The sequence below is a fragment of the Rhinoderma darwinii genome, chromosome 3 (assembly GCF_050947455.1).
Source record: "Rhinoderma darwinii isolate aRhiDar2 chromosome 3, aRhiDar2.hap1, whole genome shotgun sequence".
Taxonomy (NCBI): Eukaryota; Metazoa; Chordata; class Amphibia; order Anura; family Rhinodermatidae; genus Rhinoderma; species Rhinoderma darwinii.
Window position 1 is genome coordinate 301,743,481 of NC_134689.1, and position 72,089 is coordinate 301,815,569.

The window sequence follows — 72,089 nt, forward strand, 5'->3', positions numbered from 1 at the left end:
CAGGGCAACCTAGCAATGGCTTCCTGGTTTCCATAGGAACCATCGCCACCCGCGATCCAATAGGCTTCCGTACCAGGGCAGCCTAGCAACGGCTTCCTGGTTGCCATAGGAACCATCGCCACCCACGATCCATCGCAGGGGCGGGCCCAGGGGGGTACAGAGGGAGCTCCCTCCCTCTGTCAACCACTTCAATGCGGCGGATGCCATTGACAGCCGCATTGAAGGGGTTAAATGGCTGTGATCGGCGGTAACTGCCATCGCCACCTTTACAGCGGGATGTCAGCTGTGTATTACAGCTGACAGCCGCTGAAGATGAAGCGCGCACAGCTCCTGTGCCGGCTTCATCCATAGGGTGTGACTGTACGCCCGTGTGCGGGAACGCACTTTGAATTTGGACGTACAATCACGCCCAAAAGCGGGAAGGGGTTAATGGAATTTGTTTTAAAACATCATTTCTTTCTGTTCAAAGACAGGTAATATTTACAACAAAGAGGTGTGGCTATGGGGGCAGCATGTGCCCCCTCAAATGCAAATGTATTTATCGAATTATGGGAACGGGAGTTCATTCAACATCATGAGTCAACAACCTCTAGATTGGTAATTTCATGGATGCGATTTATTGATGATGTATTATTCATCTGGCAAGGCACAAAAATGGCCTTAGAATCATTCATCAGACAACTGAATGAAAAAAATTTGAACATCCATTTAACCTATGTCATTAGTCAGAAAACTTTGGACTTCTTGGATATAAAACTACTGGTTGTTAGTGATGGCGTAATCCATATGACTGTGCATCGGAAAAAGACAAGTGTCAATGTGGTTCTCCATGCAACGTCTTCTCACCTCCAGCATATTATAAGGGCTATTCCAACAGGACAATTCATTTGAGTAAGAAGGATCTGTGATGATTCTGAGGAATTTGAAAGACAGGAAAATGACCAACAACAGAGATTCTTGAAGCATGGATATAAACCGCATGTCATGAACTGTGCTATTCAGCACACTCCACTGACGTGGTTTGTGTGCTCCGGTAGTTGTCGCATGCGGATGTGGAGGAATCCGTGGCCATAAGTATGCGACCCAATGTGGTGAGCATGTGGCAAATCAATGTTGATTTAATAAAAGCAGTGAATTTAAAAAGTGCCAAAAATCAGGAGAATCAGTTGCTAGAATCGAGGCACAATTAAATTAATAAATCTTCACCAATATCTGTATCCTAAAACTTTTCCCACACAGTCTCCTACCAACACAGGACTATAATTACAGTCTCTGGCCATGAACTTTTTACAACTCTCTCAGCTAAAATCTTACTTGTCTGCAATGTCAAAAGAGGGCAATCCTTTCAGAGATCTCACATGGTTTGAAGAAATCCAGCAAACTAGCCACCATAGCCCTAAATCGCCTGGAAAATTATATAGGAAACTCACAATGCCATCCACCGACGGTGTTCCCACCTTTCTGCAAGCTTCCTAAACCTCCCAACTCAGAACCTAAGATTACCATTGCTTCACCTCTTTCTTCATAGGATACAAGCGGCGAAAGCCTTGATACCACTTTAGTGGGCAAGTGAATCCCCTCCTTCCATCCCACATCGGCTATATAATCTCGCTGACATTGGCAGGTGAAGTTCCACCTAATACGGCAACCATGGCTAGACTTCTCCCTCAAACAGCAAACTTGTGGTTACCGTACGATAATGTGACACCCACTTAACTCTTCACCCTGTTATTTGCTTTCTGCACTTTTTCTTTGTATTTTATACATGTATGGAGTCCCGTCACAATCTCTCCATAAGGTTTTAGTAACCTTCTGGTAAGGTTTTAGAAACCTTTGTTCACACATAGAGTAGTGATTTGTTGAAGATTTTGGTGCAGATTTTTGAGTTAAAGCCAGAAGTGGATCTAGGGGGATGGAGAAGTATAAGTTCTTCCTTAAAGAGGCTCTGTCACCACATTATAAGTGCCATATCTCCTACATAAGGAGATCGGCGCTATAATGTAGATGACAGCAGTGCTTTTTATTTAATAAAACGATCTGTTTTCACCACTTTATTAGTGATTTTAGATTTCTGCTAATGAGTTGCTTAATGCCCAAGTGGGCGTATTTTTACTTTAGACCAAGTGGGCGTTGTACAGAGGAGTGTATGACGCTGACCAATCAGCGTCATGCACTCCTCTCCATTCATTTAGGCAGCGCATAGGGATCCTTTTAGATCGCTATGCGCTGTCTTATACTAACACATTAACAATACTGAAGTGTTTAGACAGTGAATAGACATTCCACGGGATGTCTATTCACAATCTCTGCACTTCGTTACTCTGTCTGTGGTAGTTACAGCAGAGGAAGCGTAATCTCGCGAGATTATGCAGTAAATGACAGGTTACAGCGAGATTACGCTTTGCTCTGCTGTAACTACCACAAAAAAAGTAACGAAGTGCACAGATTGTGAATAGACATCCCGTGGAATGTCTATTCACTGTCTAAACACTTGTGTCGTTAATGTGTTAGTATAAGACAGCACATAGCGATCTAAAAGGATCCCTATGCGCTGCCTAAATGAATGGAGAGGAGTGCATGATGCTGATTGGTCAGCGTCATACACTCCTCTGTACAACGCCCACTTGGTCTAAAGTAAAAATACGCCCACTTGGGCATTAAGCAACTCATTAGCATAAATCTAAAATCGCTAATAAAGTTGTGAAAACAGATCGTTTTATTAAATAAAAAACACTGCTGTCATCTACATTATAGCGCCGATCTCCTTATGTAGGAGATACGGCACTTATAATGTGTTGACAGAGCCTCTTTAATATTTCCCATTCCTTTTTAAACCACTTTGGCTCAAAAATCTGCATCAAAATCTGAAACAGATCGCGATGTGTGAACATAGCCTAATGGCAAAACTGAACCCTCTCCTTGAGGGTGGCTTCACATCAATAAACAGATTTGACAGAAACGAAGGTTGGAATGGGCATTTTTTTTATTCAGTAGCTTAAATCAATCAAAATTTATATTCAGACAAGTAACATTTGCATATTAATAATTAATACTATTAACACAGGAAACAGAAGTAGTATTAGAAGAGTTTTGAGTTGCTCTCTATGTGACATTGTGTTACGTCTATGGCCGCGGCCCGTCGTTCTGACTTATCCTCCGACGGCCGCGGCCATGGACATGCGAGTTCTCTGCGGCGTCTCCCTCCTGTGAGACGCCAGCACTCATTTCCTGGATCGGAGACTGTCTCAGGCAGGGCGCGCGCCTTAAAGGGCCAGTGCGCGCACAATTGCAGGAAGTCTGCAATCAGTCCAGAATGCTGCTGGACTATAAAAGGGCTCTCCCCTCTTGATCATTGCCTGAGCTTTGTTGTGTACCTAAAGTTTGTCTTGCAAATGCTCTCCTAGTATTTTCCAGTTCCCAGTGTTACCCGTTCCTGCTGCCTGTACCCTGTATCCCGTGCCTCTGTGCCGTCTAGAGTTGAAGTCGAGTTGTGTCTTCCGCTGCATCTACTGTGTCACACCCCGCCGGGTGTCCGTCTACTGCTGGAGCCTTATCTTCAGCCTGAATCACAGCTACAGTCTACATTGCCTCAGGTACCCTTTCTGGACTATAGACTTTGTACTGTACCTGTTTGGCCAGCTGCTATCCCGCCACGCGGTACGGCCCAGTGGGTCCACACCCCGCACCGTGACAGTAAGCTCAGGCCATGGACCCCGCTGGTCAATTCAAGGGCCTGTCACTCTCCCAAGCCATGCAGGCGGACCTGCAGAATCTGCGAGCACGACAGGATCAACTTCTTGTGGCAGTAGACTCCATGGCGCAGCAGCTTCTCTGCTCCTACTCAAGCTCCTCCGATAGATCCTCCTGCTACACCTCCTGGCAGCTCCAGTTCGGATCCTCGGTTCTCGCTGCCATTGCCACCTCGTTTCCATGGAGACACAAGTACGTGCAGGGGATTTCTGAACCAATGCCATATACACTTCACCCTGCACGGCCGAGCATTTCTTTCGGACGGAGCCAGGATCGCCTTCATTATGTCTTTACTTTGCCGGCAAGGCCCTGGCGTGGGCGAACACAATCTAGGAACGACAGGGACCCGAGACTTCCAGGGGTTCGTGCTGTTATTCTGTACTGTATTCGAGGAGCCTGGACGAGTCTCTTCGGCAGCCACTTCTATCTTTAACCTTCGCCAGCAAAATGCCTCCGTGGGCGAATACACCATCCAATTCCGGACCTTGGCAGGAGAACTGTCCTGGAACAATGAGGCGTTGGTAGCGTCCTCCTGGCATGACCTCTCGCCCGAGATAAAAGGACGAACTTGCTGCTCGAGATCTTCCATCTGCCTTGGACGACCTGATTCTACTTGATACTCGAGTGGACATAAGGCTCAGAGAGAGATCTCAAGAGGTTCGACAGGAGAAACAGCTTCCTAGACTGGCGCCCAACTTCCAGCAACCCCTCTTGCCTTCTTCTACTGCTCCACCCGAGGTTCCGATGCAGGTGGATCGGCTTAAACTGTCCGTTCAGGAGAAACGGCGCAGGCGCACCTCTGGACTCTGTCTTTATTGTGGACTCGCTGGCCATGTCGTGCGTCTGTGTCCCCAGAAGCCCAAAAAAAACCAACGCCTAGGATTGGTTGGAGAGACAACCCTGGGCGACACAGCATTTAAAAGAGAACTCTCCTCCAAACTGTTCATTCCTGTGACCATCATCGCTGGCGAGAGGCCCCATCCAGTCCCTGCCTACCTGGACTCTGGCTCTGAGGCCAATTTCATCAGCCAAGACCTTATGGATCTACTTCAGTTGCCCACTGTTCTGCTGGAAAGGCCGTTGATCGTTGCTTCGGTAGATAGACTGCCATTGCCTGACCCAGTTTTGTCTGTGACCAAGCCGTTGAGACTACTAGTGGGAGTTCTTCACTCTGAGCTCATCTCCCTGTTTGTCCCGCCCAAGGCCGTCAACCCCGTGCTGCTGGGTTTGCCTTGGCTCCGTCTACACACCCCAGTCCTGGATTGGAACTCCGGAGAAGTTCTTCAGTGGGGTCCCAAGTGTCTCGACCGCTGTTTGGGGCATATCCATCCGCCTCAGTCTCCTCCGCATCAGTCATTGGCAGGGTTGCCTCCTTGTTACTCTTTCTTCACAGATGTCTTCAACAAGAAGGAAGCAAAGACGTTGCAACCACATAGAGCATATGATTGTCCTATCGACTTGGTTCCTGATTCGTCCCCTCCTCGCGGTAGAGTATACCCTCTCTCCTTGCCTGAAACCCAGTCTATGTTGGCCTACATTAAGGAGAATCTGAAGAGGGGCCTCATAGGTATATCCTCATTCCCGGCCGGAGCCGGGTTTTTCCTTTGATATCGGAACAATTTGGTCGCATACGGAGGGCAATTTTTTTTTCTAATCTAGACCTGCGGGGGGCCTAAAATCGAATCCGGATTCGTCAGGGAGATGAGTGGAAGACTGCATTTAATACTTGTGATGGGCACTATGAATACCTGGTCATGCCCTTCGGCCTGTGTAACGCCCCAGCAGTATTTCAAGAATTTGTCAATTACATTTTTCGTGATCTCCTATATGTCTGTGTTGTGGTGTATCTCGATGACATTTTGATTTCTTCGCCAGATCTTGTAACTCATCAGAGTCATGTCCGCCAGGTGTTGCTTAGATTAAGGGAGAAACAACTTTATGCCAAGCTGGAGTCTCTACCCTTCCTGGGCTATATCATCTCCGATCAGGGTCTCAAAATGGACCCTGAGAAGGTAAAGGCAGTCCTGGAATGGCCACGCCCCCAAGGCTTAAAGGACCATACAACGCTTCCTGGGATTCGCCAACTTCTACCAGCTGCTCATCCCCAACTTCTCTTCATTGACAGCTCCCATCTCTACCCTCACTAAAAAGGGCATGAATGCCAAGGGGTGGACTCCGGAAGCAGAAGCCGCATTTAAAACCTTAAAAAAGGCATTCACGTCAGCCTCTATTCTTCATCACCCTGATGTATCCCTACAGTTTTCATTAGAGGTGGACGCTTCCTCTGTCGGTGCTGGTGCACTTTTGTTTCAGAGAGATTCGAAAGGCAAGACTGTGGTATGTGGCTACTATTCTAAGCGGTTTTTTTCCACAGTGCGCAAATACTCGATTGGGGATCGGGAGTTACTGGCCATCAAGCTGGCCCTGCAGGAGTGGAGACACCTACTAGAAGGCGCAGCTCATCCTATCCTGGTCTTTATGGACCACAAGCACCTGACCTATCTTCAGATGGCTCAACAGATGAATCCTTGTCTAGCCAGGTGGTTGCTGTTCTTTGCCCGGGTCCGGTTCGAACTCCACTACCGACAAGAATGTGAGGGCCGATGCCTTGTCAGGTTGTTTGAGAGAGAGGACACTGTGGAGTCCCCACAGAATATTATTGATCCTTCCTGCATCTTCTCTGTTAACCTTATGCAAGTTAGAGACATTCCTCCGGGAAAAACTTTGGTATGTCTGGCAGACAGAGGAAGAATTCTTCGCTGGGGTCACAGTTCCAAGCTGGCAGGTCACACGGGTGCCCGTAAGACCTGAGACCTAATTGCCCATCAGTTCTGGTGGCCCACATTGCCCAAAGACGTCATGGACTTTGTCTCCTCCTGTACGGTATGCGCAGCAAATACAGTTGCCCAATCCAGACCAGCTGGTCTGCTTTATCCGCTGCCTGTGCCCGATGCCCCCTGGCGGCATGTTGCGATGGACTTTGTCACGGATCTGCCTCCCTCTGCTGGATGGAGTGTAATTTGGGTGGTGGTGGATCGATTTTCCAAAATGGCTCATTTTGTTCTCCTGACTGGCCTGCTTTCTGCTGCACGACTGGCCGACCTCTTCGTTCAACACATCTTTCGTCTGCACGGCTTGCCCCTGCATATTGTCTCGGATCAAGAGGTCCGGTTCACTTCGAAGTTCTGGAGAGCACTCTGCGGTCTCCTCTGTGTAAAGTTGGACTTCTCCTCGGCCAAGTCGAGAGGGTTAACCAGATTATGGAGAACTATCTGCGGCACTTTGTCTCCAGGCGGCATGATGACTGGGTGAAGCTGCTCCCATGGGCTGAGTTCTCCTATAATAACCATACTAGTGAGTCCACCACCTCCAGTCCATTCTTCATCGTCTATGGCCAATATCCTCGAATACCTCTTCCTGTCTCTACTTTGTCCCACGTGCCTGCAGCTGACTCTACCTTCAGGAACTTTCTGCAGATATGGCAACAGACCCGATCTTCTATTCTGCTGGCGGTGGACCGCATGAAGAGAAAGGCAGACACTAGAAGACGAGAGCCTCCTCAGTTTCTTCCAGGCACGAATGTCTGGCTGTCTTCCAGAAATTTGCTCCCAGGTTCCTCGGACCCTTCGAGATTCTGCTACAAATTAACCCTGTGTCTTACAAGCTTCGGCTGCCTCTTACCCTCAAGATCCCCAACTCCTTCCATGTCTCCCGTGGTCCTGAACTGCTACTCCAGGACTCCTAGTTCCGCAGTGGCTCCTGCTGGCTCGTCAGGGACTTTCGAAGTAAGGGAGATCCTGGCCACCAAGAAAGTGGGAGGAAGGTTATTTTATTTGGTGGGTTGGAGGGGATTCGGTCCAGAAGAGGTCTTGGGAGCCAGAGGAGAACATCGATGCTCCTGTCCTCGTGAAGACGTTTCTCTCCCACTCTGGCCCCAAAAGGAGGGGGCGTAAGTGGGGGGATACGGTTACATCTATGGCCGCGGCCCATGGTTCTGACTTCCCCTCCGACGGCCGCGGCCATGGACACGTGAGTTCTCTGCGGCGTCTCCCTCCTGTGAGACGCCGGCACTCACTTCCTGGATCTGAGACTGTCTCCCGCAGGGCGTGCACGCACGCACGGCCGTAAAGTCTACTGTGTCACACCCCGCCGGGTGTCTGTCTACTGCCGGAGCCTTATCTTCAGCCTGAAGGACCGCTACTGTCTACATTGCCTCAGGTACCCTTTCTGGACTATAGACTTTGTACTGTAGCTGTTTGGCCAGCTGCTGTCCCGCTATGCGGTACGGCCCAGTGGATCCACACCCTGCGCCGTGACACATTGGCTGGTACTTTCATGCTCCGTGCATTGTCATGGTCAAAGTACTGGAGTTTGCACTCATAATCTGACAAATTTTGTGTGAATCTGGACTAATTCCCAAATGCATTCCATAATGATAAAGTGTCCATGATGGGCCCAAAGATCAGAATCAATCCGATTGATATACACAAGTCTATAAGTATCTGAATATGAAAAGTCTGTAGCACCATCTTCTGGCCAAATATGTTAGTTTGTGATTTATTATTTTTGTCAATACAGCATGGTGTGGTCTGTGACCTAAATGTCAGGAGGACCAAATTAAAATTGATGCAATCGAACCCTAGCTTTGGCCCTTGATGTTCCAGGAAGACAAGTGATGCTAATAAACCCTTGCTAGTGATGTGGGCGCCAAGGCCCTCTTATCAAATTAATAGAAGTTGATCTGCCAAGTGAGTAAATGAGGTGGGGGGGGGAGGTATCTCAACAGGTTCACAACAGCTTTCTGGTGTAAAAAGTCTCAAAGTTTGGCATACACCATAGTTGCACTAAAATGTGCGCTTTTTTAATTCCGTAAAGTGGCGAGAAAACAGGTGTGGTTTAGCTGGAGGGGCGGGGCCTCTGTGAAAATGACAAATTTATCATAATTTACTTAATAACGTAAGGCTGCAAATCTAAACCTGCTCATAGGAGGTACAGAATTGCATTTCTGTCGCACAGGCAGCCAAAGATGTGTGCACCTCTTAATATATCTGGCACATTTTTTCGTCAACCTCAGTTACTTTAAGACTGCCGTTTGACACACCATTCTTAATATTTTTTGCCCCCGATGAGTGTGGCAGGTACTACACTTCTCACATACTTCCCTACATCACGGCCACCTGAAGGGTGTAAATATGTGGCTCTGGTGGTGGGTTTACTAGTAAGGCTTCAGAGTTTGCAAGGAGTGTGCTCCATACTAAGAGTATCCATTAACATCTGTTAGTTGACAACTCCCAACTTCCAAAAAAGGACAGCATTAAGACGCAGCAATTCATCAGTACGTTAATAAGATGTCATATCTGGGGAAACGCTATTCCAGATAATGCAACTCAACAGCATCACAATCTCCCTACATCACTGTGACTCTGCCCAATCAGAGCGGGTCTTATGCATCATTGTGAGGCTGTCCACTCTGATTGTACAGCGTCACAGTGATGCAGGAGGCAACGCCTACTGAGGAGAGATGAGGTCTCCTCCTCTCTGTACCTTTACTCAATTACTGTATAAGGCGCCAAGTGGAGCAGGGGTTGTAGTGGGAAAACGGGAGGGCCAAAAAAAACCTAGAAAGTTACACAGGAATTGAGAAGACGGCAGGAATAAGGGGAGATATGAGGTTCTAACCCCCCCCCCCCCCAAAAAAAAAAACAAAAAAAAAAAAAACATGACAGACCAACTTTAAACAGCCTAATATTAGACATGGCAGTGAAAAAAATTGCCTTTTTTATTACAGTGGCGCAAGCGGTTTGATAAATTTGGCACATGTAGCTAAACATCTTAGACTTTTTTATTTTCCTTATACCACCTCTTGGTTGGCTTAGTTTATGTTTGGCACATTTTAAGCCATGCCCCCTTGTCTAAACTATAGAAAAGTGAGGCGCAAACATCTGTCTTTCCTGGCGCATTTGCTTAGTAAATGGGTCTAAAACTTGGTGCGACATTGTGCGCCATGAATGCGGCAAATTTGGGTGTATTTTATAACAAAGTCTAGACGCAATTATTTTAGTAATTCTGACTTATTTTCTCACAATATTTGCATATAATGTTTTTTCTACAAACCATTTTTGACCACTATAGAAAAATAAATACATTTGATACAATTAAATAGAAGTTCAGGCAGATGCACAATAGAAGATGAAGTGATCTGACCGAGCAAGCCGCTGGGTGAATTTGTGGAGCAAAACATAAAACATTTCATTCACATGAACCTCGGAATAATTCATTAGCATTGCTGAAAACGTACAATTAAGGAGGACACAAACGTGATCACTTAAAAGGTTGTCATGGCAATGCTATTCATCAAATCTGACCTGTTGCTTCGAAAACAGGTCCCCAAGGAGTGCAGATATTCAGGATCACAAAACCAAAACACAGGTAGACTTGTTTAAATGTGTTAATGCAGCCCATGCTAAAAAATGGAACGGCATTGAAAAATATGTCAAGTCGTGGTAAAATTGAATGCGGTTTTTGGATGCATTTTTTTCTATGCGGTTCTGTTCTGCTACTGTTTTTAGTCCATGAAAGTCAATGGGTTAATTATAAAAATGCATTTTCCATTTTTGTATCGTTCACGTGTGTATTTGTTCAGATTTTTGACATCCACATTTCAGCAACATTACAAAAACTGAAGAAAAAAAATGTTACCGTATTTTTCAGGCTATAAGACGCAGTTTTTAGAAAGAATAAATCTTGCTAAAAAGTCCCTGCATCTTATAGTCGACAGTAAAGGGACCCGGCAGCTCCGGGCCCCCTGACTGCTCTTTACTTAACCACTTCCCGACCCGTGATGTGTCGGCACGTCATGGAGCGGGAAGGGGATGATGTATGGAGCGGGCTCACACGCTGAGCCCGCTCCATACAGTGCAGGTGTCAGCTTCTGACACGCTGCTCTAATGGCCAGGAACAGCGATGGCGCTGTTCCTGGCTGTTTAACTAGTTAAATGCCGCGGTCAAATAACAACTGCAGCATTTATAGTGGTTTTCCCATGAAGGACATCCTGTGGATCTATCTCTAGAACTAGGCCCCCTAAACCCCGTTCTATCTTACCTGGCTCCGCTGTCTTCCGGCCACTTCCTGGTTACATGGTCGAGTTACGGAAACAGCGTAACTCGCTGAGCTAAGTAGTTTCCGTAACTCCCATAGAACTGAATAGTAGTTACAGAAACAGCCTAGCATGCTACGCTGCTTCTGTAACTGCCATTCACTACTATGAGAGTTACGGAAATAGCGTAGCTCAGCGAGTTATGCTGTAACTCATCCATATATTGCAGTGTATTGTACCATCGATCTAATGATCGCTGGTTCAAGTCCCCTAGGGGAACTGACAAAATGTGTAAAAAAATTTTTTTTTTAAAAAAGTTACAAAAAAACACCCTTTTTCCATTTTTCCAAGCACAATGTAAAAATAAAAAAAATAATAAAAAAATTGGTATCACTGTGTCCGTAAAAGTCTGAAACTATTACCATATAGCATGATTTGACTCCCACAGTGAACGGTGTACAAAATATAAAATTTAAAACCCCAGAATAGTTATCTTTTGGTCACCATAGCGCTAAAAAGAATTAAATAAAAAAATGATTAAAAAAAAATCGTATGTACCAAAAAAATGATGCTAATAAAAACTTCAGCTCGTCCCGAAAAAACTAAGCCCTCACACCGCTCAAACGATGGAAAAATATAAAAAAGTTATGGCTCTCAGAATGTGGTGAAACTGAACAGATTATTTTTTTTAACCAATAGTTTTTTCTTTGTAAAAGAAGTAAAATATGATTTTTTCCCCTATTTTCTGTTGTCTAAAACCTGGGTGCGTCTTATAGTCAGGTGCGTCTTATAGTCCGAAAAACACGGTTATACTTTAGAGAAAAATGGAACAAATACGGATGAAAAACAGGCAACTTAGAGAACAAAAATGGAACAAATTGCAAGATAAAATGTTCATTATTGCGCATTTGTATTTGATCTGCACCCTAAGGCCTTATTCATACAACCGTGTTCGGTCTCTGAGATACGGACTGTATGTCAGCCGCATTTCCCAGACTGAACACAGTTCAGGGGCTGTACTCCTAGAATCATAATCATCCATGACACTGTGAGTCTCTGCATCCCCGCGTGACTATCATTCTGTATTGAAAACATGATTACAGTATGGGACAGTATTCCCACGGGGAGGCAGGGACACCTAAACATCAGACATAAATATGATGCTAGGAACTCTGGCTCCCTAAACCGTGCTCACTCCGGGTCAATGCGACCGACAAGGTTATCCCACACACAGGACAAGCTTCAGAAATTCTGCAACTGAAAATCTGCAGCAGAATCTTAAAAAAATGCAGTTAATTCAGACAAAAGAAATCTTACGCAAATGGTGCGTTTTTATTGTTTTTACCGGTGTATTTAGTGTCAATCATTGATTATAGCAAACTTTATGTGCACCTGCGGATTTCCAAACGATGTGCAATCTGCAACAAAACACATCTATTGCGGGAATTTGTGCTCACCATTGAAGTCTATGGGCCTAACACGCAGCATTTCCAAACAGAACTTGCTGCATAAATTGACATGCTGCAAAATTTAAAGTTGCGTCGCTACTTTCCGCACTACTTTTCTGCCTTTTTTTTCCTCAGCGTGTGGCTTAGATTTGATAAATTTCACTTTGCTGCTACTGTAAATGCTGTGGAATTTCCACCCAGAATTCCATTGCGGAAATTCCACAGCAATTACACCGTGTGGGAACTCAGCCTAAAGGCTTATTCACACGAACGTGGGGAAACTCAAACGTGGAAAACTGCAGTTTCACCTGTGTGGGACCCGTTTTCACGACATGTTCTATTTTTCAACAGACCCTTCACACGGTCCGTTGAAATAACGGCTGTGTGAATGGCCCTATTGAAATACAGTGAAGGAAATAAGTATTTGATCCCTTGCTGATTTTGTAAGTTTGCCCACTGTCAAAGACATGAACAGTCTAGAATTTTTAGGCTAGGTTAGTTTTACCAGTGAGAGATAGATTATATTAAAAAAAAACAGAAAATCACATTATATATATTTATTTGCATTGTGCACAGAGAAATAAGTATTTGACCCCGTTGGCAAACAAGACTTAATACTTGGTGGCAAAACCCTTGTTGGCAAGCACAGCAGTCAGATGTTTTTTGTAGTTGATGATGAGGTTTGCACACGTTAGATGGAATTTTGGCCCACTCCTCTTTGCAGATCATCTGTAAATCATTAAGATTTCGAGGCTGTCGCTTGGCAACTCGGATCTTCAGCTCCCTCCATAAGTTTTCGATGGGATTAAGGTCTGGAGACTGGCTAGGCCACTCCATGACCTTAATGTGCTTCTTTTTGAGCCACTCCTTTGTTGCCTTGGCTGTATGTTTCGGGTAATTGTCGTGCTGGAAGAGCCAGCCACGAGCCATTTTTAATGTCCTGGTGGAGGGAAGGAGGTTGTCACTCAGGATTTGACGGTACATGGCTCCATCCATTCTCCCATTGATGCGGTGAAGTAGTCCTGTGCCCTTAGCAGATAAACACCCCCAAAACATAATGTTTCCACCTCCATGCTTGACAGTGGGGACGGTGTTCTTTGGGTCATAGGCAGCATTTCTCTTCCTCCAAACACGGCGAGTTGAGTTAATGCCAAAGAGCTCAATTTTAGTCTCATCTGACCACAGCACCTTCTCCCAATCACTCTCAGAATCATCCAGATGTTCATTTGCAAACTTCAGACGGGCCTGTACATGTGCCTTCTTGAGCAGGGGGACCTTGCGGGCACTGCAGGATTTTAATCCATTACGGCGTAATGTGTTACCAATGGTTTTCTTGGTGACTGTGGTCCCAGCTGCCTTGAGATCATTAACAACTTCCCCCCGTGTAGTTTTCGGCTGAGCTCTCACCTTCCTCAGGATCAAGGATACCCCACGAGGTGAGATTTTGCATGGAGCCCCAGATCGATGTCGATTGACAGTCATTTTGTATGTCTTCCATTTTCTTACTATTGCGCCAACAGTTGTCTCCTTCTCACCCAGCGTCTTACTTATGGTTTTGTAGCCCATTCCAGCCTTGTGCAGGTCTATGATCTTGTCCCTGACATCCTTAGAAAGCTCTTTGGTCTTGCCCATGTTGTAGAGGTTAGAGTCAGACTGATTAATTGAGTCTGTGGACAGGAGTCTTTTATACAGGTGACCATGTAAGACAGCTGTCTTTAATGCAGGCACCAAGTTGATTTGGAGCGTGTAACTGGTCTGGAGGAGGCTGAACTCTTAATGGTTGGTAGGGGATCAAATACTTATTTCTCTGTGCACAATGCAAATAAATATATATCATTTTGACCATGTGATTTTCTGTTTTTTTTAAATATAATCTATCTCTCACTGGTAAAATTAACCTAGCCTAAAAATTCTAGACTGTTCATGTCTTTGACAGTGGCAAACTTACAAAATCAGCAAGGGATCAAATACTTATTTCCTTCACTGTACATGCGCCCGTGTGACGGCCGTTGATCAACGAGAATGTATTCAACATTCGTGTGAATAAGCCCTTAGGGTCAATCATACTTTTTTTTGGCACTAATTTTGATGCAGAAACGGCATCGGAATCCTCACCTTTGCATGGCCCAAATCATTTGTGGAGTTTTTTTTTGGCCTGCGGTCCTTGCATTAGAATCAGCAGCAGCGAGCAGAAAATGTGGTGAAAAGAAAGCGTTAAGGGCTTATTCAGACGAACGTATAGTACGTCCGTGCAACGCGCGTTATTTTCACTTGCGTCGCACGGACCTATGTTAATGAATGGGGCCGTTCAGACTGTCCTTGATTTTCACGCAGCGTATGTCCGCTGCGTAAAACTCACGACGTCCTATATTTGCCAGTTTTTCGAGCATCACGCACCCATTGAAGTCAATGGGTGCGTGAAAACCTCCGTGTGCCGAGCGTGATGAGCGCTACGGTAGTCAAAACTATGAATGAAAACAGAAAAGCACCACATGCTTTTCTGTTTACAAACATAAAGTGTCATAATGATGGCGGCTGCGCGAAAATAACGCAGCCACACATCATATGCTGCTGACACACAACGCTTTTATAGATCTTTTGCGCACGCAGAACGCTGTGCTTTTTGTGCGCCCAAAACGCACACGCTCGTGTGAATCCGACCTTAAAAGAAGGCTGGCAGTTCCAGATCTGCTTCAAAATTCCTTTTGATTTCTGCAGCATGTGCATGGATTTTCAAAACTAACTTCAGATGTATGGAATATTTGCAGCAATTTTTTGCAAGAAACGTGTATTCTTAATCAAAATGTTAGGGCTAGTTCACACGGCGACTTTTTGCGCGGTTTCTGAGGATAGTCCATAGATTTTTAGGGACTGGACAACCCCCTTTAAACCAGTTTTCTGGGATTGAAAATTGTACGAATTTATCCATCTATTGTGAAAAAGTGTCAGGTGAAGGAAGCGGACAATTGTTATAGCATTCATATCACTACGGACCGATTGTTACCATGAATGGAGGCACAACAAGAGCAATGGCGGTAGCACAAGACTGGTGAAGGGTACTAGAGCAGAATCAGTAAGTATATTGCACAGTGCTATGTTTAATTAGGAGTACAGAATGATACCTTATTAAAGGAATGTGAATGAAGTGTTTCATTTATGTAATGGTCATTGTTCAATAAGTATATACATGTAACTTGTCTGCAGCCACATGTATAGCTGTATACACTGTATAGTCTCCCCCTCCTCACCTGCTGAAATGAGCACTGCGCACACAAGTGATACATATGTTGTGTCCGGAAGGAGGGAAAAAAATAATTCAGACCGTACCATGTGCACTCAGTAGTAGGGGGGTTGTGTATTTAATATATGTAATAGTTTACTACATATATTCAATTACAGCACTAGAACAGGCTGACACAGAGAAGCGCGGGGTGTACGTTAGCTGTAATGTTATGTACGTAAGTAATAGCAGCCGTCACCTCCACACCTCTGGATCACTGCCCCGGCCCCGCCATCGACTGCCCGCTGTCCCTTTCCGGTCTGAACTGAGTGAGCTGCTGTCAAGATGAGCCGGATCTATCACGATAGTGCCTTGAAGAATAAGCCCGTGCACGACGAACGGGTGTCTGGGGATTGGCAGCCGGCGGTCTACCACAGGTATGACTGGGCACAGGGGTGTGTGTCTGCAGTACAGGCTTATATACGGGAAGTGCTGCCAGGGCAAAGGGACCATAGCAGCACAGTACAAGAAGGGAGAATGGGGACTGACTCCGGTGGTAATTTGGGGTCTGATAGTATTACACATATCTCTTATCAGCTGTGCGACAAATGGATAAAAAGTCCACCGTGTATCAGGAAGATGTTGCACATTAGAAGTTTTAGGCCGAGTTCACATTTAGCGCAAATACTGCAGATTTTCCACAATGGATGGCATTGCGAAAAATCTGCAGGGTATTACGTTAGCAGCAAAGTGGATGAGATTTGAACAAATCTCATCCACATGCTGTGAAAAAAAACCCTCTGAAAAACCGCTCAAAGGGTATGTTCACACGAGGGCGTCCGTTACGGCTGAAATTACGGGGATGTTTCAGCCTGAAAACATCCCCGTAATTTCAGCCGTACCGGCATGTGCAGGCGCTTGAACGCCGCGTCAATTACGGGCGTAATTAGCGCTGCTATTCATTGGAGTCAATGAATAACGGCTCTAATTACGGCCAAAGAAGTGACAGGTCACTTCTTTGACGCGGGCGTCTATTTACGCGCCGTCTTTTGACAGCGGCGCGTAAATATACGCCTCGTGTGAACAGACAAACGTCTGCCCATTGCTTTCAATGGGCAGATGTTTGTCAGCGCTATTGAGGCGCTATTTTCGGGCGTAATTCGGGGCAAAAACGCCCGATTTACGTCCGTAAATAGGCCGTGTGAACATACCCAAAGATTGACCTGCGGTGCAGTTTTTTTTAATCCGCAGCATGTCAATTTATGTTGTGGAATCGCCGCTTTTCTGTGGTGTTTTCCGCCTTGAATTCAATGGGGAGGTAAAACCCGCAACAAATAGCAGATGTTGCGATTTTTGAGGTGGAAAAGCTGCGATTCTGCAGCAGAGATCGCAACTCAAAAAAAAATCTCATGCAGGACATCAGAACGACGCATTGCCACGGTTATGGCCGGGGTAAATATGAACTTTCTTCTTTTTCTAGCGCTGTTTTCCGCAGCAGAAATTCCACCTGAAAAACTTGTGAGGTTTTTCGGACTAAATCTGCTGTGAGTTGTAGGTAGGTTACGCTGTGTAGATTAATGCATCGTATCCGACCCACGGGAACCTTCTAGTTGCTGCTGCACATTTAAAGAGGCTCTTTCACCACATTAGAAGTGCCCGATCTCCTACATAAGGGTAGTTACAGCAGAGGAAGCATAGTAGATGACAGGTTACATTCAGATCACGCTTCCTCTGCTGTAACTACCACAGACAGAGTAACAAAGTGCAGAGATTGTGAATAGACATCCCGTGGAATGTCTATTCACTGAGTATCGTTAATGTGTTAGTATAAGGCGGGATTCACACGACCGGGTCCCGCCCGAGTGCCGGCCGGTAAAATCTGCAATTTTGCCCAGCCGGTTTGCATAAAGTTTTGAATCCGTGCCGGGCCGGGCAGATCTGGACAGTGACATCAGCGGCAACTCCTGAAGGGGAATCCCCATGTGTTCGGGGATTCCGCTTCAGGAGTTTCCCCTGATGTCACTGCCCAGATATGGACAGAGACATCAAGCGCTCTGTCCAGGAGCGGAAACCCCGAAAACACGGGGATTCCGCTCCTTCAAGGAGCTAAAGTGCGGCTAGCACATAGCAGAGCGGGGAGATACCTCCCTGCTCTGCTATAGTGGCGTCGCTACAGTAGTAGCAGCAGCAGCTGCTAGCGGCGCCATCGAAGGTGTCGCCGGGCCAGGGCGCTTTTAAAACAAGCAGGGGAAGGGAGCCAGCGCAGCGCTCCCTTCCACCTGCTGTACACCCCGGCCCTGCCACACAGTGTACAGCGCACAGCCATTCGTCAGAACGGCATCAACTCCTCCTCACATGCACTCTGCTCTGTGAGGAGGAGGAGATAGAGCGCAAGCGCCGGAAAACCCGGCCATCACTCGGGACACATCCCGGTGATGGCCGTGTATTACCCGGCCCCATAGACTTCTATGGGGGCCGGGCACCCGGCCGAAGATAGAGCATGTCCTATTTTTCGACGCCCGCTTTTCCAGGCCGTCAAAAAATCGGTCGTGTGAATAGCCCCATTAGGGGTCTATTATTCCTAATGCAGCCGGGTGCCGGCCGATTTATGAATGGCCGGCACCCGGCCGGGAAACCCTGTAGTGGGAATGAGGCCTAAGACAGCACATACTGATCTAGCAGGATCCTTATTCGCTGCCAAAATGAATGGAGAGGAGTGCATGATGCTGATTGGTCAGTGTCATACACTCCCCTGTACGACGCCCACTTGGTCTAAAGTAAAAATACGCCCACTTAGGCATTAAGCAACTCATTAGCATAAATCTAAAATCGCTAATAAAGTGGTGAAAACAGATCGTTTTGTTTAAATAAAAAGCACTGCTGTCATCTACATTATAGCACTGATCTCCTTATGTAGGAGATAGGGCACTTATAATGTGGTGACAGAGCCTCTTTAAGACCGTGTTTGATCAGTGTGGGACTGGCCTGCCAGAATACCAGGCCCGGATCAGACCTCTATATGTATTTCCCTTGTCCGCAGGGAGCCAGCTCTGGATACCCTCAAGCTGCCACAACAAGCCGGTCTATGCCGCGGCGCATACAAAGTACGGACGACGCACACTCTCAGGACATTCTATGCAGCACCGCATACAAACTCTAGCGTCAGCCAAATCGGTTGGTGAGCTGAACTGACTGCTCAGCTGACAGCGGCTCCTGTGTTCCTCTGACACCTCATCTTACCTTAAGGCCGGGTTCCCACGTAGCGTAAACGCTGCAGAATTTCCACAACGGAATTCCGTGCGGAAATTCTGCAGCATTTACAGTAGCAGCAAAGTGGATGACATTTTGAAAATGTCCTGCCCACATTGTGAAAAAGTTAATAAATTGACCTGCGGTGTGGAATTTAATCCCGCAGCATGTCAATTTATGCTTTGTTTGTTGATTTTCTGTTGCAGGTTTTCTACATTGAATTCAATGGGGATGCAAAACCCGCAACAGAAAGCCAAGTGTTGCGACCTTTGGGGCATAATCGCAGCAAAAATCGTAACCTCGGAAAAAAAAAATAAATAAATATATATATATATATATATATACATACCCAGAACGCTCTCCTCCTTCCTGCAGTCCGGCCTCCTGGGATGACATTTCATCCCATGTGACCGCGGCAGCCCATCACAGGCTGCAGCGTCACATGGCCTGCCACGTCCGCGTAGAGAGGGGGTAGGTATGAGCTCTTTTTTTTTTTCCCGCAGCGGAAATTCTGTCCGAAAAACCACACCACAACGTAGTGCGATTTTTCGGATTGAAGGTGCTGCGGGTTCCAGGTTGGATACGCTGTGTGACTTTTAGGCAGCGAATGCGACCCGTGAGAAACAGGCCTTAGGAATTTCCGCGCAGAATTCTGTTGCGGAAATTCCGCAGCGTTTACGCTATGTGGGAACCCGGCCTTAGGGTAAGTTCACATGGCGCAGATTAAAGAAACTTCTGCAACGGAAAATTTGTTTAATTTATCTAAATGAGGTGGTTTCTGCAGCAGATGCATGGATTTTTGCAAGTTCTTTTCAGATGAATGGAACAAATTTTCAGTCGCAGAATATTTCTTCAACAAATCTGCCGCATATGATCTTTCCCTTTGGGCTTGTTCACATGAGAGGGTGTCGAATCGGCTGTAAAAAAACAAAACTGTTTTTCATGGCCAATTTGCCCCAGTGCGGGGCCCGTTTTCACAGATCCCTCAGACTTGCGTTTATTGAGGGATCTATGAAAACAGGCAAGAAAAGGACATGTCCTTTTTTTTTTTTTTCACGTGCTGTTCACAAGGTCTGTTAAAAAGAAAACCGGCCGTGTAAATAGCCTCATAGAAGTACATTGATTTTAATGCAGCCATGCGACGGCCATTAAAAAAAAGTATGAATAACCACTCAGGTTATGTTCACACATCACATTTTGTTGCAGATCTTTGTGTAGATTTTGATGCAGATTTGAACTAAAGCCAGAAGTGGATCCAGGAGGAAGAAGTAGAAGTGCTTCCTTTATATTTTCTGTTCCTTTTAAACCACTTCTGACTTTGGCTCAAAAATCTGTATAAAAAAATCTGCAACAAATCGATATGTGTGAACATAGCCTTAGGATGCACTGGCGTGGCGTATTTGCCATGTTTTTTTCAATTCAATGGGAGGCATTTTCGGCCGTTTTTTGGCGCGTTTTCCGACACTGTTTCCGCGTCAAAAACCTCAGTGTGAACTGGCCCTAAGGGTATGTTCACACGCTTAACATTTTTGGAGCTGTTTTTCTATTGAGTCAATGAAAAACTGCTCCAAAAACGGCTGTGCGGTTTTTCGGACTAAATCTGCTGTGGGTTGTAGGCAGGTTACGCTGTGTAGATTAACGCATCGTATCATTCTGCTTCCGATTTTCAGCCGTTTTTCGGGATGTTTACGGGCCAAAAAAACGGCTGAAAATAGCACGTGTGAATATAATCTTATATTGATAAAAACGTCGCTATTATTAGTACTAGATGAGATGTCCTAGACACACAGGAGCCACTCCCAACTGAGCCGTCAGTCCAGCTCGCTGACTGATTCCTACAGTGGTGTTCTGCAGTTTCTATGTACAGTGGATACATAGAAGGTGCAGAACAGAAACAAAGGACATTTTTAATAAAAGTATATTAGAAAAGTGCTTATTTTCACCAAATGCATACATGCATTTGGAAAGTCTTCAGGCCCTTTGCATTTTTTCACATTTTCTTATGTTGAGGCCTTGTGCTAAAATGAAAAAAAAATAATCATTTTTTTCCCCTTCAATCTGCACTCCATACCCCATAATGACAAAGTGAAAACAGAATCTTAGTAATCTTTACTAATTTATTAAAAAGAAAAACTAAAACATTGCATTAACAAAAGTATTCAGACCCCTTAGGCCTCATGCACACGACCGTAAAAAAACCTCCGGACCCGCCCGGTTCTATTGGCAGCGGACACCTTTCCGTAGCGCTACGGAAAGTTGTCCGTGTCAGTGAACCGCGTCGGGAAATATGGAGCATGTCCTACTTCTCGGATTTTACGGGCCGTGCTCCCATATGGGAGCACAGCATGAAAATGCGGGCATCGGCAGCCGGCCGTGCACTCAATCGCGGGCTGTGATTACAGACACGGCCATGTACATGAGACCTTACTCAGTACTTAGGTGAAGCACCTTTGGCAGTGATAACAGCCTCCAGTCTTCTTGGGTATGACGCCACAAGGTTTGCACACCTGGATTTGGGGGTCTTCTGCCATTCTTCTCTGCAGATCCTCTCAAGCACTGTCCGGTTGGATGGGGACCTTCGGTGGATGGCCATTTTCAGGTCTCTCCAGAGATGTTCGTCAGGGCTCTGGCTGGGCAACTTAAGGACATTCACAGAGTTGTCTCTGAGCCACTCCTGTGTTGTCTTGGCTGTGTTTAGGGTCATTGTCTTGTTGAACCTTCGGCCCAGTCTGCGGTCCAGAGCACTCTGGATCAGGCTTTCATTAAGAAAATCTATATACTTTGCTCCATTCGTCTTTCCCTCAAGCCTGACCAGTCTCCCTGTCCTAGCTGCTGAAAAACAGCACAGTCTCCCCCACAGCATGAAGCTGCCACCACCATGTTTCACTGTAGGCATAGTGTTGGGCAGGTGATGAGCAGTGCTTGGTCTCCTCCAGACATGACGCTTACGATTGAGGACACAATTCAATCTTAGTTCCGTCCTTTAGGTGCTTTTTTGCAAACTCCAGGTGGACTTTCATGTGACTTCTACTGAGAGGCTTTTTTTCTGGCCTCTTTGCCATAAAGGCCAGATTGGTGGAGTGCTGCAGTGATGGTTGACCTTCTGGAAGTTTCTACAATCTGCACACAGGATCTTTGGAACTCAGCCAGAGTGACCATTGGATTCTTGGTCACCTCTCTTACCAAGGCCCTTCTCCCAGGATTACTTTGTTTGGTAGGGCGGCTAGCTTTAGGAAGAGTCCTGGTTGTTCCAAACTTCTTCCATTTAAGAATTATGGAGGCCACTGTGCTCTTGGGAACTTTCAGTGCAGCAGATTTTTTATTGCTACAGGATCTGTGCCTCCACACAATCCTGTCTGAGCTCTACAGGCAGTTGTTTCCACCTTATGGCTTGGTTTTTGCTCTGATATGCATTGTCAGCTGTGAGACCTTATATAGACGGGGGGGGGGTGTCTTTCCAAATCATGTCCAATCAAATGAATTTACCACAGGTGGACTCCAATCAAGGTGTAGAAGCATTTCACAGATGATATAGAGATCTCAATTTGAAGTGTCATAGAAAAAGTTCTGAATACTTATGTCCATGCGAAATTTAGTTTTTCATTTTTACCGGGGTTAACTGATTAAAAATATATATATATATATTGGCAAAAGAAGGGATGCAATAAAAAAAAAAAGCATTACCTCTGAGAGCCTCCTGGGAATTCTAGCGTGACTACTCCGGAGCTCCCCGCCGCTGTTTTTTTTTTTTACATGGCTGCCTGTATACCCATGTGATCGCTTCAGCCAATCACTGGCCTCAGAGGTCCTGTGCCATATACCCACTGAGACGAGTGATTGGCTACAGCGATCACATGGATATACAAGCACACTATCGCTGCAGCCAAGTGAATAAACAGCAGTGGGGAGGATCGGAAAGGCGGTGCTGGAATACCGGGGTATCTGTCGGCGAGTAATGCTTTTTTTTTTATAACAGGTCTGAAAACCCCGTTTAATCCTGGATTTCATTTTTCCAACAGTAAAGAAGATCATAGTACCCTCAGAGTCCACTATTGGCACTAGTATCTAAAGGGTGAGGGTATGTTCTAGGGATGCACGGTGCATCGAAACTTCGATACTGTTTCGATACTGTGCATCCCTAAACGGTTCGATACCGCTATTTCCTGTATTTCGATACTGAGCTGCGCAGCCGCACAGCTCAGTATAGTAACACATGAATGTATGGGAGCACGGCTGCGGCTGTGTAATTCAGCCACAGCCCCGCTCCTGAGTCATGACATGTGCGCACGGTCAGGATGATGCGATGCGGCCGGCGCTGCACTAATGAGCGGCGGCACTGAAGACAGAACATGGCGGGCGCACTGCAAAACACCCCCATGTTCTGTCCCCAGTGCCTGAATCGCCGCTCATTAGTGCAGCGCTGGCCGCATTACCTCATGCTGACCGCGCGCGCACTTAATGTCAGGAGCGGGGCAATGGCTGTATTACACAGCCGCAGCCCCGCTCTATAACGGCGGAGATCAGAAAAACATCTCATCTCAGCCGCTATTCTCCTGAATGCTGCGATCACAGCTGACTGCAGCATTCAGGAGAAAATGAGAAGGGGGGGGGGGGAAGCCCCTGGATCGCGTCACAGGTAATTCCTGTGACGCGATCGAGGGCCATACCATATATGGGCAAACAGCCCAGGGTCTATTGATGGACCCCAGGGCTGCCTTACCATATTTCCTGTTGTTAGGGCATACTGAGGTATGTTCTAACAACTGCCTGTGTGCCATCTGTCCACAGGCTAATGTACTGGCATATATCTGATATATGTCAGTACATTAAAGTTTAAAAATAAAGTAAAAACAAAGTAATATTAAATAAAAATACACATCCACCTTTTTTACAATAAACATTAAAAGAAGTCTCAATACATAAAATATACACATTCAGTAATGGCGCGCACAACAATTTTTTTGCATAATTTATGATGTGTACGCTGTAAAAAAATGAAATAAACACTGCTTTCTTTCATTTATTAATGTGAGGTGTGATGAATTTAACCTCCATGTTCCTCACATTAATAGTAATTAACCCCATCATGTACCTCACACATTAACCCATTATGACTGAGAAGCATGATGGGATTAATTACTATTAATGTGAGGCACATTCAAAATTCATCACACGTCGCGCCTCACATCAGAAAACGGAAGAATTTTTTTTTTATTACTGTTGGCAAAAGTATCGAAATTGGTATCGAAATCGCAATACTAAACGAAGTATCGGTATCGAAGTCCAAATTCTGGTATCGTGACATCCCTAGTATGTTCACACGGCAGCGTCCGTTACAGCTGAAATTACGGTGCTGTTTTCAGGAGAAAACAGGACTGTAATTTCAGCCGTAATGGCATGTGCAGGCTTCTTTCGCTGCGTCCATTACGGACGTTAAATGGAGCTGGTTTTCCATGGAGTCCATGGAAAACGGCTCTATTTACGTCTGAAGAAGTGAAAGGCACTTCTTTGACGCGGGCGTCTTTTTTTTACGCGCCGCCTTTTGACAGCGGCGCGTAAATAAAAGGACTGTCGGCACAGTACATCGTAAGACCCATTCAAATGAATGGGCAGATGTTTGCCGACGCTTTTGAGACGCGTTTTCGGACGTAATTTGGGGCTAATTACGTCCGTAGTGTGTGTGTGAACACAGCCATATTTTTCATCTGAGATCTGAATCCTCTTCTGGCTTTGAATCAAGAAACTGCATTAAAACTATGGCGGGTGTTTATTAACCTTTCTACGCCAGCTTTCTACACTCTAAGGCCCCATGCACACGACCGTAAAAACGCTGCGTAATTGCGGACCACGATTATGGACCCATTCAGTTATATTGGCCGCGGACACCTTTCCATATTGCTATGGATGGGTGTCCCGTAAAAATGTCCTGAAAACTCTGTAACATGTCCGTTCTTTGTATGGGAGCACGGCCCGAAAATGCGGGCGGCTGTTGGCGGTCGGCCGTGCTCGCAACCGGATGTGAAAATAGTTTGTCTGAATGAGCCGTCAAGGAGAATGCTACAATAACTGATAATGTTGACATACCTGTACAAATGATTTATAATGCAATACATGGATTTTATTACAACACAATTTTCTTGAGGTGATACAGTTTTATAATTCATCACTATAGGATGGCTGTCATCCAAATACTACTTCCCCCATAAACACGGATGCTCGGATCAGCCAAGCGTGCATGTTTACTACCATAGAGGGAGACAGATAAACCATTGTCAGACACATCTAGCGGCAAATTATCAGACATATTGGAACGGAGCTTGATCCTGGTTTTTATAGTTGTTTCTATCATGTACATTATATTGTTTGCGTGATTTGTCTAATGTTTATGGACGGCTTATGCCTAGATCTACTGGCTGCCAACCTAAATAATATTTAATGCCAGAAAGATGCATACCAATGCTGTGTATTATTGTCTCATTGTATATTTTGTATCTATAGTGGACCGGGCATTCTTCTGGAAGGGGTTCTAGTGGATTACTCTCGCCATACTATCACAGACACCAAAGGGAAGAAGGTGAGTAAACTTTGGATTTTATCAGTTTATTAAACATATAATAATAAAAGACATCATATTAATCGAGCATTACTGAGCAGAACTAAAAAGCCATGTAGATACGTGTTTATAGTATTTATTAGGCAACTGCTTGATGGTGCTTGTCAGGAAACTATTAGAGTCCGGCCACACGGCATACACTCATTGTATGGTGACATTCGGAGTTACTACGGATCCATATTTTTGGTGCTATTTAGGCATATGAATGTCATAACGGGGGGGGGGGTGTGTGCTCTAGACCCCCCCCCCCCCTCTATATGTCAGAGTGGAGCATTACGAACACGGAATATGCATTTAAAGAGGCTCTGCCACCACATTATAAGTGCCCTGTCTCCTATATAAGGAGATCGGCGCTATAATGTAGGTGACCGCAATGCATTTTATTTAGAAAAACTATCTATTTTAAACCACTTTATGAGCGATTTTTAGCTTTATGCTAATGAGTTTCTTATTGCCCAAGTGGGCGTCTTTTTACTTTAGACCAAGTGGGCATTGTACAGAGGAGTGTACGACGCTGACCAATCTGCGTCATACACTTCTCTCCATTCATTTACACTGCACTAGCGATATAGTTATATCGTTATGTGCAGCTACATACACAAACACTAACATTACTGTAGTGTCCTGATAATGAATATACATCACTACCAGCCTGGACGTGATGTTTATTCAGAATCCTGACATGTCTGTAGCGTCTCTGTGAGATTCCAGCAAGGCAAGCGTAATCTCGTTTGAAATGACAGGTTACATCGTAATCTCGCGAGATTACGCTTGCCTTGCTGGAGTCTCACAGAAAAGGTTCAGAAGTGGTCAGGATTCTGAATACACCACGTCCTGGCTGGAGGTAATGTATATTCATAGTCAGGACACTGCAGTAATGTTATAGTGTGTGTATGTGGCTGCACATAGCGATATATCTATATCGCTAGTGCAGTGTAAATGAATGGAGAGAAGTGTATGACGCTGATTGGTCACTGATTGGTCAGCGTCATACACTCCTGTACAACGCCCACTTGGTCTAAAGTAAAACACGCCCACTTGGGCATTAAGAAACTCATTAGTATAAAGCTAAAAATCGCTCATAAAGTGGTTTAAAATAGATCGTTTTTCGAAATAAAAAGCATTACTGTCACCTACATTATAGCGCCGATCTAATTATATAGGAGATAGGGCACTTATAATGTGGTGACAGAGCCTCTTTAAGCCATGCCGTTTTGAAGTGTCTAGGGAGTCGCAAATATGTTCGTTTTGGCTTCATAAATAGGTCTAAAACTTGATGTGACATTATGCACCAGAAATGCGCCACATTTTGTTGCATTTTACGACAAGGTCTAGATGAAATTACATTAGTAAATCTGCCCTTTTGTGTGTATAAACTAGATTTCAGGCACTCATTTAGCATAGTTATACCCAGTATGTCCTTTTTAATGTTTGATTTAGAAGATCCTCAATGGGAAACACAAGGGGTGAAACTCAGTTCCTATCTTAATTATCCATTAGGGAGTCCTTCAGAATCTGTATAGATATTTTTGTATGGAGCTGCTAGTGCATGGGATGTCTACTGTCTCAGATTTCATATGGAGGCACACACATTTTTTTTCTGTCAGATTTGTGGCATGCTGCATTGAATTCTGTATGTACCGAGCTTTTCTCTTATAGTCGCATTGCATTTAGAGAAGGACAGCTCCGTGAATACAGCTTCCAATGAAACCTGTATGGCAGCATACAGACGCTATATGGCAATGTACTGTGTGAATGGGGCTTTAGAAAAGAACATCAGTCTGCAGTACTGGAGCATATCTTCTTTTTTTTTTTTTAAGGCTCAAAAGTTTTCTGCAAACTAATGCAAAATCCGAAGAATGATGCCTCGTTCTGCTCCCCATCTGCAGCTGGAATATTGACTAATAAGAATAGGAGTGGGGTTTATAGATTGTGCTAAGGAGGCTAGATTTACCCAAATAGTTCTCTTTTATGTTGCAGATGTCTAGCAGTCAGGCAGCAGCGTGTCTTATAGATTTTTAGCTGTACAATTACATCTATGAGTTTGTCGGCATGGTGAATACCGTGCTGCTGAGCTAGGAAGATCAATTCTTCTGCTTACAAGCACTTGCCTGTTTCTTGGTGTTTACTTGTCTGACGTGTTCCTTTTATTGTAGCCCTTTATTTTTATGTTTTTTTTCCTATATGTATTAAGCCCGTGCCTTCTGAAACTTTTGATAACCAGCAGGATGTGAGTGAGACAGAGATCAAACTAAAGAGGTTTTAAATGGAGCGTGAAAATACAGTCTGTGTTCAGAGATAATACATGCCCAGAGCTAGGGAAAAAGAAGTTGTCGAAATTATCTTTTCTGACAAAGTGAGATCACGTTTCCCGCTGCGGTTTTCGGACTGTTCAAGCTGACTGCAACTTCACTTAGCGCCATTATCGCTCTAGTAAGACGGTGGCTTCCGGTGTGTTTACAATCGGCAGTGCCAATATTTCTCACTTCTAACAAATGCTATATTCCGTTTACTGACGATAAAATTCCTCTTTTAATCTGCTTAGATTCAGGCCAATTTCCTTTGGTGCTGGTTTAGAGAAGTACCCTTATTTAAATGCAGTCTAAATTACTATTGAACTAGTATAATATCTATTTAGGGAGCTACTGTAGGTTCTACAATGACCTGTCCGAAACTCCTGTTTTATTACTTAGAACGCCTTATAATTTTATGATCTAAAAGAGTACTTCCATATTGTGCTTACAATGAAACAAATACGTCCCATGTGATATGGCTTTTATGCGTCTTTTACTTTTTTTGTCTTGTGGTATTCCAGGAACGATGGTACATTCTCTACATGAGACCGAACAAGACACATCGGAGGAAGTTTGACAGTAAAGGCAATGAAATTGAGCCCAACTTCAGTGACACTAAGAAGGTGAACACTGGCTTTCTCATGTCTTCTTACAGTAGGTATTACATATGACATTTTTATTCAGTTATTATAATAGTATAAACCTAACTTATTAACACAGATGAAGATATAGAAGTAAAGAAGAAGAGGTGGGTGGCCCTAAATGTAAAACATAATGAACATGATCTAATGGGACTCAAGGGACATATAATATGAAGTCATCAAATTCCCTAGGGATTTCCTAGGGAGAAGGGAATTGGAAAGAGCAGGTTATACCTAGACTAGATATTAGGGAGAACACCCTGAAAGGACGCCTCATAGTATTTTTAATATCTGTTGTCTTCTAGGACTTTCTCCAGTGTCAAATTAGATAATCAGGGAGATTTAGTACGTAGGTGCGTAAGTTAAACTGATCGCATGATGTATCTCCAACTTCCTCCAGTCATTGAGGTGCCTTTATGAAAGCTGCAACACATCCCCCAACACTTGAATCCCAAATAATAGGACATTTTAAGCCCCCCCTTGCGCTGCCCAGGATTGCCCCAGAAAAGTCGTGTTCCCTTTGATTTCCAGTTCGTAGTTTAGTACCGTGACTGCTAACAGACACTGTACAAACTTTTAAAAAAAAGAAAATTTCAATTGCATTGTTTCAAACTGTCGTATTGATTTTCACAATACATTAAAGTGTAGCTAAACGTTTGACCACCTTCTGACATGTCATAGTGACGTGTCAGAAGTTTGAATTGGTGGGGGTCCGAGCACGGAGATCCCCACCAATCTCTAGAACGAAGCAGCTGAAGTGCTCGTGTGAGCGCTCAGCTGCTTCGTGTCTGTTCGGCTATTTCCGGAAATAAATGTATCGGTGTACGGACTCAATACAAAGTCTATGAGCCCATACTCCGATACATCGGCTTTCCGGAAAAAGCCGAACCGAAACGAAGCAGCTGAGCGCTCATACGAGCACTTCAGCTGCTTCGTTCTAGAGATTGGTGGGGGTCTCCGTACTCGGACCCCCACCAATCCAAACTTCTGACATGTCTCTATGACATGTCAGAAGGTGGTCAAACGTTTAGCTACACTTTAAGCAATTTTAGATCGTTGCTTACTTGTTTTTTTCACTTGATGAGATTTTATTAAGTTTCAAATACCATGTCAGAAGATTACATTGGTGGGGTTTGTAAATTTATCCTACTGATAAATTCAAGACCCGTTCTGGCATCCCTGTGATCCAATGTAAACCTCTGACATCAGAAACGTTGAAAAATGGAAAAACCCTATAAATGGATCCTCTGCTACATTGCAGGTTTGTATGTATTCTGAAATATGATGTCACAATAGTTTACATAGCTAACTATATTCCCTTTACTAGAGGTTGAAGCAAAAGGTGAAACAGACATTCTGCAGACGGAGGAGCTGAATCGTCTTATTAACAAGGAGGACTTGATGAAAATCAGCCAGAAATTTACCCCCAATGATAGTATTGCATTATGGCTGCCGGAAGCGGACGTAGAGAAGAATGAAATTGAGTTGGGTGAACAGTTACGAGTGAAAACATTGGGAGATGGACCATTTATATGTAAGATTGATCCTCTCATACCGAATATGCACAAGCTCTTCCCTAACTTCTCCAACAGCACCTTAGCTTCTCTTTGTCATTGTTGACTACATACAGTGGTTCCCTTTAACCCCTAGCTGCACCACTCAGTAACTATACGTCGTCACCGAAGGTTACTTCCCGCACGAGGGCGTATAGTTACTGAGTTGTTTCCGGTGCACACTGTCGGCGACAGCTGACACTCCACTCTTGCCGGCCAGCTGTCCTTTGCTGCTGATTTAGACAATTAACCCCTTTAATGCGGCGAACGGTTGCGATTGTCGCATTTTAGGAGTTTCTAACACATCGGCAGACCCCGCTGTGAAATCGTGGGGTTTGCCGATGGTTGGCATGGCAATCGGAGGCCAAACAATGGCCTCCGCATCTGCCATGGACGGAAGCCGGAGGCTGGTCCTGATGGGCTTCCTGTCAGAGTGAAAGGAAGTCACTGTCGTTCCCAATGCACACTGTCGGTGACAGTGTGCATTGGGAACTGGGAGGTCAGCTGCCCCCTGACAGCTGACACTCCACTGTTGCCGATCAGCTGCTCATCGCCACTGATTTTGGCAATTAACCACTTTAATGCGGAGATAGATTGCGGTCGCCGCATTTAGGGGGTTTGTAGCACATCAGCAGCCCCCATGCAATCGTGGGGGTTACCGATGGTTGTCATGGGCAACCAGAGGCCAGACAACGGGCCTCCGGGTCTGCAAGCCTATAGGGACCAGCCTCTGGCTGGTCCTCATAAGCTTACTGTCAGAGTGACTGACATCACACTGACAGTTGAAATACATTACACTACTAGGTAGTATAATGTATTAGCAGCGATCAGTACTGCAGGTATAAAAAAAAAAAGTCCAAAATAGTTAATAAAAATGATTTATAAAAGTTATACGTTAAAATTATTTTTTTTTCCCTATCATAAGTGTTTTATTATAGGAAAAAAATTCAAATGTTTAAAAAAAGTACACATATTAGGTATCACTGCGTTCGTAACGACCCAAACGATGTTATTTTTCCCGCACGGTGAACACTGCATAAAAAGTAAACTAAAAACTATGCCAGCATCGCTATTTTTTGGCCACCCCCCTTCCAAGATATAGAATAAAAAGTGATCAAAAAGTCGCATTTACCCTAAAAGAGTACCAATATAAACCAACACCCGTCCTGAAAAAAACAAGCCCTTACACAACTTTTTTGACTGAGAAATAAAAAAGTTATGGCTCTCAGAATATGGTGACACAGAAAATAAACTTCATAAAAATGTGATTTTATTGTGCAAACGCTGCAAAAAAACCGATATACATATGGTACCGCCGTAATCGTACCGGCTTGCAGAAGTAAAACGTAATTTATTCTGCACGTTGAACGCCGTAAGAAATAAATAATTTAGAACTCCAAAATCACTGTTCTGTGGACACTTTAGCTCTAAAATAGTATTTTTTTTAAAATAAAAAGTGATCAAAAAGTTGTAGGTACCATAAAATGGTACCAATAAAAGCTACAGCTCTTCCCGCCAAAAATAGGCCCTCGCACTGCTCAAATCGACAAAAAAATAAAGTTCTGCCTCTCAGAATGTGGTGATACAAAACTATTTTTTTTTTAAACAGTATTTTCTTTGTAAAAGTAGTAAAATATAAAAAAACCTTTATAAAATGATCACCGTAATTGTATGAAAAACGGAAAAACAAAACCAGAAAAACAATGGATCGATCTTTTTTTTTTTTTTCCTATTTCAGCCCGCAAATAATTTTTTTCAGTACATTATATGGTGACAATAGAAACTACAACTCCGCCCGCAAAAAATAAGCCCTCACACAACTCTATTGACGAAAAATAAAGAGTTACGGCTCTTGGAAGGTGGGGAGTGAAAAACGAAAATGCAAAATAAGCATCTGTCCTGAAAGGGTTAATTGTTTTCTAATTTAAAAAAAAACATTTATGGCCACATGTAGGGTATAGCCGTACTCGGGAGAAATTGCTTTACAACTGTTGGGCAGCTTTTTCTCTCATCCCTTGTGAAAATTAAAAAAAAATGCAACATTTTAGTGGACAAAAATGTTATTAATTTTTCACTGCCTAATTCCACTAAATTCTACCAAAAAAAATGGGTTCAAAATGCTAACTATACCCCTAGAAAAATTTCTTGGGGTGTAGTTTCCAAAATGGGGTCACTTTTAGGGGGTTTTCCACTGTTTTGGTCCCTCCAGGGCGTTGCAAATGCGACATGGCACCGAAAACCATTCCAGCAAAATCTTCGCTTCAAAATCCAAAAGGCGCTCTTTCCCTTCAGAGCACTGCTGTGGGTCCAAACATCAGTTTATGACCATATACGAGGTATTTCCGTAATCTGCAGAATTTTTTTTACAAATATTGGGGTGCTTTTTCTCCTTTATTTAAGTCAATTTTCATCTTCACAGACTAATTCCACTAAATTCTGCAAAAAAAAAAACCTGTGGGGTCAAAATGCTAAGTATACCTCTAGAAAAACTCCTTGAAGGGTGTAGTTTACAAAATGGGGTAACTTTTTGGGGTTTTGACTGTTTAGGCACCACAAGACCACTTCAAACCTGTGATGGTGCCTAAAATATATTCCTAAAAAAAGGAGGCTCCAAAATCCCCTATGTGCTCCTTTGCTTCTGAGTCCGTCCATTACCACACTAGGGCCACATGTGGGTTATTTCTAAAAACTGCAGAATCTGGGAAATAAATATTGAGTTGTGTTTCTCTGGTCAAACCTTATGTGGTACAGAAGAAAATGTATTACAAATGAATTTTGGCCCAAAAAATTTAATTTGTGAATTTCACCTCTACTTTGCTTTAAATTCCTGTCAAACGCCTAAAGGGCAAAAATACTTGCTGAATTCTGTTTTGAATACTTTGAGGGGTGCCATTTTTCAAAATGGGGGGGATTTATGGGGACTTTCTAATATATAAGGCCCTCAAAGCCACTTCCGAACTGAACCGGTCCCTGAAAGGCCTTTTGAAATTTTCCTGAAAGTGTGAGAAACTGCTGCTAAAGTTCTAAGCCTTGTAACATCCTGGAAAAATAGAGACGTGAAAAAAACGATGCAGATATAAAGTAGACATATGGGGGATGTTAACTAGTAACTATTTTGTGTGGTATAACTGCCTGTTTTACAAGTAGATACATTTAAATTTAGAAAAATGCTCATTTTTGCTAGTTTTCTCTAAAGTTTGGAGTTTTTCCACAAATAAATATTGAATTTATCGACAATTTTTTTCACTAACATTAAAGTACAATATGTCACGAGAAAACAATCTCAGAATCACTTGGATAGGTAAAAGCGTTCCGGAGTTATTACCACATAAAGCGACACATGTCAGATTTGAAAAAAGGGGTTAAGTAATATATTTTCTCTTCTTTAGTTTCCTTGGCAAAAATTGACACTGGAACAGTGACCAAATGTAATTTTGCTGGAGATGCTCAGACTGGAGCTTCCTGGACAGACAACATAATGGCCAATAAATCCCGCAGTTCTGAGCCCATACCTGAAGCCCGTGGTCAAGGTGATGGAGCTGAAGATGGTGAATGGGTATGAATATAATCCGTGATTCTTTTCCAATACTCAATATACTTGTTTAGGTGGTCTGATGAAATGTTACTAAGAGCAGCAGATAACACTTGTTTTAAAATGTGTTTTTAATGTGAATTGTATCTGTTTTCTTCTAGTCCCATGAAGAGAGTGAAAAAATGTTTTAGTAGCCAGAACTGCAGTATATTTGGAACTCCTTGGTTTCTAGTGAAGTGCTGGACAGCCTGTGTCCTGCCATACAGGCTCAGTCGGGTGCCTTATGTACAGATCAATGTTTCTAGGGGAGAATAGTTCAAAGTTAGGGTATGTTCACACGTCTTAACAAATTATGTCTGAAATTACAGAGCTGTTTTCAGGCGAAAACAGCTCCTGAATTTCAGACGTTTTCACTCGTTTTTCGCGGTGTCCATTACGGACGTAATTGGAGCTGTTTTTCAATGGAGTCAATGAAAAACTTCTCCAAAAACGTCCAAAGAAGTGACATGCACTTCTTTGCTGCGGGCGTCTTTTGACAGCGGCGCGTAAAATGACACCTCGTCTGAACAGAACATCGTAAAACCCATTGAGAGCAATGGGCAGATGTTTGCAGGCGTAATTCGAGGCGTAAAACACTCGAATTACGTCTGAAAATAGGCCGTGTGAACATACCCTCAGAAAGAAACTTTCAGCTCATCCAACTCCGTTGCATAGTTTATTAGTACTTCCACAATATCTTATATAGTTAAAATCCATAGACTTATTTCAAGCGCTCTTGGTCATAGCATACCAAATGAATACGCCTGAACCCATTTAAAGTGTCCCATTGTGATCTCCTACCTATTCCGACACTTGCCATGGAAAAATGCTATTGCATGCTGGGCAGTACGGATGCTGTGACCGCAGTATAATGCCTCGGAAGTATCGCACACCGGTCCTGTACTTTTTTTTTTTTTTTTAATCAACATAGGGCTGGGCAATTAATCTAAATTCAGCGCAATTAATCGACGTCATCTTGAGAATTTCGCTTTTATCAATCTTTTTTTTCCAGTTTAAACTATCTGCATCTTCAGATACAGTTGAAAACAATGGTAGAGCAGGGTCCCTGCTCTACCATTCACTATGTATTGTTGGGCGCGAGGCAGTGACGCCATCACACCTCTCTGCGCCGAGCTGCACAGACCGGAGGGATCTCCTCCACTTGTCATTGGAACAGGGTGTGGGGAGTGTTAATTTTTTTTATCAGGCAATATTGGGGGCAGCTGTGGGGGCATTATACAGCGTGGGGGCAGCTATGGGAGACTTTATACTATGTGGGATGCAGCTATGGGGCATTATACAATGCGGAGGGCAGTTATGGGGGCATTATACTGTGTGGAGGCAGTTATAGGGGCAATATACTGTGTGGGGGCGGTGTCGGGGTATATTATATACAGGTATATGGCAGGCTTAGGGTATAAATATTAATTCAATGGTGCAGCATGCACATAGGGGGGGGTCGCATGCAAAAGGAGTGGGGCCTAAACAATCGTTCAGTAATCGTAATTGAGGTTACATGTTCAATTAATTTTTATTTTGATTTATGTCATAATTTCCCAGCCCTACTCTCAATGTACCGAATTTCAGACTACTGGGCTGCAGATGCTGTTGTGTATTAAAGGCTGGCATTTAGCGGTAGAGAGGAGAAAAATAAATAAGTGGGGGGGGGAAATAGGGATATGAGGACGCGCAGACCATAAACACCCCGATGGTTCAAAGGGACAGACCGATGAGAAAAAAGGAAAACGCATCACTCAGTGTGTATGATTATACCGGGACGCTATGGAAGATCACCACCAACTAACGTCTGTTCCAGGAACCAGACGGTGGGACAAAAGCAATCTCATATTCTGGTCTTAGGCCACATGCACACGACCGTAAAAAATCTCCGTTATTCCGGTCCGCAATAACTGACCCATTCACATCCATTGAACGCGGACACCTTTCCGTATCGCTACGGATGGTTGTCCGTGCCGTAGAAGTGTTCCGAAAATTATGGAACATGTCCGTTCTTTTGCATTTTGCGGGCCGTGCTCCCATACTTTGTATGGGAGCATGGCCTGAAAATGCGGGTGCCGGCCGGCCGTGCCGCAATCGCGGGCCATGATTACGGGCACGGCCGTGTGCATGGGGCCCTAGTGTGTGTGGAGAGGATGTGGATTATGGTTGCCAGGTCTAAAGAAACCACGTACCCTCTATTCTTTTTGGAGGGAGGCGTTCACCAAATCCATGCGTAATAGAAAGACAAACTTTTCTTAAAATAAACGGAGGGTCGGGACGTCTGGGCCCAGCCAGGTCTGCAGGATAGTTTTTCAGGCAGAAGCGGAAATGCAGAAATTTAGCCTCTTGTAGAGCCGGGGGGCGGGAGGAGTGATGTTAGGCAGATGACCAAAAAGAGCCCAACTGGGGGGTTAGGGGAAGGTGTATGTGTGTGAACATCTAGAAAGAAAGTACTATGCACACCAGATGGGAAATTGTTCCAAGCGGTCAGCCGCCATACAAGCACGCCATCACGCAGGATCCAGTACAACACAGTGCCTGAAGAAGGTCGTGGTATTGACCGAAACATTGCACCCACTGTTACTGGCTACAAATAAATTATCTACTTGGAAAAATTTCCCATCTGGTGTGCATAGTACTTTCTTTCTATTCAATCGGGTTGGGCCCCTACGTATGCACCCACGTTTGAACCTTGCTACATGTGTGTGAACATCTGTGACACTGGACAGGTCCATAAGCAGGTCCTAGTCTAATTAATAGGAGCAGTGCACTATATACTCAGGGTGTCGTATGGTTGCCACGGCAACTGTACTGCCCAGCGTGTAGTAGCATCTCCCCACGCCCCATATTGGATCAGGCGGGTGATCACAATATAAAGGAGACTTTATACCAGAACCCACCAATCACACAGTACCATAATGTTTAGCATGTCATTTCTTCGCCATGGTGCAGCTCAACGTTAAACGTTGAATGTTTTTCGTGTTTAGTGTATTGATAAAGATCCAAGTTAAAATAATAACTGGGCAATATTATCCGTACTGTATTATAAAGTGAATATTAATAAACCTACACGTATACTAAATCATTACTCGAAACAAATTGAGCAACTTAATAAAGAAATATCAGCTCCCTGAAACATACGGCATCTGATGGAACATGCCATGATTTTTCATGTGAGGTATATACCGAGGTAGGGTAAAGGCCCTTTGCACTACAATGGGTGCCAGTTTATTGCTTCTTATAAAATAGAGCCATAATTCATTATTTACTTCTATTCTTACTTATTTCTATAAAGAGAGGCTGAATACACAAGTCAAAGAATAAAACTACAACTCTGTTGAAACTGGTGTTTAGGTTCTGTTCGGTTTCTATTGCCCCTAAGGAGCAAAATATTGTAATGGTGGATTCTACTATATATCAATAAGATCAGTTATCTGTTACAAAATGGATCTTTTAAAGCCATCCTAGATCCTCAAAAAGGAACTTTGAACTGTGTGAACTTACGTGATTATAGCCCATCGCAAACAACGTTCAGATTATATAAACTGCACTAGAAAAATTACAAGTGGCTTTTCATAGATTCTTCAGACTTTTTTCTGTACAAAAGTTATTACTTAATTTTGTTACTATTTTCTACAGGGATATCCACAGGATAAGCCATAAATGTCCGATAGGTGCGGGTCCTAGAGGTGGGACCAGCATCTAACTCTAGATCGGGCAATATGACCCAGGTGCTAGAGATGTAGCCAAGTTTATCTTGAATCTGATAACTTTGTGCAGCGTGATATCACACAAAAGTCATTGAAAAAGTCAAGTTGAAGTTTTGTTGCTAGTGTGTATTTAATGCGTTAAGAGTCAAGATAAAGGTATTTTTATTTTTTTCTCTCCCATCCCCGCACAATATTTTCCAGGGTTTTAGGGGGTGATTGTTGATTTTCCAGCATTGGCTTTTGGGATAGTGTCTGTACTACATAATGTTTTGTGTAATATAATGTTAACGCATAACATTTTCTTAGTTTTATTATGTAATATGGAATATTTTATTATATAAAACAAAAAAATGTATTATAAAAAAAAAAAGTCCAGATAAAGATGGCAACATCTGTACCTTCTGCAGCTGGGCTCAGTCTTCTAAACGACGAGGCATTTTGCTGCGCTGTTTCGGGAACTCTCATAGCAAGCTTGACGTTTTCCTGGCCTCCTCGTAACTCAGTGGCTGGAGCCCAGTGGTAGAACAGGGGTCAGGGGCCCCGTTCTAGAGATAGGTGCAAGTCCGAGAGATGGGACCCACATCTATCTGACATTTCCTGTGGATATGCCCTAGATGTCCGGGATGGGAATACCCCTCTAAGGAAAGTAGAAAATACTAACCAGGTTTACGAACAATGTGACAAAGACACAAGGGAAATAGATTATTTTTAGAAAAACCGCTTTTGCTTGCATTTATTATTGCTATAGTGATCAAAGGTGGGGTGCACTTTATGGCCAGTCTCTCCATGTCAAAATGGTCGTGCCAAAAGTGGTATAAAGACTAGTACTTTATAGAATCTCCAGAATTTTTCTACAAAAGTCTTTTTTTTTTTCTAGTGCATGTGTAACTGGTTTTTGTGGGCAGCAACTCCTCTTTGCATGACACCCTTTATATTTTGATGCCAATTGACTAACATTTATTCCTTCCTGTGTTTGTGTAATGTTTGTATTTATATTTTACAGGATGATTAAAGTACCCGCTGGTGGTTCAGTACAGCACCAAAATACGAACCAACTCTCCCAGGCAGGACATGGATATTGGCTTGCAATGTTCTCACACAACCAATTGCAACACTTCCAAAATATGACAACTAGTTTTGTTTGCAGTTTTCTCTGGCACTACAAATGTGGCTATGTCCTGGACTTATTCCTCATACCCGCTATGAGTGTTCATTGCTTGTAGGTCAGAGCAGCAATCTACCGTTTATGCTGTTTGTAATGTAAAGATGGACTATTTCGATTTATGTGACAATTACATTGGTATGGTATCTTGTTGGTTTTGACAAAATTATAGTTGTGTTCATACGTCGCAAAAAAAAAGTTCTCTAGAATCCACATTGAAATACATGCTGATTCAGTGCTGGTTTTGTCTGGATTTTTTGTGTTATAAATTTCCACAAAATACAGTATAAATGTATTGCTTTCTGGATTTATTGCTTTTTTACTTTCAAGTCAATAGGTTAAAAATGGCACCAATAAGCATATGGTGGATTTAAATTTATTTTATTTCTGTGACGTGTCTTTTAATCTATGCACTTTTTTTCTTCAGCATTTAAATGGGATTTAAAAAAAACAAAAAACCTGTTCTCTTAATTAAAGCATAATTCTGGGTGCAGATTGCGTTTAAAAATTTGACAACAGATGAACATAGCTTATTTCTATTCTATATGTTTTTGTACATTATCACTAATGATGGTCGAAAACAAACAACTACTCCTAAAACCTCTACGTATCTGAAATAAGCTGCATGATAGGGCATTTATGATGTACGCTTCTACAGAACCACAAGCTGCCATTACTATTCCACTTATTGGTAACTTGAACTGGTTAGATGGTCTATGATCCCATCATCCAGGCCAGGTCTTCTGCTTGTCATAATAGTGTAAAAAGTGAATTGTTGTGTCTTTGGTCCAGTACAAGTCTATTTAAAAAAAAAAAAAAATATTATTTTATTGTCTGGGAAGCCTCTTATTAGTTACCTATTATTTTGTCTGTTTTCTTTGTTTTTTACATAATTGATCAGTAAATTGTCTAAAATGTATTTCAGGATTTATTGACATTGAGTTGGGAGCTTGAATGCCCTGCTACATATATAAGAATTATTGAGACCCGTGGCTGCTGCTCGAAGGAGCTTACTGAATATGGATTCAAAGGATACCATGGTGTCCTCCACAATTGCTGCTTCCAGCCTCACAGCCATAGTGTTCTCCACTATATGCGACCTAGACAATTCCATTTGCACCTGCATATAGGGTAGAGCTGCACTTTGGCATTGATGCTTTCTATCCCTGCTCTTGCCAGAAATGTCAAAAGGAGAGAACCGTATTAATCTTTTACGAGATCAATCTTTCCTTTTACTGGGAAGCATTTTTGGTAGCAGACTAGTACTGCCATGCTTAGTTTATACAGGTCCTGTAGAATTTCTTATATACAATGCAGTTTACTTTGTCGACGACTCTGCCTTTTAATGAGGAATTGTTCTGCTTTGTAAAATATATACTTTGCATTTTAGGTTTAATTGGTGATTATAATCTTATTTTTCTATAAATCTATAGAAAATAAATATATCCATTGTGCACTACGTCTTCTCCTTATTCAGATATGCAATGACTTCTAGAGTCTGCCGCTTACATCTATCCTGAGATATCGGTGCTTGAAGTTGACAGGGTTCCTTTCCCTGTTATCTCACACTGAATAACCACCTCTGTAAATTGGAAACTGAGGGCATGCATGGAAGAAATGCACCAGACAAAGAGTTGTTGGTAAAGATCCTCCCTCAGTGAAGTAGGAAGTACAACTGAATTTTATTAAACAAAGAATTACAAGTTTCCTCCCTAGAGATGTGGGACATGCTTAAGCCCTATTGGCTCTATTCAGTTGTGAGTTCATCTGCACACTCCTCTTGCATTCCAGGGGCGGTGTTTTCCATAGGCGTGTTCCTTATGTAGGCTCCATCTTGTTGCATACATTCAAATTCTTTGTGAAATATACTGATATTTAGTTTATGTAAAGTAATAAATGTTTTTGCAAGCAATATACAGGCTAATGATCCCTGGCAGTCCCCCCTAAAAATATTATTACTCTATCCCTGAGTCTTGCCTAGCAACCTACTACTGACTACTCGAACCAGGCGGGTAGGGGTTTTGGATTTCTTCACCAGCTTGAGACGAGCTACTCCTTATGAGTAACCCCCCTTTGTACCTGGACTTCCTAGGTTTCTGAATGGTCCTAACTCTCCCTATTCTCCTCAGGATACAGGATGGTTGTCTTTAAAGGGACTGTCGGTGTCACCTCGTCTATTTGTGTAAACATAGTGGGCACAGTCTGTTCTACAGCTTTCGTCATCATTTTCCTGATACAAGGGAGAACACAACACACAAGGACAGAAAATAGTATTAAAAAGACCACTATCACTACTCCTATTTGTGCTAATATTTTCTGCCCTCCAGTCATCCATGAAAAATACTGGTCCCATGAGTCCGTAATACCGGAGTTCCTTTTCAACTCTTGAGATAAGCTCTCCAACTTATGTATGGCCATTGTGACTTTCCCTTTGGGGCCGGTGTTGTCGGGGATATACGTACAGCAGGTTGTCCCTATCATTCGGCATACCCCACCTTTTTCAGCCAATATATCAAGAGCCATTCTATTCTGAAATGTCATAGTTGAGGTGGGCCCTAGTTGGTCGGCTAACCCTTGTAAAACATCTCGGGTATCATTTACAAACCGCTGCTGGTTGTAATATATATAATTAATCCAGTCTACATTTTTATTAACGGTAATAATTGGGATAAGAGACTCAAATTCAAACTGGTATGTAACTACATGTGTATTAGAAGAATTATACCAAAAGGTGGTCACCCCATCAGCCTGGGTGATTGCTACATGTCCCCCCTCAGCACTGTGCAATAAAACGAAAAAGGATAAGGACGTATATGGTGATAGTCATTCTTTGGAAGAGACCCTCTTGCAGTGCCAGGAGTGGATCCATGTTGGCCTTCCTTCCAGCTTAACTGCAGTGGGCGAGATCAGGAGGACCTGGTATGGACCCTCAAATCTGGCTTGCATTCTTTACTGGTAAATCTACCAATATTGCCAATAGTCCAAACTTCTAAACAGCACTTGTATTGGTCATAATTGTCGCACTGTCCCTTACTGTCCTAATGGGACTTTTACCCCTGCGGATATAACAGGTTATGGGCAGCATCTTCCCCAAACCTAAAGACACCCAGGTAACATAACCAACGGGCTCTCATTGCTGCCATATACTTCTTACATATGAGTGACAACAACCAGTGATCTTCACCTCACACCTCCACATAAAACTCCTCAGATTGTAATTTGCAGGACCGTGGCATATTTATACACATTATAATTATAAACCTCAGACAATATAAACAATAGGGCCTCAATTAATAATATAATGCTATCAGCAATCTCAAGCTATCACCCGCAGGTTTTGGGTCCCATCAGTTCATTGCAAGTCCTGTACATCATCGACCTCTTCTTCTGCTGTTCACTGACTGTCACACTCGGGGTAACCCACACAATTGTGGAGTCAGACTGTACAGTGGTGTTCAGTGGGGGATTTATTATTACCCCCTCCTGGTCACTTCTGTATTAAAACACTTGATACTGCTGATGGCTTCACTCAGGTCTTTACTTTGCTGATGTCATCAGGACCTGGTTTGGTCCTTCTCATCTTTCAGACACCGTCTCTTTTAGTATACGTCACCGGGCTGTACATAGCACCTCATGCTGTGAGCCTGGGGTGAGGTCCCATATAAACTGAGTAGTGGAGTTTTATTGTGACTACCACAATCCCTCCGTATCTGTCCTCTTCCTCCGGTAAGTTACTTGTCTGCACGGCTGCTTAGAATTGTGACACTGCCGTCCGTTCATGACAAACGCGTTGTATTGGCTCCGGCTGCCGCATCTCAGTGATGAAGTTCATCATATTAGAAGACTTCTAGTTCATGTTTACTGGCACTTGCTGGGGACCCAACCCTTGTCAATTGTTAAAATAAATTCTAATCTGGTGATATCATCCGCATACACTATAAACGTTGTTCTAAGTACATACAATAATAATGACAGGCCCTTAACTCCTTAATGACCGGGCATGTTTGTACCTTAATGACCAAGCCAGATTTGTCAAATCTGGTATGTCTGACTTTATCAGAGAATAACTCTGTGAAAGTTTTGAATATCCAAGTAATTCTGACATTGTTTTTTCGTCACATGTTGTACTTTATTTTAGTGGTAAAAGTAGACTGATACGATTTGCTGAAATTAATTAAAAAATAGAGAAATTGAAGAAATTTTGTAAAAATTATAATTTTTCCCTATTTTTAACTGCAATATGTCACATATATACATACATACAGTACAATTTTTTTAATTAAATATATATTTCCATCTCTTTACTCTATTTTGGCAGCACTTTTGAAAAAAATTTTTTTTTTTCCAGCAATTTGGAAGACTTACAAGTTTAGTAATCATTTTATACATTTTGAAGTACATTTTGTTTTCCTGCACCAAGCCAGGTTTTCAGAGGCTCATAGGTGTCAGAATGGTGGAAACCCCCACAAGTGACCCCATTTTGAAAACTACACCCCTTAAGGTATTTATTAAGGGGTGTTGTAAGTATTTTGACCCCACAGTTTTTTTGTAAGAATTCATGCAAAGCAGGCATAAAAAAATATAATTTCACTTTTTTCATAAAAGTATCACTTTGAAGACCGATTTCTGTGTAAAGTGACCATGAGAATTAAGAAACACACCCCAAAATATATCACCCTGTTTCTCCTGTTTTCAAAAATGCCCCCATTGTGACTCTAATGCATTGCTTGGACACACGACAGGGCCCGAAAGGGAGGGAGCACCCGGAGGCTTTCAGGACTCATATTTTGCTTGAAAATGTTTTAGGCCCCACTGTACATTTGGAGAGGTTTTGAATTACCAGAACGATAGAAACTCCCCATAAACGACCCCATTTCGAAAACTAGACCCCATAACGTAATTATTTAGGTATATAGTAATTATTTTGACCCCCCAGTTCTTTGCTAAATTTAATGCATATCAGGTGAAAAAAAAAAGAATTTCACTTTTTTCATAAAAGTATCACTTTGAAGACCGATTTCTTTGTAAAGCGAACATGAAAATGAAGAAACACACCCCAAAATCTATCACCCTCTTTCTCCTGTTTTCAAAAATACCCACATTGTGGCCCTAATGCGTTGTTTGGACACACGGCAGGGCCCCAAAGGAAGGGAGCACCCGGAGGCTTTCAGGACTCATATTTTGCTTGAAAATGTTTTAGGCCCCACTGTACATTTGGAGAAGCTTTGAGCTGCCAGAACGATAGAAACTGCCCATAAACGACCCCATTTCGAAAACTAGACCCCTTAAGGTATTTATCTAGGGGTATAGTTAGCATTTTGACCACACAGGTTTTTCGCTAAATATATTGGAATTAGTCTGTAAAAATTAAAATGTACTTTTTTTCTGAAACAACATAGAAATTTTTATTATTTACAAGGAATAACGAAGAAAATGCACCCCAACATTTGTAAAGCAATGTCTCCCGATTACGACAATACCCCATATGTGGTAATAAACTGCTGTTTGGACCCACAGCAGGGCTCAGAAGGGAAGGAGCGCCATTTGGATTTATGATTTTGCTGGAATGGTTTTTGGTGCCATGTCGCATTTGCAATGCACTGGAGGGACCAAAACAGTGGAAACTCCCCCAAAAGTGACCCCCATTTTGGAAAAACCTTCAAGGAATTTTTCTAGGGGTATAGTGAGCATTTACACCCCACGGGTCTTTTGCAGAGTTTATTAGAATTAGGGCGCGAAAATTAATATCAAAATTTTTTCCACTAAAATGTTGCATTTTCTCATTTTCACAAGGGATAAAGGAGGAAAAAAACAACCATTTTTTATAAAGCAATTTCTCCCGAGTACGGAAATACCGCACATGTGGTCATACGTTTTTTCATTAGAAATGAATTAACCCTTTCAGGACTGATCCATTTTTTGCTTTCATATTTTAGATTTTCACTCCCCGTTTTCCAAGAGCCATAACTTTTTTATTTTTCCATCAATAGAGTGGTGTGGGGCTTATTTCTTGCGGGAGGAGCTGCAGTTTTTATTGGTACCATTTTGGGGTACATGCGATTTATTTTTTTTTATCACTTTTTGTTCCATTTTTTTGCAATCCTGAGCAAAAAACAGGAATTCTGACACTGTTTTTTAGGTTTTCTTTTTGCGGCGCTCACTGTACGCTATAAATGACATTTTTACTTTATTCTGCGGGTCGGTACGGTTACGGCGATACCATATGTATATAGGTTTGGTCCTTTTTTTTAGCGTTTGCACAATAAAATGACTTATTTATAAACAAAAAAAATTCTGTGTCACCATATTCTGAGAGCCATAATTTTTTTATTTTTTTGTCAAAAAAGCTGTGTAAGGTCTTGTTTTTTGCGGGACAGATAGAAGTTTTTATTGGTACTATTTTTGGGAACATGCGACTTTTTGATCACTTTTTATTCTTTATTTTGGGAGGGGTGGTGACCAAAAAAATTGTGATACTGTCGTCGTTTTTTATTGATTTTTTTGGGGGTGTTCATCGTGCGGGGAAAATAACATTACAGTTTTATAGTTGGGGTCGTTACGAACGCGGTGATACCAGATATGTGTACTTTTTTAACGTGTTCATTTTTTTTCTATAATAAAAGTTTTATTATAGGAAAAAAAGCATTTTGTGTTTATATAACTTATAACTTTTATTTTTACACTTTTTTTAAAACATTTTTATTACTTTTTTTTACTTTTTTAACTTGTCCCACTAGGGGACACTTAGTCTTGCAGCTTTGATCGCTGCTAGAGTACATTACACTACACACGTAGTGTGATGTACTCTAACTGTCATAGTGACGTGACTGTCACACTGACAGGAAGCAGAGGAGGAACGGCCGGAGGCTGTTCCTCCGAGGCTTCCGTACATGGCAACCCGGAGGTCATTATCTGACCTCCGATTGCCGTGCCAAGCATCGGTAGCCCCCACGATCACTTCTTGGGGGCTGCCGATGTGCTTCAAACCACTTAAATGCGGCGACGGCAATCCGTCGCCGCACTTAAGGGGTTAACTGCCGAAAGCAGCGGCGATGGTCCGCTGTCCGGCGAGACTGATGTCTCAGCTGTCTAGGACAGCTGTCAGCGCGCGTCTGTCACTCTGTGTTTACACAGAGTGACAGTTTGAAATGCGGACGAAAATGCACGTCCTGGTGCGGGAACTAGCAGCCGACCAGGACGTGCATTTTCGTCCTTGGTCGTGAAAGGGTTAAACTAAATCAAACACACACCTTTATGTAAGAAAAACTTCTCTGTTCCACTGGACAGGGCACCTAGAAGATGTGTAGTTACTGGGTACATTGTATTTGAACTTGGTGTTACACTTTTCAGCAGGATTGATAAATATTCACAGATACCATACATTTTATCTGACAAATGTCCCAAACCAATTTTTCCCACTCTGGTTTGTTCTACCTGGGAAGACCTCTCAAGGTTTTCTTCCAGGGGTTTATCATATTTTTAGAAAGTCCAGTTTTCTTCTGAAAGTTTCTTGAGTAAGATGGAGCAAAATAAAATTAGCAATTTTTTAGCAAATGCGTCAGTTTATGATAGCATTTTTCACACACAGTATAGACCACGGACAAAATTAATCTCCTTTCACATTCTGCCACTTCTCCTGTGCATGGGGATACCAAATATGTGTGCCTTATTTATCACATAGAGATCTAGGACGGCTTACGATAGAAGAAGCTTATTTCACAAATCGCCTTTTTTCAAAGCTGGTTTTACAAAACTCAACAGAGTTTCTATAACACTTCCAAAATATCTGCTCTTGAAGCAGAGATCCCAAAATATTCATCTAGGGGTATAATGGGAATTTATTTTTTTGCTTGTCCTAAAATAAGAAATTGCAGGTTTATGCAAATGGAGCTTTCCTGCAGATGAACTTTAGAAAATATGTAAACATGACATCCTCCCCCACCCATTCCCTCCCTCACCCTTGGAGTAAAATCAGGGGGGAAATAAAAATGGAATGTAGGGCAAATATATTTTCAACTAATTAACTAAAATCTAATACTTCAGAACTGTGTGGTATTTTTTAAAACATGGGTCAATGCACAGGCCTGGTTGCGAGGGACATGAGGGACAGAAATATTGAGAATCTTTGCGATGCCCGTCTTTTCTGCAGACGCGGCACTTTTTCTGGGGGTTTCTTCTAGTTGGTGTTGGCGGAATCCGAGTGATGAAATGTCTTTCAGTCAGTCGCTTGACATCCTCAGACTGGGGGCATTCTCTGGTGTCCTGAACGTCAAAAATGAGGCCTTCAATAATTTTCTCCTGGAGATCCAGGTATGTATCTCTGCCTCTGTTTTTTTTATAGAGCACAAATTAATTGTGGATTGCCAAGTGTAACAGATAAATGGCCACTTTTTTGAACCAGTTTTTTGTTTTGCGTTTTACTAAATAGGGCTGTAAAACCTGGTCGCTTAAATCCACCCCCCCCCCATGTACTTGTATATTTGCACACGCTCACTGGTTTGTGCTTGTCCGATGTTGCCCCTCTTTCCCTCACTGCCACTGTTCCTGCAGTATGTATTGTGCTTAGAACATACACATCTTTGCGATCCCTGTACTTGACCGCAAGCAATTCTTCAGATGCATAAGCACAGGAGTCCCCCTTTACCATGTGCTTCCCCACCAATTACTGCAGAAAACCAATTAGGTTTCTGCGCATGGTACCACATGCCCCAGTCCTTGCCGCATGCAAATGCCTAAACGGGCATACTCGAATAAAAATTGTCGCAGTACAGGTGGTACCCCTTGTGAAGCAGAGGCTGCATTATCTCCCACACGATCTTACTGCTGGTGGAAAGATCAGGGAGGCATCCATGAACAATTACTGTGCGATCCCGCCCTTCATAAATTCTGAAGGCGGTGGTATATCCTGACCCACTTTCACACAATTTGTAAAGAAAGCTTAACGCCATATCTTGCCCTTTTGGAAGGTAGATATTGGCGAAAGCGAAGTCTTCCATGAAAGTTGAGGATGGATTAGTCCACGCTTACATTCTGCTCAGGGGGGTAAAGTTGCAGAAATAAATTTGAGGGAATTTATCAGTGGTCTTATTTTGAACAACCGATCACGGTTTGCATCGGTACTTGGGGGAACCTGTGCGTTTCATTGAAGTGGAGGAACCTCATTATTGTCTCATAACGAGACCTGGGCATTACTGCAGAATACACTGGGATGGCTTGGGCGGGTCTTGTTGACTAGTAAGACCTAATGGAGGGTTTTTTGACAATACCCATATTTAGGGTGAGCCCCAAATTTTTTGTAATTCCTGCAAATTGGTGGGCGTCCAATCTCTGGCATGGGTGGATGAAGGTTTCTGCCTTCTATACTGAGCGGCATATAAATTAGTTCTGTGGACAATCCTATTTAGGAGGTCGTCAGTAATAAATAAATGGAAGTAATCCATTTGGATAAAATTTGTATTGTCCACAGTTATGCCAGGAATGGATTCTAGGCCCAAAATATGGAGCAGGTGCCCATACAAGAGCCTGAACTCGGGGGACCAGGCTGTCCTGTGCTACAGCGCCACTAGGCCCTGCGCTTCCATGTTCTGCAGTTTCAACTGCATCAGGGATAACATCCCCTGAAGATGAACCTGAAGTGACGCTATCATCGTCACTGCCTACAACAGGTTCCATCTCTGACGCCATCTCTGATGCGGTCTCAGACTCTGGCTGCAGCATGGCATATGCCTCCTCAGCACTAGAAAACGTCCTCGCCATAATGTCACTAACTAAACAAACAATTTTTTATTTATTTATTTTTTGTAAACTAACTGATATATATATCTACACTACCGCTAACAAAAAAATAAACCGCTATTGCTATATATATATATATATATATATGTGAGTGTGTGGATATATATAATTATATATTCCCTACCTGCCTATTCTAATATAATAAAATATAGAAAGGTAGATAGATAGATAGAAAAAAAGATAGATTGTATAGATATATAGAAATCTATCTATACAGAGTACAGAGAATGTTTTACAGTGTGCGTGCACACTCTCTGAAGTGCCGCCGTAATTCGTCTATACGGCGGACTTCAGAGACTGACCGCTGGCCGTAAAAACACAGCCAGTTGTCGGGAACCTGTTAATAAACACTTTTGATTCAAAAAGTTATTTCAAACTTTCTTGTAGTTGACTTTTATTAGAAACGTGTTCGATGTTTTCTGATCATCTCTTCTCTATTTGGTTTTGGAATTGGCACAATGTTATGTGGTAATTCACTTCGACATGAGCTCCAATCGCTGACAATCTCTTTCCGAAATAAATGCACAAGATCATCCAAAAATTCGGGAATGAAATTGATGTTGGTTCATACATTGCTTTCAATACCCAAGCTTTTCTTCCTTTGGAATACTCAAATCTGTGTCTATTTGTTCCTACAGGATCTCCTGAAACTGAGGCCTTCTTTACCACCGCCTGTACACGATAAACATTTCTGTTGTGATCAATAGCTGCAAGTTGACTTCTTGCAACCATAGCATCCATGAAATAATGAATTATTTTTGGACGATATTTCAGACACACGCCATGATATATTTCCAATTTTCCGGTATGGCAAAAACAATTAATTTGTTTCAGATCCCGCAACAATGCTTTGTTCTCTACTATTTTCCTTATTGTTTCTGATGCAGAAGATTTCTTTGTCAACCATTTAGTATCTTCTTGGAGTAAAGTTTCAGAGAGTGGAGGATGAAGACAATCATTGTAGGAGTGATCAGTGGTCCATTCGTGTTTATTATGTATGTGATGAAGTAATGATTTCCATCGCATTACCAGATCATTTCCATCCTCGTCACACGATCGAGCTGACCACCATAAATGGTTCTTGATGGCTTGAACCCCATGACACAGTATATTATCATTCTTAGATTTTGAAGCTGTGAGAACTTTGTTGCCAACTGACTTTGCAATATGCCATACATCAAATTGGTGATTTATTTCTGGATATTTTTCACGCAAAATTTTACGAATAGAAACATGACGATCAGTAGCGATAATCTTTATTTCAACTCCATTCGCCAAAAGAAATTGGATATTCTTTTCAAAGGCAATTTTTTCTAATGACACTGAAGTGTTTGGTAGAAAAACTTGCTCCACTGTAAATGAACAGATTTTCTTTGAAGGGATATCCACAACCGAATATATACAATATTTTGCTGAGAAACCGGGGCTGTCACATTGTCCATCACCAGTAAGGATAGCAGGACATTCTTTTATTTTTGAAAGAACTGATGCTTGTTCTTTCTTTCACTGATAATCAATAGCAGGGAAAAGGTAATCCCTTTGCTGTTGATAATACAATTACTTTCCAATAGATCTCATATTTAAAATCCTAAATTTTTTTAGCATTTTTAAGAAACTTGATCCACTCAAAAAGTATAGCAGCAGAAATTAGGACATTGCCTATTGCCCTTTTAGCATGTCTGGGTTGACTTTCCCAAAGTTGTGTGGTATGTCCTTTCCTACATTTCACCTCAAGAGAGATCAGACTTCCATGTAATTTTTTTTTAAAACTTACTAGAGGCGCATTACATTTCTTTCAGTTTTGACATGGTATCAATAGAAAAAGTTTTCTTAAACACGATTCGAAAACAAGGTATTTTGGTTCTGAAGAAACATCTCCTAAATTTGTATCCAAAGGCTCAAATGCATCTGTCATGTCTAACTCTTCATCGCTGTCCACCCAAAAACTATCGCTAGTATCTTTATCGCTGGCAGACATTTCAATTGGGTCATTTTCCTCCACATAGTTTGAAGTATGTTGGATGACATTTGCATCTCTGTCCTCTGTATCAACAGTTTCAAATGTATTCTCTCTAGAAACTTCATCTATATTACATTGAATAGGGGATAAAGCGGTTTCCTCAGATCCAAACATCGTATTTTTTTTCCAATTCGTTTAGTTCGTCGTTTTTGTTTTCTAAAGCCGTTTGTATATTTCAATTACTCACTGTATATTATTTTTATTTATTTAAAGGAGTTGAGGTGCTTTTAAAAGACCGCTTCGGTTAAACAATCGTAATCGGTTGTAATGTTTCAGTCGTATGTATAATATTTTCCTGACTTTCTAAAGTTTCTTGGCTAATTTCCAAATCATAGTCAACCGTCTCTGATGTTGTAAAACCTGTTGAAACATTATGCGTGATTTGTTGCAATTCAAAGGACTTGTGAGGGGAAGTAACTAATAATTCTTGTGGATCTGGAATTGAAATGGTTTCATCACAATCCGATTCAGGCAAAGGTGTAGATAATCGTGTACACTGTACTTTCTTATGTTGATTTTTACATTTTGTTTGAGTAGAAACATTCCTCAAACCGTGAAGAAATGGTTTGGGTAGCAAAAGAACGTTGTTGAATAGAGATATCTGGATTTAGAAATACAGGCGTTTCACTTCTCTGCACTGCTGGATGTACGTTACCTTTTTATACCAGTTGAAAATTGTTTAGATTGTTCGCTTTAATTTGAAGATTTTTTTCCAGTCGATATTTCTGGGCTGCAAATTACAGTATGATGTGTTTTCTGTTTTTTCTTAAAAGACCGATTGCTGGTTTCTGAGGCGTGTTCTGATTGAGTTGTTGAAGTCTTGGAGCCTAGAACACTGGTAATTGACTTTGAACATGCTATAGACTTTGACACGTGTCATAGTAGATGGATTGGTATAACACACTGTGGTACTTGTACTCGTAGAATTTGCCAAACAATTTGATATATATATATATACACAGATGATCCTGTAGTCATTGTAACTGTAGGTAGTATAATCTTTGATATAGAAATGGTTTCCATTGGCAGTGTATCAGTCATGCTTGTCGATGCAAATAAAGTAGGAAGTGCATTTGGTATAAGAATTCTACGACTTTCTTCATAATGATAAGAATCTGTAGAAAAATGTAATGGACACATCCGATAAGTGTCATTGACTTTTCCATTCCACACTTTTTGTACCACGTCCTCAATGTTTAGTCCATATTGGCCAGTTTGGATTAGCCATTGTCCTATACGCTCCGGCTGCCAAGGGAAGGCATGCAGGATGACAGAAGGTTGTTTTTTTTTTTCCCGCTTGAGGTGCATCCACGCACAATGCAAGACCTCATTCTATTGAAAATTAAAAATAATGTTGAACAATAGTATAGGAAAATACATGATAAAAGTTGACATTTGCAATATATGAGATGATTTTGCATGTGTACCAACTTTTGTAATATCCTGCGTAAAATTACGCTGCATATCCATCTTAGATACAACTGCTAATTTATTTTAAAAACGTTAAAACATTTTATTAAAAATGTATCAATAGCCATGGACTTTATCAGGGCGACGTATGACTTGATTTGTCAGTAAAGTCCTGTCTAGTAAGATGACACAATAGAAAATGTTAATGCAGAAGCCTTTGGTTATCTTCAGCTGTCAAATGGGATTAAAATGTAGCCATGGAGATAGGGCTGCTCTCACAATAGAGGATAGTGTTACTCGGAATAAGCATGGGGCTAAGGCCTTATTCACACGGCAGGAATAAACTGTTGTGTGCCGTGCATTATTCTTACGCCAGTGACATGGCATCATTAAAATTAGATATCCCCGCAGACTGTCTTCACATTTCAAATTTTTGTAGGGGCCCTTTTACATATACATACAGTGACGTCATCGATGAGCGTAATCAACTGCCAGAGCGTTGGCGACTCTGGATGTAGATTCCATTCCTAGAGTGAGTTTCTAACTTCACTGTCAAACACCCCTGTATGGTTCCACACACAGTCCCCCTGCAATACGTACCCCCTGTAGAGAGTGCAATACAGCACCCTGTAGGTAGTCCCACATACCAACCTTATCTCAATACACAGTATCATACATGATAGGCTTTTTCTACATGGCGGAAGCAGACAGTATCACATCTGATAGGCTTATGTAATATACACCATCGTGGACCGCGCTGGAACTAGGGAAGGTAAGTATATTTGTTTTTTATTGTTTTTTTTACGCGTTTATTTTTTTTTTTTAAAGGTTTACAGTTTTTTACATGTTGGGTTGATGGAATACTTGTGATTCGAGGACTACTTAGATGAGTGCTTGATTTTTTTCTAAACAAAATGGTTAACAATGTTTGTGTCAGGGTTTTCTATTTCAATAGAAGATTTTTTCCACATCCAATATTCAAACTTTGTTACTACCTCCCTAGTAATGGCCATTGGCTGACAGAGACGACTATTAATTAGCAGAGGCTAGCACTAAACACCATTATTACCCCAGTACCCACAGCCAACAGGGGTAGCGAGAAAAGTTGTGTGAGATCTAGTACCCGACCATCTGCAGTGATGGTCGGGCAATGGGGCGGCAGCAAGCTGGTATTATTAATAAACCTAAAAAACAACCTCAAAACAGAAGAAACAGGGAGTCCCCACAATATGCAGAACAACCAAAAAACATAGGCGACATAGCACCCACTATTATACCTAAGAATGTATAACTGACACGTATCTTCATAAAATATTATAATCTTTATTGGTACATAATGAATAACAATACGTGATATCAAAAATAATGACAGTGATAAAATAAGTCAGATTCCAAGAACAGCATCAGAGTGGTATAGATGTAATTATACCGGAGGATATACAGAACAACCCATCTAGAGACAAAAATGCCAAATCATGCAGACCCCATGAAATATAAAGGACATGTGCAGCTGTAAAAGACAGCAAAAATACACAGCCCAAGCAAAAATTATTAAACTATAGGTAAGTAAATATGAATGGTGAATAGCCATATATGTATAACCCTGAATAGAGTACTATCAAATAGGGGAAAGGCATATCACTAGAGAAAATAAAACATACCTATAGACATGGTGCAAGGAAATGGGAATCAGCCTAGATGTGGCACAGAAAAGAGAGCACCTCGACGCGCGTTTCGCCTGGGACCGGCTTCGTCAGGAGGCTGACTAGTTTAAAATCTAGGGGGCTTTTATAGAGATACCGGGAGCACAAGGATATAGAGTTCTCACCTGTGAGAAATCCGCAAATCGGCGCGCAACAGCCATGATGACGAGCCCCGCATCGCCGGAAATGCCATGTAACTGCAAGGTCGCAGAGACGTCTCGTCAAAATACGTCAGACGCTCGTCACCAAGGTAACGCAGACAAACATTTTTGGCATTCCGGGATACGACGCTCTCAGCGCATGCGCCGCTAAGCGTCTGTACAAAAAACACATAGGTGAGAGACATGTTGGCTATTGTCATGGTTTACCATGCTGGAACATATATAAAACGAAATATATGATTAATACAATAGAGATATATTAATTTAATCAGATGATAGTAAATATATAGATCTATAAACTTAAACAAGTCCATGGCTATGCATCATAAAGAATATACATCATAATAATAAAAAAAAAAATATATATATATATATAAAAAATATAAACAAACAGATATATTTATGTACTTTCTAAATAATAATAAAACAAAAAAATAGATATATTGTTAAAAAAATATAGTAGATAAATTAGTATATATCTATATACATACAAATAAAGTAAATAAATATATATTCCGAATTTACATAGACATAAATAAGCCAAAATAGATATAATACACTAAGAAATACACATTCATTAGACTAAAGCAAATCTATATATAAATATATATATATACACATACATATATCACAGGTGCATATATAAAAAGTTTAGTGACTACATTAGAAATACATATATATAAATATATATATATATATATATATATATATTAGATAAAGATCACAAAAAGGCATAAAAAAGTAAAAAAATATATGTATCATACATGCCTAAAAAAAGGGGACGGGATGAAAATGGGCTGTGACTGTGAATGAGCCGTGACAATAATGAAATATATGTGAAATCTATATATCAAAATAATATATTATGTAAATATAATAAGTTAAAGATTGTGTAGCCACAAATATGTGCAAATGTAAATACATAAACGTGAAATGATGTGTGGTGAGAAAAATGTAAAATGGTGAAAAACCAAAAGATAAAAAATTAAGTATTTTTGATAAACAATATTCAAACATATATAGGTAAATAAAAATGAAAGTAACCTAAAAATATTAAAACGCCCCACGTGTGAGAATACCAAAAAGGCATAATAAATACAATTAATCCATACAATAAATACAAAAAAATAATAAAATTAAATAAACGAAAATGAAATAAATGAAAAGTAGATAATAAATAAGTAAAAAATAATAATAATAAATAAAAATAATAATGAAATAAATATAAAAATAATAATAATAATAAAAAAAGCTGGTATTATTAGGCTGGGAAAGGCCAGAAACCGAGACCCTTAAAAACTTGTAATGCTAGCCTGCTGCTGCTCTGTGGTGTCTGGCTGGTTTTGAAAAATTAAGGTGTAATTCACATTGGTTTTTCCAATTATAAAAAAATATTAAAAAAAAAGAGGACGTGCCGTCACCACCATTTCTGATAACCTGCCGGATTTAACACACCAGCAGCAGGCTGGCATTAGCTGGGTGTGAAGTGTCACTGTTTTTGGACTTTCCAAGCCTAATAACAGCCAGCGCTGCGGCCACCACAGTATTACCGATGGTCGGGTACTGGATGTTACCCAGCTATGCTCTTCCCAGTACCCCTGGTGGCGGTGGGTACCAGGGTAATAATGTGTGTTCGTGTTCGTCCAGCCCGTCTTATGCCTCATTCACACTTGCGTGTACGATTCACGCGCTTGAAAACCGTGTGTGGATCGGGTCCGTGTGTGTGCGTTATGCATCAGTGTGCACTCTCGCTGCGTGAAAAGTCATGCATGTGTGAACGGAAATCAATGGGTCCATGTGCTGTGCGTGGTTTCAACGCACAGCACATGGGCGTGATTCTCGCTCGTGTGAATGGGGCCCTAGGCCCCATTTACACAAGCGTGAATCACGTCCGTGTGCTGTGCGTTGAAACAACGCACAGCACACGTGACCTATTGATTTCAATGGGTCTGTTCACACATGTGACTTCTCGAAGCGAGAGTCCGCTACGTGAAACATACTGCATGTCCTATATTGATGCGTTATCATGCACCTACGCTCCCATTGAAGTCAATGGGTGCGTGAAAACCACGCACTGCACACGCATGTTCGGTGCATGATTTACTCATCAATTCAGTAAAAAAAATAAATGTGCTATGCGAGTGTGTGAATAACGCATGCCCCTTCAAAGCACAGATGCATAATGCCACACACACGGACCGGATTGACGCAAGTTTTTCACGCGTGTGAATCGGATACGCTCGTGTGCATGAGGCCTTAGTAATGGATGCTGTCCGACAGTGGCCATTAATAATGCACTAGTAATAAATTTTGAAATAAATTATAAGGACATAGAAAAAATATTGTAATGAAATAAAAAACACACAACACTAGTTAACCATTTTATTGAAAACAAAGGTGTCATTAAAGAAGTCCTCGAATCTGATGTAGTCCAATGACCTATAAAAACACAAAAAAAACAACAGTAGTAACACGTGGGAGGCTTAGATACAGTGCCCATGTGTGATACTGGCTGTTAGACCACGTATCTAAGCCTACCACAAGGTAGGCTTAGATACATTGTCCAAGCAGACAGGGTCACACATGGGCCATGTATCTAAGAATGTTCGGCTTAGCTACAGGGCCCCAAAACACTGTCATCTTATACAAGAATAAAAATACTGTCTTCTGGGGTCCTGTATCTAAGCCTACATTGTGTTAGGCTTAGATACAGGGTCTATGTGTGACACTGTATGGCCTAACACAATGTAGGCTTAGATACAGGACCCCAGCAGATCTTATACAGTATACTATTATAGGCTCTGCTCCCGGACTCTGTGGAATCCCCTGACATCGGAGCAAAGCCTATACTAGCGTCCTGAGGCTCCTCCTTGGCTCTGCTCTGTCCTCTCCCTAGGGAGCAACGGTGTCTCGCGGGCTGCAGATAACAGCCTCAAGGGCTGTATGCGGCCCGTGTGCCACGTGTTTGATAACCCCTTATCAAAGCCTACTATGTGTAGGCTTTGGCAGTGTATGTAGCTATAAAACAAATAAATGTGCCGGTGCTGATATTATACCTCGTAGACCGGGATAGTCATACGCAGGTGCCGTCTTTGTTCACTGTGTACACGCACAGGCGCGCTCACAGTGAGCTACATAGGCTGGGCGGGCACTAAAGAACAAGCACCCGGACTTCCGGCGCTGGCTATGCAGGACGCGAGTGACTGAGCTCCCGCTCCCACCTAACCTGCTTGCCTGCAACAGTCGCTTCGGCGGCGAAAATCAGCTGTCAGACACCGGCCCTGCACACAGGAGCGCACCCAGTGGTGCCTGCATGGAACGGTACCTCCTCAGAAGCGCACACAAGCCAGCCATGGAGGATTCAGCCGGGGTCGTGGAGAAGGGAGGTAAGATGGCGGCAGGATGATGAGCTGCAGCAGCCTCAGTCCCCGTTTTCAAGCCCTGCAGAGCCCATAGCCTCTTCTTATCCAGCACCTGTCGATTATATAGCCCTGGCCCATGAAGTGGCTAAGCAGATAGCTCCTGACCTGCAAAAAGCACTGGAAAAAACGGTGCAAGCTTCTCTTAACCGCATGCATGCGGATCTGGCACAAGTAACTTCCAGGACTGATGAATTAGAACAGCGTATAACGCTGTTGGAGGATGAAAATGAGCGCCTGCAATCCAAACTTAAAGTGGTGCTGTCTACTACTACGCAGTTGGGGGACAAGGTGGAGGACCTTGAAAACCGCTCCAGGAGGAGCAACCTGCGACTTGTGGGTCTGAAAGAGGCGGTGGTCCCTTCTGATTTTCAGCGTCTATGTGAGAGGACATTGCCAGCAGCATTGGGTCTCCAGCGTCCCTGCCGGGTGGAAACGGCGCACAGGGTGGGACCGGACCACAGAAATCTTCCATCAGCGGACGGCAGCAGCTGGCTTCGTCCCAGACAAGTCATCTTTAAGCTGTTGGATTACAATGATAAGGTGGCACTTCTGCCGCGAAATGCCTTCATATCTCGACCTTTGGAGATAATGGGCATGAGAGTGCTACTTTTCGAGGACTATTCTACGGAGGTCGCGAAACGCAGGCGTTCTTTCAGCAAGATCTGTACCGCGCTGTTCCAAGCGAAAGTGCGTTTTAACCTGCAATATCCAGACATCTTACGGGTGTTTCAAGAGAGTGGTCGGACCAAGACATTTACCACACCGAAGGAAGCTGAGGACGCACTTGCAGAGTTATGTAGAAACTGCCCCCCGCATGAGGAGCAACGAAGTCCAGCACACAGCCCACGTCGCAAGTCAAGAGAAGTTGGACGGAGTCGACTGGATATGGAGCGAACCTGGGCAGAAGCTTTAATGCCCACACCCGGAAGAGCCCGTGGAGGACGATCCAGGAACGGAGGGGACTCTCCGAAGCCGCAGAGACGACCGCGGGACCGCACCCGGTCTACGTCTCCTGATTGACGAGTGGCGTTTTCTCAGGACCCTTATATCTTATGAGGTGGTTCTGTGGACGCTGTAGATCAATCGCAGGTTTCGATCTTTTACAAATCAGTTTGCAGATAATTCTTGATGATTGCACTTGACTGTCTTATAATGCAGCATTTTTTTCTGTCGTCAACTGATCTAATGTTACAATGTTAAAATGTATGCTTTTTGATATTCTGCCGTATTTACACTGCAGGGGGTTCGAGTTTGAGTTAGGGCCTGTTCTAGGCTCTCTCCTTATGTGCATCTCCGATCGAGAATTCTACAAGGCCTCTCTCTCGTACGGGATTAGTTATGTCCGTTGCAGGTCACATACTCGGGGAATGTTCGGTAGGGGCCTCTGGGTCGTTGTGCGTGGCAGCCTTAAAGTGGAGCAGGGATTATGTCTATATACTATACTGTAATCTGAACGGATTCTAGGCTGTTGGTCCTTTGGTATAAGACTGTGTACCGGCTGCAAGGGGTTTATGGTGTGTTATGGGCTGGTGCAGCCCTGTCACTATATGTGGTAAAAAAAATAAAAAAATTTGGCTACGCAGGTCTGGGGGGGAGGGACGTGTTAGTGCACAACAGAAAAAAGTGAAGTCTCTTACGCCAATGTGTACTAGGGGGTTGAAGGCGATTTTTCTTTCTCTTTTGGTCAAGGTCTGATGGCTTTGATTTGGAGTTTAGTTTTGTTCTCTAGGCCGGGTTTTGGCTGTGTTCTTAATGTTTATGCATGGCTTTTAGGTAAAGATGGATCCAACTCCCTGAACCAATCACGGCTTTTTGACGCCTTAGCTCATCTTATGCATTGCCCAATAACATGAAAATAATTTCATGGAACGTTAAGGGGCTTAGATCCCCACAGAAAAGGACCAAACTTTTGCGACACATGAAACTATTACATCCAGATGTAGCCCTGTTACAGGAAACTCACCTTACCGAGCCAGAATTTAAGTATCTACAAAAGTTCTGGGTGGATCAAGTTTTTGGCTCGGCTGCTAGAGACGGTAAGGCGGGAGTTATAATTTTGCTGCACAAAAATTTGGCTTTTACATTGGTGTCCCAGGAACGTGATGATGAGGGCCGTTGGATCCATCTAGTGGTGGAACATGCAGGGGAAACTATTAGTATCCATAATGTTTATGGCCCGAATGCAGCCAACACAGGGTTTTTTGGTCACTTGGAAGCCCAACTTCAGCAGGATCGCACCAAATTATTAGTACTAGGGGGAGACCTTAATACTGTAAGGTCCTCCAGGGAGGATAGGAGTGCAGGGGCCAGTTCGCATAGAAATAGGGATAGGATCTTGCCGACACACTGCCCTTACAGATGCTTGGAGGAGTTTACACCCTGATGCTCGGGAATACACACACTATTCAATCGTGGTCGCGTATTGATTGTTTGCTGGTGAATGACGCCTTTTCCCGCCGGTTACGTGACGCGGCAATAGAGGATCTCATCATTTCGGATCATGCCCCGGTTACCATTACTCTGGCCGACACAGTAGCTAGGGGACTGGATTTTATATGGAGGTTCCCCTCCTTTCTGGCAACGGATGAGGTTTTTTTACAGAAGTTAAGGGGATGGTGGACGAAATTTGATGGGGATAATGCGTCGCATCGTTCGGACCCGTCATTGTATTGGCGTACAGTTAAAGCGGTAATTCTCGGGAAAATTATACAATTTATGTCTAATCTTAAACGCAAGACTACCGAAGGGTACAAGACGGCGAGTGAACGATTACGGTGTGCATACACGGCATTTTTACATTCTCCGTCAACGTCTCTGGGGGAGACCTGGAGGGGAGCCAAGCGGCAATTTGATCAGTGGTTAGATAAAAGAGAAAGTATTTATCGGTCCCAATTTGATGCTGATCTCATGCGTTTCGGCAATAAAGCAGGCAAATTATTAGCACGACTAGCGAAGGGGAGGTATGCACCGTCGCACATTTTAACACTTAACGATACCAACAGAATTCCTACATCAGATCCTAAAAAAATTAACACTATTTTGCGTAAGTATTACCAAGCCCTTTACTCAGACTCGCCCATTGACCCCCAAAAAGGTAGGGAATTTTTGGAGATGGTAAATTTGCCTGGGCTCACTCAGGAGCAGAACGATTACCTGAGCGCAGAGGTTACATTGGAGGAAATCACGAGTACCATTAGGACCTTATCTAACGGAAAGGCCCCGGGGCCAGATGGGTTTACGGGAGAATTTTTTAAGTCCCTAAGAGAGGAAGTTAGCCCTATCTTGGTGGAATATTATAATATTTTACTAAGGACCAGTACTTTCCCAGCGGAGGCCAAAATAGCACATATAAAGGTATTGTCCAAGAAAGGGAAGGATCCTCTTGACCCGGGGTCATATCGTCCCATATCATTGATAGACCAAGACCAGAAATTACTCACCAAAATTTTAGCTAATCGTTTGGCCATGTATCTACCCACATTGGTGGGAAAATCCCAAGTGGGCTTTGTAAAGGGCAGGGCAGCAGTGACTAATCTGCGCAAGGTGTTGACGGTGCTAGAAACAGTCAGGCATGATCCCCAGCCAGGTACCCGGCCTGCACACTTGGCGCTAGACGCAGAGAAAGCTTTTGATAACATACAATGGGAATGTCTGGGGATGGTGCTGGATAAGATGAATGTAGGGGAGCCTTTCGGATCTTTTTGAAAGGTGTCTACAATAATCCCCAAGCTCGCGTTTATTCCTCAGGATTTCTGTCGGCTCCCTTTCACTTGCATAAAGGGACCCATCAGGGATGTCCCCTGTCGCTACTATTATTTAATCTAGCACTGGAACCTATGGCTAGATTTCTGGAGGAGTCCGCAGTGTTCAGAGGTATTCAGGTGGGGTCTCTGGCAATTAAGTTAGCCCTGTTTTCTGACGACGTTCTACTTTTTATGTCAAATCCTCAAGAGCATTTATTGCCGGTCTTTCATTTTTTACAGGATTTTGGGCAATGCTCGGGATACAAAGTCAACATAGCTAAAAGCGAACTGCTGGAGTTGGGCAAACCGTTACCCAAGACCTTTTGGCAATCTTTGGGATGTGGGATATCTCCGGTCAAGCACTGCATTACTTATCTAGGCATTAAGATAGGGAAGGTGCCTGAAACCCTGTATGGCCTGAATTATCCACCGCTATTTAAAAAAATACAGGCGGAACTCACCAGATGGTGTCAGTTGCCGTTATCCCTTCTGGGGAGGTGCCACTTAATTAAGATTGTTACGCCTTTCAGGCACACAGCGTGGTACCATACGCAGCTTCTGGCAGGCACTTTAGGAGGCTTGCAACTTCAGTCTAGTTAGGGGATAGATGGGACGTAGCTACTCATTGATGACCTAAGTCGTGTTCAGGGATAGGGGAAGTCATGTTTTTTCAGTTGATATGAGGATCGAAACTTATGCCATGATTGTATGTTATGCTATGTTAGTTTAATGTTATTTTGTTGCCAGTTGCGTGCTGTTCACTTATGACGCAACCTTTATGTGAAATGTTTATAAGAAAATGTGAAAACTGTTAATAAAAAATGATGTTTTAAAAAAAAAAAAAAGAACAAGCACCCGCAGAAACAACATGTCATCAGTAACGTGTTGTATACCATCCGAGGTCACTCTGTTCGGAGACCATGTGATGGGTATACGATACGACAGTGGAGAAGTCAGAAACAGTGACGTCGGAGCTCATGTGATGAGCAGGTAAAAGCAGCCAGAGTGGAGAACCGAAGCAAGATTGCAAGGCTAAGTATATTAAGAAATTGTAAATATCTACAATGTGGTTGTAAACGTAAAAAAAATAAAAAAATCTCGGACAACCCCTTTAATAGTAGTTTTGTTTGGAGTTTTACTGATATTTCAGTTTATAATGTGGGGGTACATGTGGTACATCAGGGGCATAGTCAGGTGGTATAATAATGGGGTAATAAAACCAAAATAATCCATAGATGTGTGTTACGCTGTGAAGCAATCCTTTATGCACAGGCCGGTGTAGCACTGATAAATTGTGTTGTTTCTTATCCGCCTTTTGGTCCACACTCGGCATCTTTTCACTTTAGGGAATTTTGCTGGGCAAGTGTTGTCCTGGTTATAATACGGGCACCCTCGCTTCCAGCAGATATGTTTGGGCCCTACCCTTCCTGGTTCCCTAATTTTAGGGCCTTGATAAATCGCTGCATGAAACAGAAAAAAAATTTCCCCTCAGGCCGGCATAACTGCATATTTTTCTTTCCTGACATATTGGAGCCTTAACTAATTTTATTTTATTTTTCCATAGACTTAGTGGTATGAGGGCTGTTTTTTTTGCTGGACGAGCTGTAGTTATTATTAGTACCGTTTTTGGGGTACATACCACTTTTTGATCACTTATATTTTTTTTGGAGAGGCAAGATGACCAAAAAAAAAGCAATTCCGTCATAGTTTTTTTTTGTTGTTTTTTTATATAGCATTCACCATTCGTTATAAATTACACATTAACTTTTATTCTGCGGGTCAGTATGATTCCGGCGATACCTAATTCATAGCACTTTTTATGTTTTACAACTTTTTGCACAATACATTCCTTTTACAAAAGTAATTTTATTTTGTCGCCATGTTCTAAGAGCCATAACTTTTTTATTTTTTCATCGACCGCTGTATGAGGGCTTTTTTTTTGCGAGACGAGCTATAGTTTTTATACGTACCATTTATAAATACATACCACTATTTGATCGCTTTTTATTTAAATTTTTGGTAGACAAAGTGACCCAAAAACAGCAATTCTGGGAATGTTTTTTTACGGGATTGACTGCGCGAGATAATTTTTTTTTAGAGTTCAGGCCTTTACAAACGCAGCAATACCAAATACATATGGTTTATTTTATTTCTTTCAATAATAAACGACTTGATAAGGGAAGAATGGCGACTGTTTTATTTTATTTTTTACAAGTAACATTTTTTTTTTACACTTGTTTTTTTTTTTAGTCCCATTAGGGGACTTGAAGGTCCAACTGTCTGATTTATTTTCTAAAACATTGCTTTACCAATGTAGTGCAATGTATTAGAAGTCAGTCGTTCACTAACAAGCCGATTAGGCTCCGCCTCTGGGCAGGGCCTAAACTGCTTCCGTGATGGCAGACTAGGAGGCCATTGTTAGGCCTCCTATTGCCATAGTAGCAGTCGGCAGCCCTGCCTTCGAAATGGCAGGGTTGCCGATTTGCTACAAACCACTAAAATGCAGCGATCACTTTCGATTGCTGCATCTAAGGGGTTAATGGCCGGGATCGGAGCTAGCTCCGGTTCCTGCCGTTACAGCAGGGTGTCCGCTGTAACCTACAACGAACACCCACTGCTGATGACGCCAGCTCAGCCTCTGAGCCAGAGCCATCTTGCCGTTAATACCGGAAGCCTTAAAGGCCCCGCCTCCGAGAAGGGCATAGTAGGTTTCCGTAGCTGGCACACCGGGAGGCCAGTATTAGGCCACCAGCAGCCCAGAGGTCACGTTGCTGGGGTGGCGGTGGCTAAAAACCCCTTTAGATGCTGCGATCTCTATTGAAAGCAGCATCTGAGAAGTTGATCGGTCGGATCGGAGGTTAGCTCCGGCCCTAGCAATTCCACAGGGTGTCGGCTGTAACATACAGCTGGCACCCATGGTTGTGTTCAGATAGCACCGGTATCTTTGGGTGCTCGAGATAGGGTCCCAACCCGGATGTAGGTTAAGAATTGTAGTCTGCACACCTTAACTGTGTTCAAAATTATATTTATTTGTTTCTCAGGATAAATGCCAGAGGCTATATGTGCAACGTCAACGTTTCGGTCGTAAGACCTTCGTCGGGCACTAGAAAAATATGTATATATAATTATAGCATAACATGAGTTTGGAGAACTGTCACATAATATACATCATAACATCACATAATATATCATATATACACTAGATGTAGTATAAAATATATAACTCGGTCAATCTTAACATAGTCATTCTTTACAAAATAAGGCTATGAAATTGACAAAAAGGTTAAAAACAAAAGGAGGAAACAGTTGCATATATCCCAGGTACAGTCACCACAATGGGGGGAACGCCAGTATGACTATAGGGAGGCTGGTGATGTTCTAGGTAGTCGTACATATTCGGGTATATATAATTTCGTGAGCATATTGGATAGGTAGGGTACCACTTGTCAATGATGATCTACGTAGCTTGTTAAAGCATAAATATGAACACAGCGGGATGTTAGATGAAAACTATTGTTGTGGAGTGGCATTAAGGGAAGATAGGAGTGCACATGTCTTTATGGAATCCATGATTGTGTAATCATGAGTATGGTCATTGAGAGCCTCTCCGGGTGGTGGTCCCTTAGTAAAATGCATTCTAGAGGTACATTTTATGTATCATATACATCGCAGACTAGAAAGTATCACAGAATTAGGTGCAGGGCATACAGTATAAATATAACAAACAAACAAGGGTTAGTTGTACAAGCGAAGTTCCACTAATCCAAAAAGAGTATACAGTGGAGTGTAGGCACCTCAATAAACTTTGATATATTCCTTACCTGAGCCGTACTGGGGACTTGATCGATCTGAGTGTACAATGCGTAGTAGCGCTGCTATAAATTGTATTCGGCGGCTTACCGCTCTTCATGGGCTCTGGTAATCCCTGGTAACTTCCTGGTTTTAAATGCTGTGAGGAGGGGGCGTGTATGGTTGGTTGGAACGCATCGGCCAAGATGGCCGTGCGTTCCACCGCGTTGTGTTAGCGAGGCGTGCAACGCTCGCGCATGCCCAGAGTGGATGGGTATCTCGAAATGAAGGGAGATCGCTGTCTCCTTGTTGGGCACATTTAAGACATGTTGTGGACTGGATAATAGAAGGACTTGCTATAGCATTTTTTGTGGTGGCCTTTATTACAATAAATGACTCTGTTTTACGAAATATTCAGCAAAGTAATGCTGAATTGTTCCATGGCGCCATCTTGTGCCTATGTCTGGTAGTACAGTTTTTAAACAGATAGTGCAATTTTCAGTGTTAGGTAGATAATGAACTGGTTGGCTCTAGTACGCCCTATTGTAAAAAGGATACCGTGTCAATAGAGGTGATACGTAGGTGGTTGGAGTAAGGATCCCTTGTAGTACATGCAGGCTCAGAAGGAATCATCGAGTCTGGGATAAAAACAGATGCAGGTTATGTTAATGTCAATTATAGAATGACTGTATAATACATTTACACCTGGACAATGGGATGTATATATAGAATCAGGGAGGGTAACACATCGAGATGGAAAAACAGAGTTCCAGTTGAGGTATAACATCTTGGTTAACTAGCTAGTAGGTGGTTGAACGTCAAGCTTTCTGATATTGTTTATAGGAAGCTACGGATCTCGTACTCCCTATTGAAACCCCTAGGTTCTAGTGTCTGGAGTTTATGTATCCAGTAGGCCTCTCTGCGTTTCAGTAGGTTGATCCTGTCGCCCCCTCTTCTAAGTGCTGGAACATGTTCAATGACTTGGAACATAAGTTGAGATATATTGTGTTTGTGATGGGCAAAGTGTGCAGGGATGGGACTTGTGTTGACTGATTCTATCTTTAATTCGTTGGGTGGTTTCACCTATGTAGGCTAATCCACAGGGACATTTGATCATATAGACCACGTAGTTGGTGTTACAATAGAAATATTCTCTAATTGGAATACTCTGACCAGATGAGGGATGATGGATTTTGTCTCCTTTGATAATATGGGAACATTGAAGACAGCTTCTGCAAGGGAAGGTGCCCCTCTTAGGTGTACTACTCAGGAACGTCTGTCTGGATATTTTTCTGGATGACCCAATGTGTGCCCTGACAATCTTGTCTTTTAGATTTTTTTTTTTTTTTTAAACCGGGTAAGAAGGGGGATTTAAATTCCGTGACTTGTGGGTAGGCCTCCTGTAGTAGGGGCCAATGCTTCCTGATGACATGATGGATCTTATAGGTACATGGGTGATAGACATGCACGAAGGGGATGCGTTTTGGTTTGGCCTGGGTACGGGGAGAACTCGGTATTTGGGCTGACTCCAAGACTCTACTGGGATAGCCTTTTTCTAGAAACTTCGTAGTCATGTTCTCAGTTCTTTCCCTCCGCAGTGGTGGGTTGTCTACAATGCGGTTTACCCGTGTATATTGCGATCTAGGTAGGGAATTTCTGGTTGCCAGTGGGTGGCAGCTGGAATAATGCAGGAGGCCATTCTTATCTGTCTCTTTAGTGTAAAGATCACTGCCGAGTTTGCCATGTACATCTTTTATAATTGTTGTGTGAAATAATGTCAAATCACATTTCTGATAATAAAAGTGAAAAACTGACAGGCAAGTTAAAGTGTATGTTCACAAATGCCAGAAGTCTAGCAAGCAAAATGGGGGAGCTGGAGGCCTTGATACTGGAAGAAAATATAGATATAGTTGGTGTTGCTGAAACATGGCTGGACTCTTCACATGACTGGGCTGTAAATCTACAGGGTTTTACACTGTTTCGGAAAGACAGGACAAATAGGAAAGGTGGTGGTGTATGTCTGTATGTGAGAAATTATATGAACGCGAGTGTGAAAGAGACAATAGTGGGTGAATACTGTGAGGAGGTTGAAACCTTGTGGGTGGAACTAGAAAGGGAGGTAAACACTGAAAAAATTACTTTTGGTGTAATCTATAGACCCCCCAATATAACTGAGGAGATGGAAGTTCAGCTATATAAACAGATGGAGCGGGCTGCACAGGCGGGTACTGTTGTGATAATGGGAGATTTTAATTTCCGAGATATTAATTGGTGTCATGGTTCAGCTTCAACTGCAAAGGGGAGACATTTCCTCAACCTGTTGCAGGAAAATTTTATGGGCCAGTTTGTGGAAGACCCGACTAGAGGTGAAGCTCTGTTGGATCTGGTCATTTCTAATAATGCAGATCTTGTTGGGAATGTCAATGTTCGTGAAAACCTCGGTAACAGTGATCATAATATAGTTACATTTTACCTATACTGTAAACAAACGCAGGCTGGGAGGGCAAAAACATTTCATTTTAAGAAAGCCAATTTCCCCAGGATGAGGGCGGCAATTCAGGATATAGACTGGGAAGAACTAATGTCAAATAATGGAACAAATGATAAATGGGAGATTGTCAAATCTACTTTGAGTTATTATAGTGCAAAATTTATTCCTATAGGTAACAAGTATAAACGACTCAAATTAAACCCCACATGGCTTACACCTTCTGTGAAAGGGGCAATACATGACAAAAAAAGGGCATTTAAAAAATACAAATCTGAGGGTACAGCTGTAGCCTTTGTAAAATATAAAGAGCTTAATAAAATCTGTAAAAATGTAATAAAATTAGCAAAAATACAAAATGAAAGGCAGGTGGCCAAGGATAGTAAAACAAATCCCAAAAAATTCTTCAAGTATATAAATGCTAAAAAGCCAAGGTCTGAACATGTAGGACCTTTAGATAGTGGTAATGGGGAGTTGATCACAGGGGATCAAGAGAAGGCAGAGTTACTAAATGGGTTCTTTAGCTCTGTATATACAACAGAAGAAAGAGCAGCTGATGTAGCCGGTGCCAGTGCTGTTAATATATCAGTTGATATACTGAATTGGATGAATGTAGATATGGTCCAAGCTAAATTAAATAAATGTGCACAAGGCCCCGGGACCAGATGGGTTACACCCTAGAATTCTTAAAGAGCTTAGTTCAGTTATTTCTGTCCCCCTTTTCATAATATTCAGAGAATCTCTAGTGACTGGTATAGTGCCAAGGGACTGGCGCAGGGCAAATGTGGTGCCTATTTTCAAAAAGGGCTCTAGGTCTTCCCCGGGTAATTATAGACCAGTAAGCTTAACATCCATCGTGGGGAAAATGTTTGAGGGGCTATTGAGGGACTATATACAGGATTATGTGACAATAAATAGCATTATAAGTGACAGCCAGCACGATTTTACTAAGGACAGAAGTTGTCAAACTAACCTAATCTGTTTGTTTCACTGGATATATATTACTCAAGGGAAAAACCACGTATATTTACTATTGCACAGTGAATAACCTAATCTGTTTTTATGAAGAGGTGAGCAGAAGCCTAGACAGAGGGGCCGCTGTGGATTTAGTGTTTTTGGACTTTGCAAAGGCATTTGACACTGTCCCCCATAGACGCCTAATGGGTAAATTTAGGACTATAGGTTTAGAAAATATAGTTTGTAATTGGATTGAGAATTGGCTCAAGGACCGTATCCAGAGAGTTGTGGTCAATGATTCCTACTCTGAATGGTCCCCGGTAATAAGTGGTGTACCCCAGGGTTCAGTGCTGGGACCACTATTATTCAACTTATTTATTAATGATATAGGAGGATGGGATTAATAGCACTATTTCTATTTTTGCAGATGACACCAAGCTATGTAATATAGTTCAGTCAATGGAAGATGTTCATGAATTGCAGGCAGATTTAAACAAACTAAGTGTTTGGGCGTCCACTTGGCAGATGAAGTTTAATGTAGATAAATGTAAAGTTATGCATCTGGGTACCAACAACCTGCATGCATCATATGTCCTAGGGGGAGCTACACTGGCGGATTCACTTGTTGAGAAGGATCTGGGTGTACTTGTAAATCATAAACTCAATAACAGCATGCAGTGTCAATCAGCTGCTTCAAAGGCCAGCAGCATATTGTCGTGTATTAAAAGAGGCATGGACTCGCGGGACAGGGATGTAATATTGCCACTTTACAAAGCATTAGTGAGGCCTCATCTAGAATATGCAGTTCAGTTCTGGGCTCCAGTTCATAGAAAGGATGCCCTGGAGTTGGAAAAAATACAAAGAAGAGCAACGAAGCTAATTAGGGGCATGGAGAATTTAAGTTATGAGGAAAGATTAAAAGAATTAAACCTATTTAGCCTTGAAAAAAGACGACTAAGGGGGGTCATGATTAACTTATATAAATATATTAATGGCACATACAAAAAATATGGTGAAATCCTGTTCCTTGTAAAACCCCCTCAAAAAACAAGGGGGCACTCCCTCCGTCTGGAGAAAAAAAGGTTCAAGCTGCAGAGGCGACAAGGCTTCTTTACCGTGAGAACTGTGAATCTATGGAATAGCGTACCACAGGAGCTGGTCACAGCAGGGACAGTAGATGGCTTTAAAAAAGGGTTAGATAATTTCCTAGAACAAAAAAATATTAGCTCCTATGTGTAGAAATTTTTCCTTCCCTTTTCCCGTCCCTTGGTTGAACTTGATGGACATGTGTCTTTTTTTCAGCCGTACTAACTATGTAACTATGTGTCGAGGAAGTTTATTTGGAATTTGTCATGGCTCAGAGTAAATTGTAACTCTGGCCAGATGCTGTTCAGATATGTCGTGAAGTTGTGAAGGCTAGTGGTTGTGCCTTCCCAGAGGCAGAAGATGTCATCTATATACCTTTTCCACATTCGGGCGTGCGGTCTAAAAAGGTTGTTAGGATAGATGTAATGTTCTTCCAGATAGGCCATGTAGCAATTGGCGTATGGGGGGGGGGCAACATTAGAGCCCATTGCCGTGCCTTGTAATTGTATGTAGAATTTGTCCTCAAAGAGGAAGAAGTTATCAGTCAGTACGAGATTGAGTAGGTCGTCACAGAGGTTTATGACGTCCGGATGTGTATTAGTGTTGGTTAGCATGTCGTGTACTGCTCTTGTGCCCTTGGTGTGTTCGATAGATGTGTACAAGCTACAGACATCAAATGTTACCAGTATAGTCTCCGTGGATAATTTGCCTAATCTTCTGATATGTGCAAGAAATTCTGTGGTGTCTAGCAGATAGGATTTTGTTTTCCTGACTAGAGGTGTAAGTATTTTTTCTAAGAATCTGGAGATAGGTGAGAAGATAGAGTCAGTGGATGCAACTATTGGACGGCCTGGGGGCTTATCAAGTCTTTTGTGGATCTTTGGGAGAACATAGAATACCGGTGTGATGGGATGTCTATTGGTCAGGAATGATGCTGTCTCCTGATCTATGGTACCTTTGGCCACGTATCTATCCAGAATGTCGGTGGCCCTAGTCATGATTCGACTTGTTGGGTCATGGTAAATGGGTTTATAGACTGACGCGTCACTCAGCTGTCTATACACTTCCTCCATATATGTGTTCCTATCCATGACGACTATCGCCCCGCCTTTATCTGCGGGTTTGATAATTAGATCCCTATCGTTGGTAAGTGAGAGTAGGGCTTGCCTCTCAACATTGCCCATGTTGGTCTGGCATTTAAAAAGGCCTAGGTCAAAGTCGTGGCGGAAAATCTCCACGTCTCTCTGGACCAGTCCAATGAATGTTTCCAATGGGGGTGAATTTTTTGGGGGAGCGAACAAGCTTTTGTTCCTCAGTCCCAGTTCTTTCGAGGTGATCGTGGAGGTCACACTCGTCGTCATAGGATCCTCTGGTCTTCGGGTTTTCTCTTTGTTGGAGAAAAAGACCCGTAGACGTAAGGTTCTGTAGAAGCGGTTTAGATCCATGTCCAGCTGGAATAGATCATACCTATAAGTGGGGCAGAAGGAAAGGCCCTTCTGTAGTAGGAGGAGTTCAGCTGGACTTAGTGATTTTGAAGAAATATTCACTACCAGTGATTGTGGGGTGCTAGTCATACCTACGACCTTGTTGTCATCAGTCGACTTGCGTCTTCTGGTGCCGCCTCTCCTCGTCCTCTTCTTGGGCGTCTGCCCCTGCGCTGGTCTAAAAAATGGTGTCTGCCTTGGTTTAGGTAGCCAGGATAGTGGTAATCCGATCCTTCTCCGCCCGATCCGGACTGCGACGAGCCTGATGACTGGTATGGTGTTCTGCGTTGTGGTCGTGTAGATATAAATCCCTCTTGCCATCTGTACACTCTATTTCTTAGATAGTCTTCTTGGTCTCTTTGGAATTTGCTTCTCTTGAGAGCTTCAACCTCGCTCCGATGCGTACTGAGATTCGTTCTCAGTTTGTTGTCAAATTCTGTGAACTCTGAAGTGGATAGGGTGGCTCTCAATTGCTGTTCAGAGGCTGTGATTTTCTTCTGAAGCTCTGCAATATTCTTTTGTAAGTATGACACGGTGAGTGTCATAAGGTCAAAGGAGCATTTGTTGAGGATGTGTTCGAATTGCGTACAGTAATCTGGATCTTCTTTGAAGATAGTTGGCTTGATTGGTACGCGTAGTCCTCGGGGAATGCGTTGGACTTTGATATACTCAGCCAATGTGGCACTGTGTAGCTCCTGGTTAATGAGTTTCCTCTTTTTCTTCTCGTGATCTCTATTCCGGATTTCTGTTGGTGGGATCTGGAGAAACTCCCTGGATGTGGTAACTGAAGATAGGATACTGTCTGTCTCCTCCTTGTTGTAAGAGAAGGTCGGATTGGACATATTTACCGTGCTGGTCTGAAGGGGAGGTACATCTATGGTTGCGTTCAGATAGCACCGGTATCCTTGGGTGCTCGAGATAGGATCCCAACCCGGATGTAGGTTAAGAATTGTAGTCTGCACACCTTAACTGTGTTCAAAATTATATTTATTTGTTTCTCAGGATAAATGCCAGAGGCTATATGTGCAACGTCAACGTTTCGGTCGTAAGACCTTCGTCGGGCACCCTGTGGCATAAATAACACAATAACTTTATTCAGTGGGTTGTTGCGATTGCAACGATACCAAGTGTGTATAGTTTTTGTATGCTTTACTACTTTTAAACAGTGAAAACACTTTTTTTTCAAAATTATTTGTTTTTGTGTCATAACGTTTTTATTTTTTCGCCGATGCAATTGTAGGCGGGCTTTTTTTTGCGGGACGTCTTGTAGTTTTTATCGGTACCATTTTGGAGTAGATGCGACTTTTTGATCACTTTTTATCTGATTTTTTTTAAGGCTGGATTCAAAGAAAACAGCAATTTTTGCATGTTTTTTTATTTTATTTTTTAAGACGTTCACCGTGCGGGTTAAATTATGTAATAAGTTTATAGTTGGGGTCATTACAGACGCAGCGATACCAAATATGTGTAACTTTTTAACTTTGTCAATAATAAAGCAGATTGTAAGGGGGAAAAGTGGGTTGTTTTTTTTTCACTTTTTTTATTAAACCTTTTTTTTTTTTTTTTACTAGTCCCACTAGGGGACTTCACTATGCGATTATCCGATTGCATTTATATTACACTGCAATACTTTTGTATTGCAGTGTATTATGCCTGTCTGTGTAAAACGGACAGGCATCTGCAAGGTCATGCCAGAGGCATAACCTAGCAGGCATTTACTACA

At 42.5% G+C, this 72,089-nt stretch overlaps 1 protein-coding gene across 1 annotated transcript; it reads left to right on the forward strand.

Annotated features, from left to right (window-relative positions):
* The first annotated feature begins 15,679 nt into the window (after window positions 1–15,679).
* Window positions 15,680–39,762, forward strand: ARPIN (actin related protein 2/3 complex inhibitor). Its single transcript, XM_075858144.1, has 6 exons — window positions 15,680–15,952; window positions 25,263–25,338; window positions 28,193–28,325; window positions 29,640–29,846; window positions 33,255–33,421; window positions 38,150–39,762. Exons 1-6 carry the CDS (start codon window positions 15,861–15,863, stop codon window positions 38,156–38,158), a joined length of 684 nt encoding a protein of 227 aa, XP_075714259.1. The 5' UTR covers window positions 15,680–15,860; the 3' UTR covers window positions 38,159–39,762.
* Window positions 39,763–72,089: the final 32,327 nt, after the last annotated feature.

Excerpts from the sequence above, each read along its gene's own strand:
- ARPIN (XM_075858144.1), top strand. The coding sequence starts at position 15,861 with ATGAGCCGGATCTATCACGATAGTGCCTTGAAGAATAAGCCCGTGCAC. Across the intron at positions 25,339-28,192 it reads CAGACACCAAAGGGAAGAAG|GAACGATGGTACATTCTCTA; the intron begins GTGAGTAAACTT and ends GTGGTATTCCAG. Across the intron at positions 28,326-29,639 it reads CTTTCTCATGTCTTCTTACA|AGGTTGAAGCAAAAGGTGAA; the intron begins GTAGGTATTACA and ends TCCCTTTACTAG.